The sequence below is a fragment of the Erythrolamprus reginae genome, chromosome 3, assembly GCF_031021105.1.
Source record: "Erythrolamprus reginae isolate rEryReg1 chromosome 3, rEryReg1.hap1, whole genome shotgun sequence".
Lineage (NCBI taxonomy): Eukaryota > Metazoa > Chordata > Lepidosauria > Squamata > Dipsadidae > Erythrolamprus > Erythrolamprus reginae.
The window spans coordinates 96,932,922-96,987,256 of NC_091952.1; the positions used below are offsets into that span (position 1 = coordinate 96,932,922).

Consider the following 54,335-nt stretch of genomic DNA (forward strand, 5'->3'; position numbering starts at 1 on the left):
TACAAAGTTAGTTGATGTATCAGGTGGGGTTTTTTTGGTACAAGACAGTGCGGTCCTATCTGCCTTTTCTCTGAAGTATCAGTAAGCCCCATATATCTAATGTCAGGATTAGAACCATAGAGAAATCCTATATAGATAGTCCTCAACCTATGACAATAACTGAGCCCAAAATTTATATTGCTAAGTGAGACAGTTGTTAAGTGAGTTTTGCTCCATTTCATGACCTTTCTTGCCACATTTGTTCAGTGAATCACTGCAGTTGTTAAGTTAGTAATATGGCTGTAGAGGGAATCTGGGCTTCTCCATTAATTTTGCTATTCAGAAAGTTGCCCCGGATACTGTAACCATCAAAAATCTGAAGCAGTTGCCAAGTATCCAAATTTTTAATCACATGACCATGGGGATGCTGCAAGGGCCATAAGTCTGAAAGATGGTCACAAGTCACTTTTCTGGTGCTGTTGTCACTTTGAATGATCACTAAATGGATGGTTCTAAGTCTAGGACTACCTGCGAAGTGGAAGATAGTGAAACAATATTTTATTTTATTTATTTTTATTTTTTATTTATTTATTTTGTCCAATACTTAAGGCAGGTTTCAGAGGATATAATCATAGTAATCAATGGAAGAATAGAAGAAAAGACATAGGAATAATATGGAAGAAATAATAGAGTTCATAAACATATACATGTAGCTAGTAGAAATATAAGAGAAATATTAGGATACAGGACGGAAGGCATGCTGGTGCGCTTATGCACGCCCCTTACTGACCTCTTAGGAATCGGGAGAGGTCAACCATGGATAATCTAAGGGTAAAGGTTTGGGGGTTAGAGGATCACACTACAGAATCAGGTAATGAGTTCCATGCTTCAAAAACTTGATTACTAAAGTCGTATTTTTTACAGGCAAGTTTGAATCTGTTGTGTTTTTAACTGGAAGGCAGGCATTGTATTTTCTCAATGTTTTGAGTAAATATATAATATAATTACATTTTAAGAGAGATCCAATCAACAGTGATATGGTAATGTTATCATGATGGGGATTTCTCTGTTCTACTGTAATTCATTGCATCTAACCCATTAATTAACTGTATCTAACATGTAAGATTACAAAAAAAAATCCTGACAATACTTTTTTATTCATTAATGTTAATTCATAGATGTCTTGATCATACATTAATAGCATCAAAATACTGACAACTTTTGAAATTATTTGAGTTCCATGTTATCAACCTAATAACTCAGCCAACCATTTAAAAAAAAACATTGAGAGCCTGAAAATGTTTAGCACTGAAAAAAAGAAATTAGTAAATTAAATAAATAAGAGAGAAAGAAAATTAGATCCAGATAAACAGGTATTCTGGAAGGATTTGCTGTTCTTGTTATCCTTCATTTGGTAATTTTCAGACAACTGGGGAAACCAGGATCAAGAGTTATTGTACTGGGCCCTTCATATTGTTCTTCAATACCAAACATCACTGAGAAAGGGTGAAAGGAGGGGTGTGATGGCTGAAGAAGTCAGTCAGATAACCAAGGGATCCAAAAGAAAGGAAAGAAGAGGGCATGTAGGACATGAGTAGGCTTAGCCCAAGGAGAGGTCATGAGTTCCTTTGTGCCCACAAGAGATCTAAGTCCAGCCCACCTTGAATTCCTTCTATTCTTATCTCCCACTAATTTCCCTTTTCTGCTAGTAGTTCAAATTCTTTTCAGAGCTCAAACTCACAATAAATCTTTATACCCATTTAAACTGTCTGGATCTCTTGGTTTCCCTGGCACTTGATATTAATCTGAGTTAGCAGACAAGGGAAATTAGTGGGAGATAAAAGTACAGTGGTACCTCTACATATGAACTTAATTTGTTCTGTGACTAGGTTCTTAAGTAGAAAAGTTTGTATAGAGCAGCAATTTTTCCCATAGGAATCAATGTAAAAACACATAATGAGTGTGATTGGGGAAACCACAGGGAGGGTAGAAGCCCTGTTTCCTCCCAGAAGATTCCTAGAGAGGCCCCACAGAGGCTTCTCCCCGCCTTTTCCGGTTACAGTTTCAGGGGCTTTGGTTTGTAAGTGGAAAATGGCTCTTGAGAAGAGGCAAAAAAATCTTGAACACCAGGTTCTTATCTAGAAAAGTTCATAACTAGAGGCGTTCTTAGGTAGAGGTACAACTGTATACGGAATTCAAGGTGAGCTGAACTTAGTTCTTTTGCAAGTACGAAGAGATTCATGACTGATTATGTTTTTGACCCCTCTATCAGACTCAGCCTGGTCATCTCCTATAGGGCAATGGGTAAAAATCCTGAAAAGTTTTGAAATTATGGATCTGCGATAGGATTTAAATCAAATCAAGCTTGAGATCCAAAAACTTTGAATACCCCCCCCCCCCAAGTTGTCATCTTTAATGTATGATAAAGCCAAAACATTAAATAATTATTTAATATATTTACTTTTTTTCACAATTTTTTGAAATTTTGGCAATCATTCTGAAGAGATCCAGAAAGCAAATACTGACAAGAAATAGTGTATAAAGATTTGAGAAGGATAAATAAGTTATCATAAGACTAAAAATTAAAATATATTAATTCACAATACATTTTTTGATATTGTTTTTCCACTCTGGCAACCCTACTTGCTAAGGTTACATAACCCTGTGACACAGGTCACAATGGCCAAAGAATTTATTTGAACATGAAAATATCTGCAATGATCAGCAAATACTCTAGCTTCCAAGGTAAATGCCTGGTTAAAATGGGAACAACTATGAACCAGAAATTTCCAGAAGGCTGGGGTTCAGGCTGACCTGAAAATCAACAAGAACCTTATGTTCTCCTAAAAACAAGTCACCTTAGCAAAGCAAAAAAGGTGAATTAGGAACTCAGCTTTTTTTCAGTGAGGCTGATTGTTATACTAAGTGGAAATCTTCGGTTTTTATTCTATTTTATAATATGTTTAGATTAGATTCTATACCAGAGATTCTTCTCATCATTTCCATCATTCATCTCCTCCCATAAATGACTGTATAACTGTTATTTTGTTGCTTACAATTTATATTAACTGGTTCATAATATGATTTGATTGCTTATTTGTGTGTGGACTATCATTAAGTGTTGTACCTTAATGATTCTTGATGAATGTGTCTTTTTTTATGTACATTGAGAGCACACGCACCAAGACATAATTTATTTATTTTTATTATTTATTTATTTATTCATTCATTTGTCCAATACACAAATACATAGGAAGAAAAATAGACATGTAGTAATATATATAAGGGTAAAAGTGAACTTAGAGGAGAGGATATATGAAAGAAAGAAAATATATATGATAAGTGAGAGAAAGGAAAGACAATTGGACAGGGGACGAAAGGCACACCAGTGCACTTATGTACGGCCCTTACTGGCCTCTTAGGAACCTGGAGAGGTCAATAGTGGAGAGTCTAAGGGAGAAATGTTGGGGGTTAGGGGTTGACACAATTGAGTCCGGTAATGAGTTCCACACTTCGATAACTCGATTGTTGAAATCATATTTTTTACAGTCAAGTTTGGAGCAGTTCGTATTAAGTTTGAATCTGTTGCGTGCTCTTGTGTTGTTGCGGTTGAAGCTGAAGTAGTCATTGACTGGTAGGATGTTGCAGCATATGATCTTGTGGGCAATACTCAAATTGTGTTTTAGGTGCCGTAGTTCTAGGCTTTCTAGGCCCAGGATTGTTAGTCTATTTTCGTAGGATATTCTGTTTCGAGTGGAGGAGTGAAGGGCTCTTCTGGTGAAATATCTTTGGACATTTTCAAGGGTGTTGATGTCTGAGATGTGGTATGGGTTCCAGATGTCTGAGATGTGGTATGGATTCCTTGTGTGTCCAATCACATTTGGCAAAGTTGACTCAATTTTTACGCATTTATAACAGATGTAATTTTTTCCCCTCCAATGAATGAATTGTTTTAAGCCACCAATGAGCAGAGATCACAGTCAGGTCAGAATAAAGAATGAGTCAAGCCCCATCCTTTTCTGTCACATTTTATGATATCCCTTTCTAAAAAAAATAGTACTCTTCTTCCTTATCCCGGAGACCATTAAGAAAAGATGGCAGAATACAGAAAAACAGAATTGAAAAGGACCTTGGATGTGTTCTAGTTCAACCTTCTGCTCTGTTCCATTCTGGACAAATGGCTGTCCAATTTATTCTTAAAAACATGCAGTAATAGAGCACCATAACTTCCTAAGGCAAGTCATTCCACTAATTAATTCTTTTCACTGTCTACATCAGTGTTTCCCAACCTTGGCAACTTGAAGATATCTGGACTTCAACTCCCAGAATTCCCCAGCATTCGCTGGCTGGGGAATTCTGGGAGTTGAAGTCCAAATATCTTCAAGTTGCCAAGGTTGGGAAACACTGGTCTACATCTACATGTCAGTTGCAAGTGGTTCGTGAAATTAAGCCAAGATTTATGTACTCCTATAAATCAGAAATAACCTATATTATTATGTGACTGTTTCTATATTTCGAAGGGCACTAACTCTAGCATGTGGTAAATGCTCTCACCACAGTAGTTCTGGAGGGCAGATACAAAAATATCCCGTATGAGCTGAGAATTTGCCCCTGTGCACAAGAGGCCACTGAATCCTTAGCATAGGTCCTCCTCATTGTCAGGCAAAAGTCATCATGTGGAGTTAGAGACTTTGGCCTGCCACAGTAGAATAATATTATGGGAAATGGGAGGAGTAGTTACATAATAGGGAAAGTTACTTCTGCTCTGGCAATCTCACACTATTTACCAGAGCTTACAAAACTTTTGCCAGACCCATTCTCGAATACAGCTCATCTGTTTGGAACCCATATCGCATCTCAGACATTAACACCCTTGAAAATGTCCAAAGATACTTCACCAGAAGAGCCCTTCACTCCTCCACTCGAAATAGAATACCCTACGAGACTAGACTTTCAATCCTGGGCCTAGAAAGTTTAGAACTAAGATGCCTTAAACAAGATCTAAGTATTGCCCACAAGATCATATGCTGCAACATCCTGCCGGTTGGCAACTACTTCAGCTTCAACCACAACAACACAAGAGCGCACAACAGATTTAAACTTAATATTAACTGCTCCAAACTTGACTGTAAAAAATATGACTTCAGTAACCGAGTTTTCGAAGCGTGGAACTCATTACCGAACTCCATAGTGTCATCCCCAAACCCCCAACACTTTACCCTTAGATTATCTATGGTTGACCTATCCAGATTCCTAAGAGGTCAGTAAGGGGCGAGTACAAGTGCACTAGAGTGCCTTCTGTCCCCTGTCCTATTGCTCTCCTATATCTCCTATACCTTTCTTCTATTCCTATATCTCTTCTTCTATTCTTTCATTGATAAGTTCTGTTACTATATCTTCTCTTCTATTCTTTCTTAGATATATTTTACTATGAGTATCTCCTCTATAACCTTCACCATGTATTTTACTATGTGTATATCGATAGATACCCACTAAAACTCTCATTGTGTATTGGACAAAATAAATAAATAAATAAATAAATAAATAAATAAAAACAACAAATTCCTTTCTTAAAGCCCAAGGTCTTTTGTTCTGCATCAACGGATGTAAGGAGGAGGTCAGTGAAATCCCTGCACTCGGACTGGTCCTCGTGATGAACTTGTGGGTGTGGGGATGAACCTTACCCTGGATGGGGTACTGAAAGGAAGTTAGTATCGGGATGGCTACGGTGTGACCAACATAGCTCTGTTAATAAATCGAACCTTGGATGAGAGAATTAGACCGGAATATTATTTATTTCCCAGATGCTATTTGGGGCGCTGACACTCATACTGTAACTGTACCTCTGTAACGATTCATAACTTTTCACTTGATGCTATATCCAGGAAATTGATACTTTTGGCATGCAGTTGTTACTATTGGATCAGCATGATACATTTTCTTTTAATGTGGTTAAATTCTGCTATCTCTAAAACTAAGCAAAAATTGGTCCCCCGTCAAAAAAACTCATCACTAATTGTAAAGTACTATTATGTCTTCTACTGTTTTATTTCATTTCATTTTAATGTTTTAGTTTTTAATTCTGGTCTGTGGATGTAATAAAAGATTGATTGAAGAAATAATGTAAGAACAGAATTAGCCATAATCTTGCTTTACAAAAGGGGTCCCCAAACTTTTTACACAGGGGGCCAGTTCATTGTCCCTTGAACTGTTGTAGGGCCGGACTATAAAAAAAAAAACTATGAACAAATCCCAATGCATACTGCACATACCTTATTTTAAAGTAAAAAACAAAATGGGAACATACTATTTATAGGGGGGGGGGAAGAAATCTGAAATTCATATGTTTATGTTTTGTTTTTAATTTTCTTTTGTTAACATCTGATTGGCTATACAAGGTTTTCTTGGTTTATAGAAAAATGTATAAAGAAAGAAGGAAGCACTTTGGCATAATGGTTAATAAGTTAGAAATATAATTGGTGTTGTACTTTTTGAAGGAACATTAAGGAGAAAATTTAATTAAAAGAAAATGCTCCTGTCACTCACCCGTGGGCCAGATAAACGGCCTCAATGGGCCGCATGCGGCCCATGGGCCGTAGTTTGGGAACCACTGCTTTACAACTTTACAACTCACAACTCAGTTAGAACCCACTAAGTAAACTGAGGAGAATTGAGAGGCCGGACGCTTTTCAGTGCCGAGACAACATTTGTGTCGGCGCTGATAGGACGGCACCAACTTCCTGTTTTGCACGAGGCATCCCAGCATGCCTGCGTAGCCCCGAGATTGGGAAGCCAGCTGGGTGGGGCGAGCGGGCTTTTTAAAGGCTTGCAGCTGCTCAGTTCTTCCCTTTTTTTCTGCTTGCTGCAAGGGAGAGCAGACACCCACCCACCCTCCGCTCAATTCAGGGTGTTTAAAAGGGTCGCCCAATTGGGGGCCAAGTAGGAATTCTTTGCAATCACTGCACGCTTTTAGTCGCGATTGTTTTTTCGCCTACTCTACCCTTGGAGGGGGTTGGAGAAGTGAGTTCAAGGTTACTGGGTGTCTAAAGTTTTTAAATAGACAATATTTTGTTAATCTTTTCATTTGGTCACTGTTTTGGAAGTAACGGGGCGGAAAAGGGTATCAGTAACAACTATGTGTTCTCCCTTAGGCGTCTTTTGCAAGATGATTGGCTCCACTTTTTCCACAACTCAAGCTGCCATACACGACCAGAGCGGTGGAGAGCGGGCGCCCTTGGGGCTCACTCACGTCATTTCCGGTTCCGGCTCATGGGGGTGAGCCCTCCCACATGCTGGGCATGGCTTTCAGGACTGGATGTTACGCCCATTTAGTTGCCCAAGTATGTTATTCATAGGGTTTTCTGCCCCATCTAGCGACTTCTGCAGGTCTTTATGTTTATGTCTTAATAAAGTGATCCTTTTACCCAGCTCATGTGTCCGTGTGACATTTGGCGTCCGTCGCAATGGCTGACAGAGAAGATCCTTTTAGTGGGGATACTCCAGGGAGATTCATTGATTTGACACCTTCTTAACAACTTTGCTTTAAGGCCGGGTCTCATAAAATCTGTGATATTTATAACAAAACTGCTGATCTTTTGTAATATATTGTTTTAGACATGTAATATATTGTGTTATACATGGCTATCTCTCTCCCAGTTTTAATAATTATAAAAAAATCTCCCCTAAAAAGTTGATACTATAATTTATTATGTAACTTATTTCACCAAAAAACATTGAAAGTTACTGCTGTTGGTTTCTTTATTTTTTCCTCTTCCCTCATTTTCCCTTTACCCTCTCCTTTTTCCATGGTCTTTATTTCTATTTATTTGTATTTTTATTTTATACTAAGAAAAAAAACCTTTTTAATAAACATATATTATTTCTGCTGCAATTTCTTGCGTTCTATTATTTGTTTTATTCCGTATGAGAACAAGGCAGCCCTTATATTTTAAATGACTATGAAGAATACTTTACTTATTTTATTCTAACTTCAATACCACTCTGAGATTATATTGTATCATGTTAGCTCCTGGTTTTTGGATTTACAATAAGTTTTAATTGTGCTTTGCTGTTTGGTTCATCAACCTGAAATGATGAGTGGGGGTTAATTTATAAATGTAATCAAATCATTAATTCATATTTTAGCTGTACTGAATGCAGTGGAGCAAATTTATTATGGAAATAAATTCTTACTACAGTGATCCCTCGATTATCGCGAGGGTTCCGTTCCAAGACCCCTCGCGATAATCGATTTTTCGCGATGTAGGGTTGCGGAAGTAAAAACACCATCTGCGCATGCGCGCCCTTTTTCCATGGCCGCGCATGCGCAGATGGTGGAGTTTGCGTGGGCGGTGGGGAAACCCAGATCTTCGTCTGCTCGCTGCTGCTGCGGCCGCCCAGCAGCTGATCTGCTCGGCGGCAGCAGCGAGGAGCCGAATCAGGCTTTCCCCTTTGCGTGGGCGGCGGGGAAACCCGGATCTTCGTCTGCTCGCTGCTGCTGCAGCAGCAGCGAGCAGACGAAGATCCGGGTTTCCCCGCCGCCCACGCAAAGGGGAAAGCCCGGCTCCTCGCTGATGCCCCCGCTCGCCCGCCCGCCGCCCGCCAGCAAGAAGGGGAGAGATAGAGAAAGAGAGAGAAGGAAAGAAAGAGATGAGAGAGGGAGGAAGAGAGTGTGAGAGAGGAAGAAGCAAGATAGAGAAAGAGAGAGAGAAAGAAAGATGAGAAAGGAAGGAAGAGAGTGACGTCATCGGGTGGGAAAAATCACGATATAGCATTTCGCGAAGATCGAGATCGTGAAAATCGAGGGATCACTGTATATTAAATTGGGTCCTGATTGTTTCACATATCCAGAGATACAAAGTATCTTCAGCAGGCCAATTCTTCATTTCAATTTCCCTGTTAGATAATAATTAACTGATTATGACCGTATTGAAATTTTCACTGACCTGGCAAGTCAGTCCATCAGTCAAATATTATCAATTGACCGGTCAATCAAGGATCTTTTTTTTTCACTGTCAAATATTGCCAAATATCCCATGAAACTGTGAATGTCATAAGCAAATGGCAAATAGAATATTTCTATTTCTTTCAGGTATAATTTCTTGATGAGTCATTTTTTTTCTCTTAGCTTTGCAACAGGAATCAGATGTCACTGTAAGAAATGTGATTGTAGAAGCATTTTTGCTAATAATGCTTGAAGAAATCTTTACTGCTTGGTAATTTTCTTTGTTATATTACTATTAATTTATTTTTCCTTTATTGGATGGTTGCTGTGATTTAAAATAGAAGCAAGTAGAATTGTTCCTGATCCATTCATATTTATAATAGAATCTTAAATTTCCTAAAACTGCAAAATATTCATTAAAATTTAAACAAATTTATTTTTAAACAACACTCAATATTTTTGTAACTTGTTTTTTATTAAATTTGCTTACTTCCCATCTTGCCATAAGTAGTTTAATTATTATTTTTTATTATTATTTATTAGATTTATATGCTGCCCCTCTCCGAAGACTCGTTGAAGACCTGTTGAAGATTTAATATTTATTTGTTTATTTGTTTATTTATTTAGTCAGTCCAATACACAATGAGGGTGTTAGTGGGTATATATCTATATACACATAGTAAAATACATGATGAAGGTTATAAAGGAGATACTCATAGTAAAATATATCTAAGAAATAATAGAAAAGAAGGTATAGTAATAGAACATATCAATGAAAGAATAGAAGAAGAGATATAGGAATAGAAGAAAGGTATAGGAGATATAGGAGAGCAATAGGACAGGGGACAGAAGGCACTCTAGTGCACTTGTACTCGCCCCTTACTGACCTCTTAGGAATCTGGATAGGTCAACCATAGATAATCTAAGGGTAAAGTGTTGGGGGTTTGGGGATGACACTATGGAGTTCGGTAATGAGTTCCACGCTTCGACAACTCGGTTACTGAAGTCATATTTTTTACAGTCAAGTTTGGAGCGGTTAATATTAAGTTTAAATCTGTTGTGCGCTCTTGTGTTGTTGTGGTTGAAGGTGAAGTAGTTGCTGACAGGCAGGACGTTGCAGCATATGATCTTGTGGGCAATACTTAGATCTTGTTTAAGGCGTCTTAGTTCTAAACTTTCTAAGCCCAGGATTGAAAGTCTAGTCTCATAGGGTATTTATTTTGAGTGGAGGAGTGAAGGGCTCTTCTGGTGAAGTATCTTTGGACATTTTCAAGGGTGTTAATGTCTGAGATGCGATATGGGTTCCAAACAGATGAGCTGTATTCGAGGATGGGTCTGGCAAAAGTTTTGTAAGGTCTGGTAAGTAGTGTGAGATTGCCAGAGCAGAAGCTACATAGGATTAGGTTTACAATTCTTGAAGCCTTCTTGGCTATATTGTTGCAGTGGGCTTTGGCACTTAAATCTTTTGTTATTAGTATACCAAGGTCTTTAACCGTGTGGGGATTATCTTTGATAATTTGATTATTCAGTTCATATTTGGAGTTCAGATTCTTCTTCCCAATGTGTAGGACAGAGCATTTCCTAGTTGAGATTTGGAGTTGCCACGTGTTAGGCCACTCAGAAACAGCATCAAGGTCTTTTTGGAAAGTAATTGTGTTATCGGTGGTGTTGAAGAGTTTTACATCATCGGCGAAGAGGACACAGTTGCTTGTGATGTAATCGCAAAGGTCATTGATGTAGAGAATGAAGAGCGTTGGTCCCAGTACACTACCTTGGTATGTATATAGTATCTGATCCCCAGGAGACGTCCTTCAAACTCTCTCCTTTGCAAGGATGGAGAAAATGCTAGGAATGTAAGAACTGACCTGATGAACCAAGCTGAGATCAATCTTAGTCTAGCATGTTGTTTTTCAATTGCCACATGGGTCTCTGCGATGTTTGTAGTGGTAATGGATCTGACCATGGTCTACATTTGCATGCTGGTTAGTTATAGTACCTGGCTCGGTCCATTTTTATTATTATTATTATTATTAAGAGTGGGCCTTCTCCGGGTCCAGTCAACTAAACAATGTCAGTTGGCGGGCCCCAGGGGAAGAGCCTTCTCTGTGGTGGCCCCGACTCTCTGGAACCAGCTCCCCCCAGAGATTAGAACTGCCCCTACCCTCCTTGCCTTTCGTAAACTCCTTAAAACCCACCTTTGTCGTCAGGCACGGGGGGAACTGAGATATCTCCCCCGGGCCTATACAATTTATGTATGGTATGCTTGTATGTATGTCTGTTTAATAATGGGGTTTTAAAAATATTTTTAAATTGTAAATTATTAGATTTGTCATGAACTGTTTTTATTGTGTTGTGAGCCGCCCCGAGTCTACGGAAAGGGGCGGCATACAAATCTAATTAATAATAATAATAATAATAATAATAATAATAATAATAATAATAATAATAATAATAATAATAATATTATTCGATTTGTATGCCGCCCCTCTCCGCAGACTCAGGGCGGCTTTTTACTTTTTACATCAGTAATGGAGTGAGCTAGGCATGCTTGCACCTAATGTTCTACAGAACTTACAGGCTTAAAATAATATTGTTGGTAACAGCAGGAATTAACCGACAGATCATTTGGAAGTCTGGTCTGCATCCTGTGGCTATTGCAAGGCCTACTGTAGTGATAGATTATAAATCCTCTGCTCCTTCCTCCTCTCTCTTCCTAGCCCTCCACCATTGTCAGGAAAATCCAGATGCCGATCAAATACTAGCTGCCAATCAAATGGCAGCGATGGGCAGGAAGAAGAGGGAAATGGCTACATGGCAGCTCAGGACTCAAAGTAACCAGGCAAACCAAAGAATGGAGAACCTGCTGGGAAACAGGCAATAGGAAAGGAGGCAGCAGCTGAAAAAAGGGGGAGAACACCTTCATTTCCTTTCCCCAGAGTGGTGTGAGGTAAATATTCTTCTAGCCCTTTTCCTCAAAAGGGATCAAGATTGGAAAGAGAAGACTCAAGAACAGCCAGGAACAGACAATAAGAAAAGATGAAGAGAAAGGAAAACTTGGGCAGAACAGAACAGAAAAAAATCCCTCTGTAGGTAACTAATTTAACTCTCTAGAGCAGTGATGGCAAACTGAGGCATGCGTGATGGAAGTGGCCCACAGCTTTTTCAGTCAGATTTACAAGATCAAGATTTTGTATTTAATTGATTGCAATCTTTGCCAGGATCTTTTTGATTACTCAGTGGCCTCTAAGTGTTCCTTTTGAGTTCCTTTGGAGTAGGTCAGTGATGGCGAACCTATGGCACGGGTGGCACACGGAGCCATATCTGCTGGCTTGTGAGCTGTTGCCCTAGATCAGCTCCAACATGCATGTGTGTGCTGGCCAGCTGATTTTTGGATCGCACAGAGGCTCTGGGAGGGCGTTTTTGGCTTCCAGAGCCTTCAGGGGAATGGTGGAGGGTGTTTTTATCCTCCCCCAGCTCCAGGGAAGCCTTTGGATCCTATGGCCTACTGGACCCTCCAGAAGTTGGGAAACAGTCCATTTCTGGCCTTCAGAGGGCCTCCAGGGGGTAGGGGAAACTGTTTTCGCCCTCCCCAGGCATTGAATTATAGGTGTGGGCACTCGCGGATCCAAAGAAAAAAAGGTTTGTCATCACTGGACTAGGTCCTTTGAGTATTTGTATAGGAGAGAAATCTACCGTAGTTCTAGACCTTTTTATCTGAGGTCTGAGCTTTATATCGGGGTGAAATGCTACCAGTTTGGCCTGGTTCAGGCATACTGGTAGCAGCAGGTGCCGGCAGTTTAGAGATCCGGTAGCAGCAGCAGCACAAGGCTCTGCCCACCTTCCCAGACATCGCCACTTTTTAAAAAATCTGTACATGCAAAGCCTTCTGGACCTGCACAGAGGGTGAAAAAATGCACATAATGGTGGTGCGTGCATCCAAACCAGTAGGGAAGGTAAGTAGATTTCACCACTGCGTTATACTCTCTCCTCTCCAATTTAACACCCACATGAAACTATAGGGTGGTTATCCATCAGCATGGAGTATATTCTGTGTACAGATGTTCACATTTTTCTCTCTGCTCAGTTAGTTATTTCCCAGTGTTTGAAAGCTGGAGGGGTATCTGTCTGGATAGGGAATAATAAGCTTCAGCTTAATTAGATTGGCTATGACAGTTAAGATCCCTTGGCCTGGGAACATTTCATTTCTATGGAAAGTTTTTAGTGTTTTCCAGGACCAGTTCCACTTCCCGATACATAGCTGATGCCCACTATGAATTCTCTACTGCTTGAGAAACAGATGGCTCCTGTAATTTGGAGAAGTACAAATTCCTTTTGTGAGCCAACTGTGTCTATTTCTTGATCAGAAGTCCCTATTCAGTCACTTTTTTCACAGCTGAACTTCACATCTATACTGAGTTATATTATCATCCTGATATCTTTACCCCACTTAGTTACAGTCACTTTAGATTCATTCAGAGTATCTATGAAGTTTCAGATTTTTCTCCAAAGTGCATCATTTAATGATTGGCTTAAACTGAAACACCATTTGATCATTCACCCACTCTGCAACACTTTTCCCCAACTCATAAGCACTGTAAAGACTGCTGTCAACTTTTTACTCTGAACTTCCAAATGAGTACTGGATCTGTTCTTATCTGTGAACTGAAAGGGGGGAAAAAAGACTATAAAATTTGAAATACACATTGTAAACTTTATTTCCTTTTAAAAACATATTTTCAGAGGGGTTCAAGTCTGCTGATTTGCTTAGTTGAAGCATGCATCATCTACATTCAGATTGTGTTGTGGAAAAATATTGCAATCGTCTTCTAAAATAACCTGGCGTATCTCCACTCTAGTAAATATAGATGGGTTCAAGCGTAGACACGTCAGCAATTCTTACATCAGGAACATGACATATTGTCTGATTGTTGAATTCCAAAGGCCAGTTAGAACACTTTGACAAAGTAGAGACATAATGCTTATCTTTGATTCACTGTACAGTATCCATAATGTAAGAACTTCTAAAAAAGCACCCAATTTACATTTCTCCATGTTTTGTAGTTCTTCGTTTTATAAGTTTCATTTTCCTGAAATGTTTTTTTAAAAAAACCTAATCCATAAACATGCTTTTTTTAAAAAAAAAAATTGGCTTGTAAAATACTTGGGGAATGTAGGGCTTCATATATTTTATGGCATTATCGCATAACGCTTTATATCTTATCTGTTTGAAAAGCTAAGGCCCTGCTTTTTGTTTAAAATATACGAAAAGAGGTAATCCAAAATTATACAATAAATATAGAACCTGCCATGTTACTCTATAATATACTATACATTCAAGTTAAGAGAAAAAAGTTTCAATGCCAATTACACTTGAAATATACAAGTGACTAGTTCATCATGAGTGCTAAAAGTGCTATTTTTGCTTGCAGGAAAACATATAAATGCTGAAGCATTTCACTTTTTCTTTTTAAAAAAATCACATATTCTTCAATTAAAGAACCATATCATTTGTAATAAGAATATACATAAATCTGAATAAAGATTGACTATTTATATTGAGCGAAGGACAGAGACTCTCTTTCTAAATGGGACATACAGGAAAGGGGTTTTTTGGGAGGCAGGGAGGGATTCTTAAAAAACCACACATACAGCATAACAGCTATCACCATCAATTCCACTCATCAATAGTCTCTTTTGTGAAACTCAGAAAATTTATGGGTGAAACAGCTTAACCAAAAGAGCAAGAATGTTCAAAAAGCTAAGATGAATTAATGGTGTGGTCTGTGCATAAGTCTGTTAGTGGCCCACGTATGTTGTTCCCACTGTCTTCTGCCACAAGGCTGGTTTCCTTAATCTGGAGCATTAATGGCTCCTTTTTAATCTGATTGGTCTTTTGGTCTTCAGGTATTTTATCCAGAAAAGTACTCAAACTGGGAGAAAACAAAAAATAAGAAAATTAATGCACTATTCTTAACATAGGCCTTTGCAGAAAAGGAAAGAATGATAAAATACAGGATCATAACATCATGCAAATGTCTTATGTGCTTTTCTCAGATGTCAGGACCGAAGTACATAAGAGCATTATTTTGACATCTAGATTTGCTGCACCTGCTACTGTTTTTCAATATGGTTTGTACACAAACACAATGATGAGATAAATAAAAGCTGGTTCCCTTTATGAAAATATCCATCCATCCCAACTAAATAGTTGCCAATATATGACAACATATTATAAGTCTCAGTTTCTCCTATAGCTTCATTGCTACAATTTTTTTAAAAAAACTCTCCATGCAAGACATCTGTAGTTGATGTTGCACACTTATCCTAAAGTATTATAAGTTGGGCATATGCCAGAGAATTCCAAAATCAGCCTAAGAACCAATACTTTTATTGAAGTCTTAAGAATTGCTTGCACATATATGCCTCCAATCTGTAGACACTATAGTGAGTTGAATAGTCTAGAACTTGTCTTCTTAAAACGAAATATCCCAATAATTCATATTGAAAAACAATTGTGTTGCCATCTTTGGAACAGCTAACTGTAATTTCTCCCAATTCAAAACACGCTGATTTTAGCTGTTTAATGTTTTCTGTTGTTTGGAAAAGAAAGAAAATAAGGGGGGGGGGGGTGTTTGACATACCTGTTCTCATGAATATGCTGAGTTGATTGATAAACATCTGAAAATTTGGGTACATTGGACATGTGATTTAATTTCTTTTGGTGTGACCTGACATTCGTTAATGGATTATCTGATTCAGAACCTGAAAGACAAACACTGTTTCTCAGAAAAGGTTCAGACCTTCTCTAAAAAGGCTGGCACCTCTATGATCCTTTTTTTTCCAGTACCAAGGGAAAAATTTGTAATCTTATTTAGTTCTCCATGATATTTTACAACTGTTTTTACAATTATTAATTGTTCAAGGGGTTGCTACTAGCTTTACTATAAGGTTTGTCCCAAATTTGTCATTAGTATCATTATTGCTGATGGTATTATAACCATTATTTCCCTTTGTTATATTTTGTATCAATTGTATAGAAAGTGTTTTAATGCATTTGTAGTATTCAGAGAATTGTGATTCTTGGGAAGTTTACAAGAGAAATCAATAAATTACAGCTAAGTCTACTCATTTTTTTTCAATCTGATTTTTGAGATAGATTCCAAGCTGATAAATGTTCTCTTGTTTCTAATTATTATTTTAAATTACAAGTGTTTGAAAATTCATTTAGTTAGACTGAAAAATAATGGGGGTTGCATTTACTTTATTAATTAAACAGTGTCCAAGAGGTCCCTTTTGTTTGAAGGGGTTCCCTCTCTTTATTTGGTTATAAGGCTAAGCTTGTGGTATAGTGATATGGCCATTCCAGAAAGCACAGGAAAAGCAGCTGTCCCTCCTCAAAGAGCCTATTACCATACTAAATAGGCCAACTATCTTTTTTATATTAATAGCATAATATCCTCATCTCATCAAACTTATAAAATAAATGCATCTTGACCACTGATTTTCCCCTAGAGTATCACCAACCACCCTGGAAAAGGGGAGAACGTACGTAGATATTTGTCCTGGCTGGTATCCAGCCAGGTTTGAATTCTCTGGATCCAGAATGCGGGGTAGAATTCATTTAATTACATACTTTAGAAATACAGTAGGAGAAGCTTATAAATAAAATAAACAAAAGAACAAAATTACATATATTGAAAAAAGGAAAAATGAATTAGGAAAGGCATCTGTCATTAGCATTATGCTGTGTGTTCACAATGCTAGAAAAGTACAATTGAAGAGAATAGGCGTTGATTGCTTACCTGAACGCCTCTTCTCGTACGGTGAGTGGGTATAGCAGTCACATGGGTTGCTCCTGTCCAATCCGTTGGAACTGAGCCTAGTATTAAAAAAGACTGCTGGATCCGCCCCTTCCCCAGAATTCACGAATCCGTAGACTAGGCTCAGTAGTGAAGCTCTTTAATGTTCAACTCTCATGTGTTATAAGAAAATAGAATAGAAGGTAAAGAAGACCACACATAGGGAGGGAAGTGACTGCTGTACCCACTCACCGTACGAGAAGAGGCGTTCAGGTAAGCAATCAACGCCTATTCTCCGTACTGAAGGAGTGGGTCCAGCAGTCACATGGGACATACCCAAGAGATAGGTCCCTAGGGTGGGAGTACATTGCTATCGTGAGAGATAACGGATTGGAGTACTCTTCTGCCGAAGGCAGCGTCCGCTGATGCGTACGAATCGATTTTGTAGTGCTTTATGAAGGAATTTGGCGAGGCCCAAGTGGCTGCTTTGCAGACTTCTTCCAACGGAGCCTGAGTCGCCCAAGCGGCAGATGTGGCAGCACTTCTGGTGGAATGCGCTGTAATATTCCTTGGAATGGAGAGGGAAGCTGTCTCGTAGGCCTTAGAGATGGTCCCTCTGATCCAACGACCTATTACTGTAGAAGACACTCTGGATCCCAAGGATCTGGGATGGTAGGCTATGAAGAGTGCTTCAGACCTCCGGATGGATCTTGTGCGTTGGATATAAACCTTTAGCGCTCTAGTGAGATCCAGAGTGTGCCATCTAGTTGCCAGGGGATGCTCTCGTTGGAGGCAGAAGGAAGGTAATATGATATCCTGAGATCTGTGGAACATGGAACTAACCTTTGGTAGAAAGGTGGGGTCCAGTCGCAGAACCACCTTGTCCTGGTGAAACTGACAAAGGTCCTGTCTGATAGAAAGGGCTGCCAACTCAGATATGCGTCGGGCGGATGTAATCGCCACCAGGAATGCTACCTTAAAGGATAGGTACCTGAGGGACGCAGAATTCAGGGGTTCGTAAGGTGCCTGAGTAAGAGAGTGGAGAACCCGTGGCAAGTCCCAGGTAGGATATCTGTGGATTTTAGAAGGCCTGAGGTTGGCCACTCCTCTTAGAAATTCTTGGATTTCTGGAAAGGAGCGGAGGGGCTGCCTGCGAGGCCCCGCCAAGACAGAAGAAATGGCGGCCAGGTGTCGGCGGATGGTGCTGGTAGAGAGGCCTTGGTGGAAACCCTTCATGAGGAAGGTGATTATCCTGTGGATGGGAAGACACAGGGGAGATAAGCCCTCCTGCGAGCACCACTGATGGAATTTGGACCAAGTATGGTCGTAGATCCGGTTGGTAGACCCTCTTCTAGACTTCAGGATGATTTCCACTGTGTCCGGGTCATACCCTCGCAGGTCTAAGTCCCTCCGGATAATAGCCAGGCGGTGAGGTGGAACCACTCTGGGTCCGGATGGAAGGAGGCCCCCTGTCGCAACATATCCTCCGAAACGGGGAGTCGCCAGGGGTCCTGGACGGACAGTTGTTGGAGGTCCGCGAACCAGGGCCTGCGAGGCCAGTGAGGGGCAATCAGAATTACTCGGGCCTTCTCCAGGAGGATTTTGTTGATCACGTCTGGCAGAATTGGAATTGGAGGGAAGGCATACAATAGACCTGGAGGCCAAGGGCTCCTGAGAGCATTGATTGCCTCTGCTCCCGGAGACGGGAACCTGGAGATGAAGCGAGGGAGCTGGGCATTGGCCTTGGTCGCAAATAGATTCAACACTGGATGGCCGAACCTGAGGCAGATTTGGTGGAACAGTGACTGATGGAGATTCCACTCGCCTGGATCTAAGGTTGCTCGCGAGAGCCAGTCCGCTTGGACGTTGAGGCTCCCCGAGATGTGGTCGGCTAGAAGCGACTGGAGATTCTTCTCTGCCCAAAGGCCTAACTTCAGGGCCTCCCTCATGAGGGCCTTGGATCTTGTGCCTCCCTGTCTGCAAATATGGCTTTTGGTGGCTATATTGTCGGTGAGAATCAGCACATGCTGGTTGGAGATGTGAGACTGGAATTGTTTTAGAGCTAGAGACACGGCTCTTAATTCTAGCCAATTGATGGGCCTGGAAGCCTCCTCCGGTGACCATGTGCCCTGAGCTAAAAGACCCTGGGCGTGGGCTCCCCAGCCCGAGAGGCTGGCATCTGTGGTGACTACAAACTGGTCGGGGCACCAGAAGGGAGATCCCTTGTCTAGGGCTGGAGAAGTCCACCACTTGAGGGATCTGCGAACCGTCGGTGGGATGGTGATGCGACAATTCGAGTTGCTGTGGCCCGATCTCTGGAATGGTAATAGAAGCCACTGTAGTTCCCTGGCGTGAAGACGGGCCCAGGGGACAATACCAATACATGACACCATTTTACCCAAAAGGGAAGATAGGGTGGCAATGGAGGCAGATTGCTGGGGCAGGATGCGAGCAATGAGATCCAAAATGCTGCGTTTTCTCTCAGTGGAGAGGAAAACCTGGGATATCTCAGAATTAATGATAGTTCCCAGATGCAGAATGGAAGTGGATGGATCAAGGTGGCTCTTTTTAAGATTTATGGAGAAACCATGATTCTGTAGAACCGACATGGTAAAAGAGAGGTCTGCAGCCACACCAGTTCTGGAATTTCCATGAATTAAAATGTCATCTAAATAACATAAAATATGAATGGGAGAGGCCCGGATATGAGCTGCCAAGGATCCCAAGAGTTTAGTGAAGACTCTGGGAGCTGAGGAGAGCCCAAATGGCATAGCCCTATACTGAAAATGCCTGCCTTGAAAGGCAAAGCGCAGAAATTTCCTATGGACCTTGGCAATGGGGATATGGAGGTAGGCCTCCGTGAGATCCAGAGACACCATAAAGTCTCCCTGATGTAGAGCTGCTAAAATGGAAGATAAGGAATGCATTTTGAATTTCCTATATTTTATGAACCGGTTCAATTTCTTTAGATCTAAGATGGCTCTCCAGCCTCCAGAGGTCTTAGGGACCATGAAGAGGATGGAATAGAAGCCTAAACCTCTCTGGAGAGAGGGGACCGGTTGAATAGCTCTAATAGTCAACAAATGAGAAATAGCCTCCTCCATTCGGATACGAGATGGAGTGGAACTGGGAGAAGGACAAGAAATAAAACGGTTAGGGGGAGGTGAAATGAACTCTAACCTTAGGCCCCTTTCCACAGTGTCAATGACCCAGGGGTCCTTACAAGAACGGTGCCAGGCGGAAGAGAACCAGGCTAGGCGACCGCCTATGGGAAAGGAGGAAAACTTACCATCTGGCTCTTTTGGAAGCCCTGGTAGAAGAGGATCCTCTCTGATAACGGGAACCTCTGCCCCTGGTGGTTCTAGATTGGGATCGAAACCGAGGGGAATACTGACCTGGACTCCTTTGAAATGCGAAGCCCTGATCCTGTTGACGCCCTGTGCGCCGAAAGGGCTGCGGTTTAGGGGCCTTCTTGGTGGTAGGTCCCAAGACCTTTTTCTTGTCTGTGGTCTCCGTAAGGAGAGGGTCCAGAAGGTCTCCAAAGAGGAGGTTACGTTTCAGCGGACCCATGGCTAACTGCCACTTCTGTCTTACTCCCGCCTGCCAAGGGCGGAGCCATAGAAGTCTTCTGGCCGTTGTGGAGGCTGCTACTGACCTGGCTGCAAATCTGGAAGATTGGAGGGTAGCATCTGCTACATATTGGGCAGCTGCGAAGATTTTGTTGAAATCCTGTTGGCCCCGTAAGTCATCTGGAGGCAGGTGTGGTTGGAGCTGACGAAGCCACAAGAGCATAGCTCTGGAAAAGAAGGATGCCGCTGCAGCACTCTTAATGGCCCATGAGTCTGCAAGGAGACTCCTTTTGAGCATTTGCTCAAGTCGTTTGTCCTCTGGCCGGAGGACCTCCTCTGCTTCGCCCGGCATGGCGGCAGTCGAGTGGAGTGTCTTCACTGGTTCATCTGGCTTGGGACATGTTAGGAGTTCCTCATAGGAGGAGGAGAGCTTGTAGAGCTTCTTGTCCTTGGGAGTGGGAGTAAAGCCAGCGGTTGGGTGGTCCCACTGTTTAAGCAAGGCATCCTTAAACAACTTGGGCATAGGAATTACCTCATTGTCTTCCTGTTCTTCCATGAAATAAGGAAGATTTTCCTCCGGAGGGTCTGAGGAAGAAGTAGCCTGTTTTTCTTGCCCGGCTAGCCCCGTGGATACTCTAGCTTTAAGCAGGAGAGATTTGAAAAGCTGCGAAGGAAAGATAGCAGCTGGGGCTGGAATCTTAATCTGAGATTCCTCATCTTCCGACAGACGCTGAAATGGGTCATCATCCTCTTCTGCATCCACGTCCTCATCCTCTTCCTGAGAGGAGTCAGAGACCTCCATGGCTGGGGCTCTGTAGGAAGGAGAAGAACTCACGGGACGGGAGGAGCGTGGAGGGGGATGAGACAGAGAAGGCACATTGAAAGATGAGAGGTTAGCGTCAATGGTGTTAGTCAGAATAGTCAAGATAGACTGAAACTCCGGTGGCAAGGAAGAAATATCAGCCGGAAAAGCCGGAGGATCCCTGAGGGCCTGAGCAGGTTCTGGCTGGGAGGAATCCTCGGTAATATCTGGCTCCTCTGGACCTAAACCCCATAGGTTAGGTTGGGGTGGATTTAGGTTTGGCTCATCCAGGGATAGCACAGGAACCCCAGAAAGAGGCAGGTTAGAGGCCTCCGGGGGGGTTGGATTGATATGCACTTGGGCCTGCACCTTAAAACGTTTGGCTGATTTATCATGTATTTTTTGTAGGGCTAGGTCCCTTCTCTTCTCAGCCCTGGTGGGCTTGGCTAAGGAATGGGTGCCTGAGGAAGAGGAGGAAGAGGCCTGGGGAACCTCAGTAGAATTACCAGTAGGCCTAACCTCTTTGGGACCTTTGGTAGTGCCTCTCTTGGGAAAAGAAGCCATAGTCTGAACAAATTACAGAAGACGAGGCTTGAGCCAAGAAAATAGGGGGGAGAAGAATTTTTTTGTGGGATTTCCCAAGAGGATAAGTGACCCTGCTCCTAGGCTCAGGAGCTGCTGCGCCTTAAGGGGCAATCCGGACGGTACCAAGAGTTCTTGTCCCTAAGTGCAGCGTGGCAGGCCTCGCTAACTTAACTTTAAGAAAAACCAAGGCACACTGGTTGGAGGCCACTTCCGTGGAGAATAGGCCCGAGGGAACTCAAAGCGACGACTCCAGGGTCAGGCGGCGGGCTGGAAGCACTAATGGCCGACCCCTTAGGGCAAAACCGAAAGTGCCAATTACTGGGCGCGAGAGCCTTGGCGCCAAAAAACCGCTCCGTTAATTGCAATCAGAGAAACTAAGCCCGGGAGACAATTCAAGTCCCACACCGTGGGAGGTAAATAGCCCTTAATTATTTGTTTTTCTTTTTAAATCAATCAAGCTTGCCCCCGGCAGGACCTCCAAGGCCGTAAAACCAGACCGGCCGCGGCTACAGCACGGAGGGAAAAACCGCGAATGGCTGAGCCGCTAACTTCTCCCCCAACTCAAAGCCCTGTAGGGCTGAGTAAAATCCACTGCCGGCAAGCTAAAATGGAAAATTCTTACTGTTTTTAGTTGAGAGAGATCGAAGGGAAGGTGTTTTATCGAGAGGAACGAGCATTCACACACATCCGAGGATGCGAACTGAGCGAATTCTGGGGAAGGGGCGGATCCAGCAGTCTTTTTTAATACTAGGCTCAGTTCCAACGGATTGGACAGGAGCAACCCATGTGACTGCTGGACCCACTCCTTCAGTACGGAGAAGTTGTTACTCAGAATTGCAGACAGCAGTTGTAACTGTAAGCAATAAGACCCAGAGATATTCAGCTGGGAACAGAAGGGATACTGAATTCATCAAGGACAAGTAGGGTATTTTTATCTTATCTTATCTTTTTGGATGGAAGTCACAGATAAAAAAAATACCCCAAATCTGAGGACATAATCTTTATTTCTCATAACTGAACTTTGCAGAAAGTTATGGGAAATGAAGATAATATAAGAACATGATCTAGGTATATGTTATGCATATTCACAAAAATATATACAGTAAGCCAAGTTTGAGAACTGGTAATTTTATTAAAACACCACAAATTTAAAAAAACAAATCTTGCTAATTTCCCCATGTTGTCACCATACCATGAGCCCTTACTTTTTTATAGTTAAAATGGTCAGCTTACTTTTTTATAGTTAAAATGGACAGTATGCATGTCAGCAACCAGACTTTTTAAATCTCATTCATTAGCTACTTTCAGCAAAAGCCTTCAAACTCTGGAGGCCGCTGCTATTGATAATTAGCTTCCTTAATCCTAAATTAGCCAACGGTAAGACTTATTACATTCTGGGTACTCAGTCAGAAATAGTACACATCCTCTGATTCAGCAGTTCTCTAACCAGGACCATATGATGTCCCTAGAATGTTTCAAGGGCGCCACAGGTGAAAAATATTCCAAAGGGGACCACAGCATGTGCAAGAGGACTACAGACAAACGGTTATACTGCAAATACTGTCTCTATTATAAATAAAAAGTAATCTCTAGACGAGATGGGTGGCACAAAAATCTAATGCATTTTATTTACCAGCAGTAGGACCTGGTCTAGAAAACCACAAATGAAAAACAAGCTTGAAAGGAGCCCATGGGCAAAAAGAAAAAGTTGCAAAACATTGCTCTAGTTCAGAGGTCCCCAACCTTTTTTGCACCAGGGACCGGCTTTAAGCTAGACCAGTTTTCCATGGCCCGGTGTGGGGGGGGGAGCTATCTGTCAGCGGCGCCGTAAAAGGGGCGATCAAGAGAGGAATGGGTGAATGAATGGACGGAGGGTGGGAAGGAAGGAAGGAAAGAGGGAAGGGACAGGAACAGAAGAAGGGTGCAAAGGAAGCAAGGAAAGGTGTGAAAGGGGAGAGTAAGAGAGGAAGGAGTGAAAGAAGGGAATGAGGGAGGAAAGAAGGGAGGAAGGAAAAGGAAAGCAAGAAATGGAGGGAGGAAAGGAAGGAAGGAAAGAAAGAAAGAAGGGGGGAAGGGACAGGAACAGAGGAAGGAAGCAAGGAAACTTATGAAAGGGGAGAGTAAGGGAAGAAGGTAGGAAGGAGAAAGAAAAGAAGAACTAGAGGAAGGGAAGGGAAAAGAGAGAAAGAAAAAGAGCAAGAAAGAAAGCAAGAAAGAGAAAGAAAGAAAGAAAGAAAGAAAGAAAGGCAACTTCAAAGAAAGGCTCACTGAGCATCTCTCACTCTCACTCTCTTTCTATCCCTCTTTCTTTCTTTCTCTTCCTTTCTCTCTCTCCTCTTCCTTTATCTCCTCTCTCCCTCTCTCTTTCTCTCCCCCCTCTCTCCCCTTTCCCTCTCTCTTTCTCTCTCTCCCTCTCTTGCTATCTCTCCCCCCTTTCCCTCTCTCTTTCTCTCTCTCCCTCTCTTGCTATCTCTCCCCCCTCTCCCTCTCTCTTTCTCCCTCTCCCTCTCTTTCTCTCTCTCCCCCTCTTTCTCTCTCTTCTTCTCACTTTCTCTCTCTTGTTTTCTTTCTGTCTCTTTTGCTTTCTCTCTCTCTCACTCTTTCTTGTTTTCTTTCTCACGCTCTTTCTCTCTCTTGTTCTCTCTCTTGCTATCTCTTTCTCCCCCCCTTTCTCTCACTCTCTCTTTCTCACTTTCTCTCTATCTTGCTGTCTGTTGCTCTCACTCACTCTCGTTCTCCGTTCTTCTCAGCGGTGACGCGTGCACGCCCTGCCCGCCTCACCTTTGCGAGAGCACTTTCGCCCCGGGCTCTCAGCAAGGGGGTTTGCAGGAGAGATGGGGCCGGCGAAGGTGATATTCAATGTCGGGGGCGCACAGGCGGTTGCACGCGCTCCCTATCTCCCTGCTAGCCCACTCGGAATATTCAAAATAAGAAAAGCCTTCGCCGGCAAAGGTTTTTCTTATTTTGAATACTCCGAGTGGGCTAGCAGGGAGATAGGGAGCGCGTGCAACCGCCCGTGCGCCCCCAACATTGAAGACCTCCGCTGAGAAAAGCCTTTGCCGGCATTTCCTCTCGGCGTCAAGGAGGCGCAGCGGCGGGCGGAGAGAGGGAAGGGGGGGGCAGCGGCATCCCTCCTGGCCTTGGCGGGCCGCCCGACCCTCCCCACCTCCTGCAAACGCGGCGGGCGGCGGGGGGAGAGCGAGGAGCCGGTTCCGGCGGGCGCGGGGCTTGGCTGGCTGGCGGGGGGAGCGCCGCTGGTGGTGCGGAAAGGCCGAGGGGGCCCTGGCGCCGCGGACCGGCTGAAAACCCCCAACGGCCCGGTGCCGGTCTGCGGACCGGCGGTTGGGGACCTCTGCTCTAGTTAACAATCTCTGTATTGCTCAACAATATCTAGATTTGGATTGTTTGGAAGTTATGGGAGCCAAGGCAACTACGTAAGATACTGCTATAATACATTCACTACCTTTCTCTGATTGAACCCGGGTGTGCAAGCATAGTCTTTAAAACTGCTGTAGTTATAAGAGAGCAACTGAATGTATGTACAAACTTTCTGAATTTTTGGAGATAGTTTGTGTACTTAAAGAGATACCGTACCTGAAAGACAAGGCAGGATGTCTTTGGGAATATATTAGGAATCTGCTCTATAAACATATATTTTTTTAGTGATATGTATCTAAGGACAATACTTATCTACTTATAAGTGGCCTCTGCCCGGCCATGGCCTATATACAACTGGGTTGTGCGAGTACTTCAACTCCATTCATGTGGATGCGTGCAAGTCAAGCTGCATGCACGCATGTGCATCGTCTCTGCTGCACAGCCTAGTCCCCTTCTTCCCCCCTGGGCTGGGTCACCAGGGATGCTGCTCTAGACTAGATAGGCAACATGCAAATCTAATGAATAATTTTAAAAACTTTAGAGATGTGTCAAATTTGTGGAAAGATGCATGTTTGGCCCGGAAACACTGTATCTGAAATATCTGAGATAACTTCTTGCCTAAAGACTTATTTTCAGGAATCCCTTAAACTTCCCTTAGAAATCATGTATCAGTTATCTGGAATATTAAATTCTACATTAACAAATTTTGGAAAAGTTTGGTATTAAGGAGAAAAAAAAATTCCATTTGCCACAATTATTTGGCTTCAACTGTAGACCTACAGAATTAAAGAATTATCACTTGTACAGAACTAAAACTAAACAATTTGTAAAGCTCTGAGGAGTGCCAGTTATTTTTATTTTTCATTTGGTGGCTAGAAGATCAGCATGATCCACTAATCCATATGAAATAGACAGGTTCCAGCTGTTAACTAGAAGCAATCTGGTTCCAACTAGCCACTAATCACCAAACTATGATAACTGACTAGCTGAGAGCAGAATGTCTGTTTCTCAGTGTTGTTGGCATAGCATTTGCTTTAGACTAATAGTAGACGAAGGAAAAAGGTTCCTTCCCCTCCTGTTGAACAGTAGAACATAGAATAACAGGGTTGGAAGGGATCTTGAAGGTCTTCTAGTCCAACCCCCTGCTTGAGGCAGGAGACCCTATATCAGTGATGGCGAACCTATGGCACGGGTGCCACAGGTGGCACGCAGATCCGTATCTGCTGGGACCCGAGCTGTTGCTCTAGCTCAGCTCCAACATACATGTGTACGCTGGCCAGCCGATTTTTGGCTTGCACAGAGGCTCCGGGAGGGTGTTTTTTGGCTTCTAGATAGCCTCCTGGGGGATGTGGGATGGTGCTTTTACCCTTCCCTAGCTCCAGGGAAGCCTTTGGAGCTTGGGGAAGGCAAAACCTGATTCTACTGGACCCATCAGAAGTTGGGAAACAGGCCATTTCCAGCCTCCAAAGGGCATCCGGGGGGGAGCTGTTTTCACCCTTCCCAGGCATTGAATTATGGGTGTGGGTACACATCCACGCTCTTTTGGCACCCAAGGAAAAAAAGGTTCACCATCACTGCCTTATATCATTCCGGCCCAAGAGAAAGACAAGCTTGTATGCATCTATGTGTGGCTTCAACCTTCTATTCAGGCATCACCAGTGATTTATACCAATGAACAAGTATTTAAGACATCAAGGAGAAACATCTTACTTTCCAGGAAAGCATTCTGCACTTTCATTTGGTCAGTCTTATTTTGATCAGAAGTCATATTTAAGAACTGTTGCTTCAGCCAAACTCCACGGTCTTCCTCAAACGCCTTTCTCTGCATCAGCAGAAAATATAAAATTACAAAAAATCAATGTATTTAAATGTTTTCTCAACTTCAAAAATAATGCAAAAAATTCTTTTGCCGGGGTTTTTGGAGTATTTGTAGCATATCATTTATTTGATTTATACTGTGCTTTATTTTCTACCCTGGTGAGCACTCAAAAAAGAGCTAATAAAAGGTAGAGTTAGTTCTTGCTTAATGAGCACTTGCTTAATGACTGAAATTACAAAACATCAGAAAGGACATTTTACAGCCTATAAATTATTTCTGACAATTCCAAAATGTTGCAACCCCCAGCATTCACATAATCATGACCTGGGTACTTAGCAACCTCTTTGCACTTATGACTTGATTGCCATTTGCAATCTGCCCTTCCCAGAAAGTCAACGTGGAAGCTAGTAAGGAAAGTTGAAAACTAATTCTGCTTGCTGAGAGGAGGATGCCCTCTTGACTCCAGGAACAGGATAAAAGAGATCCCTGCCATTTCCTGTATGCTTGGATCTCAGCAACCGAAATCCAAATGCAGAGCCCAAAATCCTTCTCTCTACACTTTTGTGGAGAGCTCTGCAGAGACAGGGAGATGGACCCCCAGTTCCATGTCGTGGCTCCTGCCCTCTGAAACATCATGCCCCTCAAGGTGAGATCCACCCTCTTGGCCTTCCAAAAGAGCCTGAAAATCTGTTTGGCCAATGGCTTATGACCATATTTTTTTTTTTGGGGGGGGGGGAGGTGTCTTCCATTTTGGAGGTGGCTAGTTGATTAGGGGAAGATTCCTATCTCCAGCCCAATTATTGCCCTTTTTATTCACTTTGTATTAATTTTCATTTTCCCCCAATACTGAATGTTTTAATGTTTTTAACATCTTAATTGTTTCATACTGTAATTTATAACATCGTAAACTGCCTAAAGTTGCTTGATGGGTGACATATACAGTACATTTAATAAATAAAAATAAACAAATAACTGTATAAGAATCTTTCCTTGACAATTAAACCAATTTGTAATAAGAGAAGGAATCCCTTAGGCATGAAGCTAGTTAGGGGTTTGAAGGGCCACATCAATACTGCAAATTATGCTTGGTAAATGTCTGGAAACCAGGGAAGATCTTTCTGCAGTTACTAAGCGATTGCTGTACCTTCTATTACCCTGCAATTTACTTGCTTAGTTTTCATCAACTGAAACTTTTGAACCAACTTTCAAGGAGTAACCCCCATATAGAGAACGTACAGTAATAAAGAAGGGTTTCATCACTCGACAAATAACTATTGTTAAATCTAACTAACTCTGGAGTGGGTCTTCATCACAGTTGCTATGTGTGAATCCAGTGGCATCTATAGATCAGGAACCTGCTACTTCAGGAGAGGACAATGGCATGCAATTAGTTAAGAATATGAGAAATTAATCCTGAAGTACAGAGTATTGTGATGACATTGGCACTTGAGTTGCATGGCTGAAAATGAAGGAATCAGACTTTTCAAAACACGCTTGTAATCAGTGATAGCAGGACGATCTATCTTTTAAGTAAAAGAAAAAGTGCACATGATGTTATAAATATTCCTCCTTTTGAACTTTTCAATGATCCCCATGTCAAACATGGATAAAATAAAATGAAAGCCTACTGCATTTATGGGTATAATTCTTGGTCGTCTGGTTGTCTAAGAAATTATTAATCTCCAGTTTTATGAAAAATACCTCCAGTCCTAATCGAATAGCTGCTTCAGTAAAACTTTTACGCTCTTTTTCAAAGTTCTTCTTTTGTTCTTTGAACAACTTCCATTCTTCCTTGAGCCTCTCTTTTTCTTCCAGCAAGTAACAATCCTGTAGCAACATATTGGTATCATCATCACAGGGAGCAGTTAGCTGCTGCTGCAGATAGAATGTGAAGTATGGAGAAATCAAATGAGGTTATTTGAAAGCTACCCCCCTAGCCAAAATCAAGTTATCATTAGTTGCCAGAAAAAGTTAATCAAATAACATTAAAAACTTAACAGGAACAAAACAAATGTTATCACATTAATCCAGAAGAATGTATAGGATGGAGAGGGGAATCCAAAAACTAAATTACTAAATAATCAAAACCAAACCAAAACCAAACTCTACACGAACACTGTTCTCTTCACAGCTTCCTTTTTATGACCCTTAATTGAAGATAGAGTCAGGGAGGCTGGATGGAGTTGAGGGTTTACTGATAGGATGACCTTCCTGATGCCACATGGAGTTCATAGCATTTTTTCCTGCATTCTAGAAGAGAGAAACTGCTATCTAGGATTGAATTCTCAAACCTTCTGAGTGGGTGGTGAGCATCTTCACCACTAGGCCACCACTCAGCTCATAGTTCTCCTTACAGCTCTGGTTCCCAATGTAGAGCCTATGTCCCACAGTGGGGAGGCAATTTGATTTTTAATAGGGGCAACTGGAATCTTGTTTAAACCAAGTTAATGGCCTTTTAGGCTTCCTCCACATGAGTAGGAGTTCACTTTTTGAATAGTAAGAATTATATGTCGGGGGGGTGGGGGGTAAGGATTTTAGAGATGCTTAAGTGGGGCATGGGCAAAAAGAGGTTGGGAACCACTGCCATACAGTGAATATGAGAAAATGTTAACACTAGAAACATAGAAACATAGAAGACTGACGGCAGAAAAAGACCTCATGGTCCATCTAGTCTGCCTTATACTATTTCCTGTATTTTATCTTACAATGGATATATGTTTATCCCATGCATGTTTAAATTCAGTTACTGTGGATTTACCAACCACGTCTGCTGGAAATTTGTTCCAAGGATCTACTACTCTTTCAGTAAAATAATATTTTCTCATGTTGCCTTTGATCTTTCCCCCAACTAACTTCAGATTGTTAGCCTAGTTTGGAACACTAGCCTAGTTCCAAGCAATATAAACAAGGCAGAGTAGAGGAGTCCTTAAATGTTCCTTTCTTCATCAATATATCAAAACCAATTAAAGGTTTAGAACGTTAAACAAGTTCTGAAGATCACTGCTATGCCAGTTCTTAAGATATGGTTTTCTTTTATTTATACAACTGGCAGCAAGCAGGAGCATGATCTGATTCACTTCTTTCATTCTACTTGTAAATTTCATCTCTTTTTTGAAACTGGTCCATATTTGAATGCTTACCTGTAAAAGCTGCTGTTGAGTTTTTATCATCTCTTTGCACTGCTGGATTTCCAGCTGCAGTGCTTCGACTTCCAGTTCATGCTCATGTCGTGACACTGTGTCTTTGACATTCAGAGAGCCAGAATATACATGCGATACTACACATTTGAAAAAGTGCTTGATTATTTTTGGTGTATTTAGTTACACTGCATTGTATGTATTCAATTAATCAGTTATTTACAAAGTATACTGTATATTTATCAGCTCTGACATATCCCTTTTTGACATGTAGTATAGTTAATCCTTGATTTACAATCATTAATTAGTAACTGAAGTTACAACAGTACTGAAAAAAGTGACTTATGACCAGTTTCAACATTTACAATCCCGATGGTCACATAGTAAAAATTCATACACTTAGCAACTGGCTTGTATTTATGACAGCTGCAGTGTCCTGGGATCACAAGACCACCTTTTACAAAGTCAATGGAGAAACAACTCACTTAAGCATGTTACTAACCTAACATATGCAGTGATTCACTTAATAACTATGGCAAGAAAGAGTGTGAAATGAGGCAAAAGTCAGTTAACAACTGTCTTGCTTAGCAACGGAAATTTTGGGCTTAATTATGATCGCAAGTTGTGGGCTGTCCACAAGTTCTTCCTTGCAGGCAAATGGTATTTCTTGCATATTACACTGCATCATTACTGCTACTTTGTCATGCCATTGTTTGTAGTCAGGTAGAGCTAGAAGTACAGGCAGTCCTTGGGTTATGAGAGTTATGAGAGCACATGTTGTGAGCCGCCCCGAGTCTTCGGAGAGGGGCGGCATACAAATCTAAGTAATAAATAAATAATAAAATAAATAAAATTGTTATTACCATTGGTAAGAAACAAGTTACATGACTGCACTGCTTAGTGATGGCAGTTCTGGGAGTCCCAATTGTTGTCATTAAATGACAGTTCTGGGAGTCCCAATTGTTGTCATTAAATGAGGACTTCATGGGTTGTTTGTCAGCTTTGCCATGAATTTGCTTGTGGGAAGCTGGCAGGAAATACTGGAAATTGCAATCACATGACCGCAGCTTGTTGAGACATCATAATGATGAGTTGGGCACTGAGCACCCAGGTTGTGATCATGTGACCAAGTGGATGTTGTGACAATTGGAATTCCAAGGACCATTTGTAACAACCACTTGTTCAGCAGAGTTGTAAGTGTATAGGGTACTAAATAAATGGTTATAACCTGAGGACCACCTGCATAGACAACTGATTGCATTAATTTGCATTTCTTACTGAATTTGGTTTTGGAAAACACTATATAGTAGAATTCTACATAAAACATATTTTCATTCAATCTATTTAATTCACTCAACTGACAGGACATTAAATTTCTTTTTAATTGTTTATAATCTCTGGGATTTCATGACTTTTATTTAGATCCTTGAGATCCTTGTTTGAAAATAATGATGCAGAAATCCCAAAAAATAATTGTTACAGCTTTGTCTTAAATAAGTAGAATCAATCACTAGGCCCTAGATAATAAGGAATAAAAGCTATTAAAAATGTCATTTCTTTGAAATATTAAGCAAAACCAAACAGTAATTCATGCAGATCAGATAATGTAGGAAAAAACATAAGCATATACAGTGGTCCCTCGAGTTTCGCGATCTCGAGTATTGCGAAACGCTATATCGCGAGTTTTCAACCCGGAAGTAAACAACACCATCTGCGCATGCGTGCCTTTTTTCTATGGCCACGCATGCGTAGATGGTGGAATTTCCCGCTGGGCAGATAAGCTGCTGGGCGGCTTCCCTGGGTCTTCCCCCTCTTGCCCCGGTAAGACCCCAGCGGCGGCGCGAGCAACGGCGTGGGCGGGTGGGCGGCACGCGCGGGGACACCCCAGCTCCGCTTCCCAGCTGGGAAGCGGCCCCAGCAACGGCGTGGGCGGGCGGGCGGCACACGCGCGGGGAAACCCCAGGCGCGAGCAACGGGGTGGGCGGGCGAAGGGCGGGCGGCGGTGGAAGTAAAAACACCATCTGCGCCTGGAACGGAACCCTCGCGATGATCGAGGGACCACTGTACTATACTTATGTTTAATACTCTAGATCAAAATTAAATTAATCTTAAAAGTTATATCATTTCTCTGCATTTTTTTTAACTAATTCACCTTTGTCACAACATTCAGTTTAACTGACATAATAAATTCTTTGGAAAGAAAGGAAGATTATTATCCAAATGATGTAATTATAAAAGGAAGCAATTTATTAAAATAAAAAAACAGAAAAGTCACTATATGTTTAAGAATGAAGGAAATATATATTGCGTTCCATGATTTTTCTATTTTAATAAAGTTTTATAACTATATTGCGTAATTATTATCTGAAACACAATTTTCTTCCAAGCTTTTTATTAAGTTAATGAACACATTATGTTTTTATGGCTAAAAACATTTTTGGTGTCCACAAGACCCAGATCAAACTATATTAGCCTTCTGCCTAACTAGAAATGAAATAAATGTTGTAGGGAAAATAGGGGTTACCTTGATTATCCAGATTTTCAACATGATTTTTCAGCATTCTCCACTGTTTTCGAATGCTATTAGCAAGCTGCTCACGCACTGTTTCACAAGAAAGTTCCCACATGTCTTCTTTATTTGCTTCTACAGAGTCTTCCTCCACGTCTGACAGAATCTGAAAAGAGATATATAAATATGCATTTTAAAAATGGATCTTTAAAAGCAAGATCATCCAAAACTTTTCATCTGATAATAGTTTTATAGTGCATATTATTCTCCCTGATGGCAAGATAATTCTACTGGTTTCATTTGTATTTTGTTATGGATATTTACTGTGTTCGTTTTTATTTACAGTACTATTATTAACTTCAAAAAAATTAAAATTATAGTGATTATATATTTATTAAATATTAGTATATCTATTTATGTAAAATATTAAGTCAATTACAATCTTGGTAAATCTCTTTCATGGTTATGTGTCGGTATTCCTCATGTAGCACAACTAATCACTTGCCATTTGATTCCTCTAGAGCAGTGTTTTTCAACCAGTATGCCGCAGCACACTAGTGTGCCGCGAGACATGGTCAGGTGTGCCGCGAAGCTCAGAGAGAAAGAGAGCAAGAGAGAGAGAAAGCAAGGGAGAAAGAAAGCAAGAGAGAGAGAGAAAGAGAACAAGAGAGAGAGAAAGAAAGCAAGAGAGAGAGAAAGAGAACAAGAGAAAGAGAGAGAACAAGAGGAGAAAGAAAGCAAGAGAGAGAGAGAAAGAGAGGGAGGGAAGGAGAGAGAGAGAAAGACATAGAGGGAGGGAGGGAGGGAGAGAGAAAGAGAACAAAAAAGAGAGGAAGGAAGGAAGAGAAAGAAAGAGGGATGGAGAGAGAAAGAGGAAGGAAGGGAGAGAAAAAGGGAGGGAGAAAGAAATAGAGCGAAGGGGAGGAAAAGAGAGAGAGAGAATTTTTTTGTCCAAACTTCTTTTAGCTGCCCCCCCCCCCAATGTGCCCCAGGTTTTCGTAAATGTAAAAAATGTGCCGCAGCTCAAAAAAGGTTGGAAATCATTGCTCTAGAGCAGTGATGGCGAACCATTTTCCCCTCGGGTGCCGAAAGAGCACACAATTGTGCATGTGTGAGGGCCCACATCCATAATTCAATGCCTGGGAAAGACTAAAACAGCTTCCCCCGCCGCCAGGAGGCCTTCTGGGGACTGGAAAGGGCATGTTTCCCAACTTCTGGTGGGCCCAGTAGGCTCGTGTTTTGCCCTCCCCAGGCTCCAATGGCTTCCTTGGAGCACAGGGAGGGTAAAAATGCCCCCCCATCTCCTCAGAGTCTCTCTGGAAGCCAAAAACACCCTCACAGAGCCTCTGAGTGGGCCAAAAATCAGCCGACATGCACATGTATGTTGGAGCTGAGCTAGGGCAACGGCTTACCTGCCAGCAGATATGGCTTCGCGTGCCACCTGTGAGACCCGTGCCAAAGGTTCGCCATCATTGCTCTAGAGTCTACTAAAATCAGTATTTCCTAAAACAAATCCTTCTCATGTCCTGGTCCCCTGATAATGAATCTATTGCACACATGCCAGAAATGGCACTGGAGACATATCTCTGGATGTGCAAACTGTCACCCATTATTCTTCTAGGTCCCGGTGCACCGACCAGCCGATCTTCATATGAATGGGAGCACTGGAAATCGGAAGACCAGACACTCAGTGCGCATGCGTTAAGAAGATGATGGTCTGGTTTCCGGTGCTGGTCTTTGCATGAGCATGCATGCCAGAAACCAGAAGACCAGGTGGCCAGTGTGCGTGCTGGAAACTGGAAGATCATGTTTGCAGTGCGTGCACACGTACCGAGTGGCTTCCAGTTTCCAAAACATACATGCATGCATGCACATGCCCCCGTTTTGGCACTCAGTGCCAAAAAGGTTCACTAACACTGTCCTAGTCTGTCACCTTACTCTTGCAAATTAAGCACCAGAAGACTTCACTTTAACCTTTATTTTCTAACCAGGATATGTTTATACATTATTTGTTTAATATTTTGGTGCTCATAAACTGAGATTAAGTATATTGGGCAGCTTAGATGTAAAAGTTTCATCTCTTTAAAAAAAATCTGCCAGTAAAGTATTAACTGCAGAACATACATTAATTCACTAGCTATAGTCGATTGTCCAACTTGCAAGTTACTATAAGGTTGTTTTTAGGTTAAAGAAAAGTATTAGCTCCACCTACTGACTAAAGAGGGTAACAAAACTGAATTCCTATCCCACATAGTACTGTATATTGAAAGGTAATTAAGGAATGTATTAATATAATGGTGGTGACAGGCAGAACAACACAGAACAGCTTTGAAACAAGAACCAAGTGCCGACAATTAGAATAATTTGTCCACCCAGAGCAAGTTATTTATGAACCACAATTATTACAAGTTCAGCATCTTCAACATAAGCCTATCCTTACATCTGTGTAATGGAATAAAAAATGTTACAAAATAATTTAGAGTTTGAAAAATATTTTTATGAACCTGTACAGAATTCTATATATTTACTAAAGAATTTCTATGGTTGTCAAACTCTAGAGAGCCATTATGGGTAGCCTGCAAGGGGAATAAACAAACCAAAATAGAAACAGAAATCAATAATAATCAATCATAGATACTCATGAAAGTATTTTATGAACCTTACAACATATGGAGACTTGAACTTCTCAATTGTGGAATTTAAAATCACATGATCTTTGTGTTTTATTACTGTTCTTAAGTGAAAATAAAATATGCAATCAAAAGAACATGTATTGTTTTTATCTTAGATTTTGTTTTAGATTTTTATTTTTGCATTTTTTACCTTTCTATATAATTTTATTTTTGTATTTTTTAATCCCTTTAAATTCCTTGTAGCCCACTTTTCTTATGCTGATCTTTGACCATAATGGATGTTTACTTGATTTGATGATTCCTATTTTTATTCTTAGTTTTATCTTCAATAGATTTGTTTCAAAAAAAGTGGTACATAAAATCCCCAAAAAGGTTCAGATATGCCCAAAATATAACCTATGAATTCAAATCTATCCCTTTAAAACCAAACCAAAATCATGCATGACCCAAGCACAGGTGGTCTTCCACTTACAGCCACAATTGACCCAAAATTTCTGTTGCTAAGTGAGAGGGTCATTAAGTTAATTATGCTTCATTTCCAATCTTTCTTGCCACAATTGTAAAGCAGTCACTGCAGTGGTTAAGTTACCATAGTTTTCAGAGTATAAGCTGCCCCAGAGTACAAGATGGACCTTAGTTTTTGGGGAGGAAAATGGGGGGGACCAATCTGCCTACCAGGGATTTATCTGGCTAGCATCCTTAGTCTGAATTGCTTCAGCACATTATTTTATTCCCTGGTTAGGGCTTAAAAAAACTTTATTTAGAAAGAGTAACAATGAAAGAACCTGCAAGCGGTAGATAAGAGATGGGAACATCGCTAGCACTTTGTTAGTGCTGGAAAGAAACTTACTGGGAGCAAGCAGAGCAATGAAAAAAAGCCTGCAAAGACTTAGGACTGGAAAAAAATCTTCACAGAGAGTAACAATGAAAGAGCTTGCAAGCCATAAGAGCTGGGAAGATCATTAGCACCTAGTTAGGGCTTCGAAAGAGTTACATTCAGAGTATAGAATGCACCCAAATTTTCAGCCTCTTTTAGGGAGGAAAAAGGCACATCTTATACTCTGAAAAATAGGGTAGTAACCCAATTGCTAAATGAATTTGGCTTCCCCGTTGACTATGCTTGTCAGAAGGTCCCAAAAGGTGCCCTGGGATGCAGCAACTGCCATAAACATCAATTACCAAGCATCCAAATTTTGATTAAATGACCAGAGGGATTCTGCAAGGACTGTGTGAAAAATGGTTACTTTTTTAAGTGATACTGTAACTTCAGTCACTAAATGAACCGTTGTAAGCCGAGGAATACATGTAACAGTTTCATAAGATTTAGTAATGCACTGTTTTGTTTCAAACATGTGCTACATATACACTTACAGGCCCAGTATTATCTTCAATCTTCTCTTTAGGTATCTGCTTCTGTGATGGAAGCAAAGAAATTATCTCCTTCTTCATTTGTTGAAGTAACTTTTTCAGTTCAGCATTTTCAACTAGGAGCTGCTTCTGCCGCTGTTCATACTCATTCAAGAGAGTTTTGAACATTTCTTCTTCATTTCTGGAAAAAAAATTACGTCACAAGACCGTCATAACCCAATCTATTGGAGGATAGCTCCGTTCACTGGAGAAAAGAACATTTTTCACTGGCCAACTCACTTAGCTTCAGTTTTCCCAGTTCTCCAGGAACCTCTCTTGCCATCAATTCTGCCGACATAATTTAAAATATCGATAGCTATAACAAGGAGAAGAATTTTAAAAAGCAGTATCTTAAACTCTTAAAAATTGATAAATATTGATAAAGTCAACTAATAAAATTGATAAATAAATAAATAAAATTGATAAAGTCAACTAATAAAAATTGACTTGCCAACTTGAGGAAGAGCTAGCTGATTGACTACTATATTTCAAAATTTGTAACCCAAAATTAAACCAAAAACACATCTCCTGTCTACATACTTTCATTTCTCATCTACTCAGAACCTTCCCGTTTCATATATTAAACTTTTTTTTACTTTAAACTAAACCAATGTACTTTCATTTAGAAAAATACTTCTATACACAGTAATATTATGTGTAATAGATGACCAAATAAGTAAATGTAAAAAGCCACATCTCATGTTGTTTCAGATGATTAGGTTTGGAATAAAGCTAAGGCACAGCATCTAAGATGAGCAATACTATATTGCCCTCAGGTGGCAAAAGTGTGCATGCATGCGCGATGGCGCATGAGCCGACACCCATAATTCAATGCCCCCATGTGCCCCACCCCTGTGAATGCTCATGATTCCCCCACATGCTCCCCTGCTCCCCTTGCACACCCCAATGCACATGTGTGCACAACCTTCCCCCACGCCCCAATTTGGGCCTAGCAGGCCTCTCTGAAGTCTCCAGAGGCCGGAAACAGCCCATTTCCCAACATCCGGTGGGCCCAGTAGGCTCATTTTTCACCCTCCCCGGACTTTAAAGGCTTTCTTACAGCCCTCTCAGAGCTTCCATGTGGGCCCTGTACTTACCTGGCATCCAAAACAGGCCTCATGTAGACTCCTGGGAGGGGCAACGTGAGTGGGGCCAGCTGAAAATCAGGTGGCCGGCAAACGCATGTGCACTAGAGTTGAGCTAGGGCAACGGCTTGTGTGCTTCAGATATGGCTCTGCGTGCCATGTGTGACACATGTGCCATAGATTCACCATCATGGCTATAGGATCTATTCTATGAGTTTATCATACATTTTGTCCTGGATATCTATTTGTCCTTAATAAGTAACTTCCTTCCTGAAAGACGTTTGTCACCTTTCCATGCTTCTAACAGATTACTCAATGTCACATTAACATATGAAGCGGAAGCAAACACCTGCATCACCATTTTTACCATAATAAATGGTTATACCTATTTTTTTATCCTTTTTACTCATCAGGAGTTGATGAAATCGCTCTTTTAGTTTGTTATATTCTCGTTCTTTCCTCTTCATATCATGATTATACTGGGATGCTCGACTTGCCACAATATTCTGTAACTTCTGAATCTAAAATGCATACATTTAAAGAAACGTGCATGTTTTAGAAATCCCAGGAAATTCACATTTATATCAGTGGTCTAGCCACAAATAAATATCCACTAAGAGATAGTAATAATTCTTTAAGAGTGTCATCAATATAGAATAGTTTCAGCAATTTATGTAGGCTGCTTCAGGTCAGGAAGTCATTTATAATTATCTGAAATACCTACATACTCATACTCCCAGAAGGATAACTAAAGGATTTTTCTGTTCTTGATTCTCTAATCTGTTGGTCCTGCTCTTTTTCCAAAACTAAAGACACATTAGTCACAATGTTTTCATCTTGTTAATTAATTGAGCTCCTAAAGAACAGCTATATAAAATTAAACAGATGAAGATTTTGCTAAAGAAAGTCCAGATGTGGAACCTATATTTTGCCTAGGTAAGTCTGAGGACCATACAAACAATAGTAGAATTGTTTTTATTTATATGTTTGCTGTTATCTCTCTGCATTTCCAGATAGATATCAGATACAACATTTCACATAATTCATTAGAAGTTAAATGTCACAGATTTTTTTCCTCATTTTCTTGGCCAAATTGAAATGAGTTTCTTAAAGACTGATGTAAAATCCCCCCAAAAGATGTTTTGCAGAACCCTATGAAGGGAACAAAATGTTTCTCTTAAATGGAGATGCAACTATGTCCTTTGCCACTCACAGATGTTTCAGAAACTACCTCTGACTTTAGAAAGCAAAGCAATTTCAACAATTGAGGTAGTGTGTTTTATTTCCACTCAAATATGATGCCACACAACTCTTCTAGAAAGTTTTGAACAGCATTGTTTCTTGCTTCTCTGGAAACTTGCAGATGATTAATTCTAGCACAGAAACTGGATTTACACATGGAATTAAGCAATGGTTTGTTAAGCAAAGATCACTAAATATACCATGAATGGTGGAGAATAGCTATTCATTTACACAGCCTCAGTATCAGAGAATACAGATAATTTGAAACTGCAGGACAAAATAATATAATGTAATGTAAAAATGTAATCACAGTGGCTGCTAAAAACTGGATTGCAATAGTTCCATGGGATTGATACAATTCTAAAATGAATGATTAGGAATATTTACAAAACCCACCCAGTCCATCAACAAGTTCAGTGATTTTGCTACAGGCATACAAGGTTAACTCACCTCATCTTTTTCATTCTTCAGTAACTGGTGAAGATTCCTGTTCTTACACTGAAGTTGCCTATCCCTTTCCTGAAGTCCAACACTTTCTCTTCTAGAGGATTCTAGCTGTTCCTAGTAAAAAGCAAAATAATTTAAATGTTTAAAATTTACTACCAGTAGATGAGAAATATCTTAAGATTTTAAATCAACGGGAAACAAAGGCCTTTCCATTTAAAGAAAAGATATTTGAGGAAAATTGAAATATATTGTATACTACATATAGAGTCAATGTATTACTTTATAAAATATCTTATGCATACAGGTAGTCCTTTACTTATGACTGGTCATTTTCAAAGTTATAATAGACCCATCCAAAAGGCGCTTATAACCCAATTCCTAAGTTCTGTGAACCAGGCATACCATCTTGTGACCGTATTTTGGGTACTTACCATGTTTCCCCGAAAGTAAGACAGTGTCTTACTTTCTTTTTACCCCCAAAAGCCCCACTACGTCTTACTTTCGGGGTATGTCTTACATTGGAAAAAAATTGAAAGGGTCACGTTCCCGAAGGCATCTCCCCAGAGTCCAGAAGGGCAGCCGCGGGACAGGAGCCTCGTGAGCCCTTTTCCAAGTTCAACCTCAGGACTCCAAGCGGCGTGCACGCGTGGAGCCGCAGACGCGTGTCGGGGAAGCGTGTGTCTGGAGGGGAGGAGCCGCTCTGCGCAGTTGGGCAGCCCCACCTGCCTGCCGGAAAGGAGGCAGGCGAAGGAGGGCGCAGCTCCGGCCGCTCGCCTCGGAGCCGGTCGGCCTCGCTGGCCGCTTGCAGCCGAGCCTCGGCAGGACTCGGTTGCTGGGACGAGCGCCTTCGATGCAAGCCGCCGCCCGCTCAGCTCACTTCGGACCAGCGCCATCCTTCGCTTTGCCAAGCCGGGGAAGAGGCGGTGGCGCCGCGGCGAGGCGAAGGGCGTGCGGGGAGCTTGGAAGCGACGTCATCGGGCTCCCCCCCGGCAATACTCCCGTGTTTCCCCGAAAGTAAGACATATGTCTTACTTTCGGGGTACGGCTTATATTAGCCGACCCCCCTGAAACCCCCGATATGTCTTACAATCGGGAGTGTCTTACTATCGGGGAAACAGGGTAGCAACCAACCTACATTTATAGGTGTTTGCAGTGTCCAGAGTCTTGTGATCACTTCCAATCTTCAGCAAAAATATGCCATAGCAAAGAATATGTTCACTTTATAACTGTTGCCAAAAAAAAAAAGGTCGTTCACTCGGGTCAGTTTTGTCATGACCCATTTTATGACTGTCGTAACTTATGACTCTAGTAGGGAGGCTTTATTACAGTATCTATTTGGAGTATAAAACTGAAAGAAGATCTTACTCACTGGCAACTATTTACTTTAAAATGTTTTTAACTTCTACTGCTGTTTATTATTTCAGTTAGTTCAATTTAAAACAATTTAGTCCCTTTTAATAATTTAAACAATACAGTCAAAAGACGAACAGAGGTAGGTGCAAGCATTTCGTATTGAATTAAATTAATGCTCTTGCTAGATCTTATATTAGAGACTGATTTTAACTGTGTTATTATAATATAGGTAATCATGGGTCAATACGAAACGCTTGCATCTACCCAATGGTGAAATCTAAAAATTTTCCCTACTGGTTCTGTGGGCGTGCCTTTGAGGTCAGGTGAGTTGTAGCTTCAGGTGGGTGTGGCTTGGTAGTCAGGTGACTGGCTGGGTGTGACCAACTTGTAAAATGCAGTGAAACTCACTTAACAACGCTCTTGCTTAGCTACCAAAATTTTGGGCTCAATTGTGGTCATAAGTTTCTTTCTCTTTTTCTTTCTTTCTTTTTCCTTTCTTCCCTTCTTTCCTTTCCTTTCTTCCTTCTTATCTCTCCCCCTTCCTCTTTCTTTCTCTTTTTTCTTGTCTCTGTCTCTCTTTCTTTTCACACTCTCTCTCTCTCCCTCCCTTTCCAAGAGGAACCATTTATTTACCAGCACTTCTTGAGAAGCCTTCATGAAACATGTCTCCCTTGGGTTACATCATAGTTGGGTTCCTGTCACCATCAGCTGGACATCAACCTCAGAAGGCAAGTGGGCATGGGGGAATGCCAGGAAGGCTGTGTAGGAGGCCACCAAGCATGGCAGGGCTGCAGAGAGAGGAGTAAGCTGCTACCTCCCTTCCCTGCTGCAGCTGGCACAGGGAAACTGGGAAGCCCGTATGGAAGGCAGAAAAGTATGTCAGGGCTGCGGGCCGCTGGGAATGGAGTAGGGAAGGCAGGCTGGGATGATGGGGGGAGCAGGGGCAGGTAGGCCGGACTTCGCAGGCTTACCTGGCAAACAGATTGGGGCACAGTGCTTCAGGCAGGCAAGCTGCAGAGCAGAGACTGGGCGGGGCAGGGTGAGTGAGTGGCAACTGGGGGACTAGTTCAGGGGCATGGCCATCTAGCTGTAGCTATTGGTTCTGAAAACCACTGATGGCCACCGCTACCGGTATGCACAAACTGGTCTGAACTGAGCATTTCAACCCTGCGCCTACCTCTGTTCGTCTTTTGACTGTATTGTTTAAATTAGTTCAATTTGTATGCTGTACCTCCTTTAAGAGCTCAAGACAGCATAAAGTACAATGTCCCTCTAAACTGTGCCTGTCAGGTTCAGGCTATGCAGCAGACATCAAACACCTCTGCACAAGATTCAATTTTCCACAAAAAATAAAAATAAAACCTGAACCAGAAATCTACAAACATGAACAGATGATGGGGGAAGGAAGGAAGTCAATGAGGAAAGGAATACTGAGGGAACCAATGGTGTCTAAGCTGTCAACAGAGATAGTCCAATGCACTGTAACACCTTACACATTCTTTAAGTTTTTAAAAGTTTTAGAAGAGTCCAGGCAGTTTTTGATTTGCAAGAGACTAACTCCCAGTTCATCAAGCCCTAGAGGAAGAATTTTCCTTTGCCAGCAACTCCAAAAGCATGGAGAAAGGAAGCCAAAATCTACTCCAAGCAATATTTCCTTTAAGTTACCTCCTAGCTGATGTCTGCCCAGGCCAAGCCTAACAGCTGCTCAGAAAACATAATTGCACTAGCAATAACACTCAGATTTACATACTGCTTCACAGTGCTTTACAGCCTCTCTCTAAATGGTTTACAGAATCTGCATATTGCTCCCAATTATTTGTGTCCTCATTTTACCAACTTCGGAAGGATGGAAGGCCAAATCAACCTTGAGCCAGTGAGGATCGAACTCCTGGCAATCAGATGAATTCGCTTGCAATACTACATTCTAACCAAGGTGTTACCACAGCTCTTGACTTCCATATCAACTTCTTTGCCTTAGAAGGAACATTGATACCATTCTTTCCTCCCATTCTCTCCTCCCCACAACTTCCTTATGAGATTGAGCAAGACTATTCAAACTCCCAGTGAACTTCCACAGTGGGGAGAGGAATGGAATGCATCCCCCTCATACCAGTCCAACCACTATACTCCATCCCCTGCTGTTTCTCTTCCAAGTAGAATGGCAAGTTGCTCATATTTTTCTCTTTAGAAAAAACAAGGGGCAAGCAAAGGCACAATACTAATCAACTCAGTGTTCAAAGAAAGAAAATCAAATAATCTGGCATTTGTTTTCAACTCACAAGGTGAAAGAAAGGCAAAGGTCAGAATGCATATTCTGCCTTGTGAAACTTTCCTCCTGTTTTTAGATCTGCGTTGTTATCATAATCAGCAATGTCTAATCTTTAACAAATCATTTCACAGAATTTTGAAAATTAAGGGTTTGACAACCCTGAGAGAAACACCTTGACCCTTTCACCTGCTCACAATTTCTTTACCTCTAACTCTTCTCTATTCACCTTAGGGATGCACTAATTGGCTGAAATTAAGTTGCAATTAAACTACCTCATTTAGACTCAATCTTTGGTTAATAATAAACAAAATACTGGCTATTATATATTCAATATTATCATAATAATATATATTAGTATGGAATATTATGTTCAATATTCCTATATTATTATATTAATATGAACATATATATTTATTCAACATTATACTGTGTATTCAATGGAGCGAGGTGGCTCATGTGATTAGGATGCTGGGTTGGAAGTTAGCAAGTCCGCATTCAAGACCAGACTGCTGCTGCGTGGTGGGATAAACTCTCATCATTTGCTCCAGCAACATGAAAGGAGTTCCCACAGACATCCCACGGGCAACAGTGATATCAGTAGCTAATCCTTTCAACACAGAAGTGTCTCAAACAGTGCCTCCAACACGAAAGGGATGGGGTATATTCAAGGTAATTATTCATCCATAAAAGGAAAGCAGGGAACATACACAAAGGTAAACACCAGCATTAAGTAGTTGTTTTGGAAGCACTGTAACTAGAAACTTTTATGTGATTGTCAGGAGTCAAATATGACTTGATGGCCCATAATCAGTTAATATAATCATCACATGGGTTACATTTTTTCCACATGTATCTACGCAAATGTTTATCAGTCTAGATGAGATACACTCTATTTTACACTTACGTTTCTGCATTTATTAAACATTTTATAAATCGGGGTGAAATTCAGAATTTTTTTCCTACCAGTTCTGTTGGCAGGGCAGGAGAAAGATATTGTGAAATCTCCAATCCCACCCCACTCCAGAAGGATACTGCAAAATCCTCATTCCCTCCCCACTCTGGAGCCAGTCAGAGGTGGTATTTGTCAGTTCTCCTAATTGCTCAAAATTTCCACTACTGGTTTTCCAGAACTTGTCAGAACCTGGTGAATTTCACCATTATAAATCCTAATAAAATCAGATCTCCCACGTCAAATAATAGACAAAGAATCAGAATCAGATCTCCCACGTCAAATAATAAGAATTATTACTCTTTACTTCTAGACATAGAAGTAAAAAGGGTGCAGGTAGTTCCTGAGTTATGTCTGCATCTGGGATCAGTAATTTTGTTGCTAAGCAAAGTGTTTGTTAAATGACCCATGTCCAATTTTATTACCTTTTTATGAGCAAAGCAGGTATTATTGTGAATCACACAGACATTAAGTGGATCCAGCTTCCCCCATGGACTTTGTTAGATGCTGGCTGGGAAGATCACAGATGACAATCACATGACGCTAGGCTGCTGCAACCATTATAAATACTTGCTGGTTGCTAAGCAGCCACGTTCTGAGCATGGGATTATGGGGGGGAAATGACAATCTTAAAGTGTGAGGATTGGTCAGACATCCCTTTTTTCAGTGCCATGGCAATTCAAATAATCAATAACTAAATGGCTGTAAGTTGAGGACTAACTGTAATAACATTTCTCTAACACATTGCAAAAAGTTTATAGGTAAGAAGTATTTCTAGAATCTTTCTAGAAATAATCTGATTCAAAACATTCAGCTGAGCTTCAGTTTTTAACTGTTGAACATTTTCAAAGACAACGAATACTCTAGTCTAATTTCTGTGTGAAAAAGATTGAATAGCACATATTAAAAAGGATCAAAGATTACATAGCATTTAAGTTCAACTATTTTTTCACAAATTTGATGTGTTAATATTTTTAGAAAATAAGAGCATGTTCACATATTAAAAAGGGGCATTGCAATATAGAATGTTACCTTTAATTTAATGTAGCAGTTTTGCAGATGGTCCATATCACTGCCCAGTTTCAGATGCTGAGTTTCTGTTTCTTCCTGAGCACGTAGAGTTTTACGCTGCATCAGCAGTAGCTCGTTCATAGAATTTAATACAGAAACTATGCTTACTTCTTTGCCTCTGGAATCAGCATAAAGGGATGGGAAGCCAAGCGTGGTCAATTCCTACCACAACAGATAAGAGTATTTTTAAATCAATTTCAGATGCTGGTGAAATCTGAACCCTATTATCAATTTCTAGGACTGCCGGTGCAAGGCTGGTTAGCCTTGGTAATAAAATATGTTTTACCTTGTTGAGATAAGAGAGGCTCTGTTCAATATTCTCTTCTGTGCAGAGGACACTGAAAAAGCTGTGCATGTTTTTAGACGGAAGAAGTGCTGAGTTTTGCACTTGAAGCACATTTAAGCTTGAGGGAGACATATTTCTGGGTGAGGTATACCAAGTAATATTATTATCTGGGAGGGGAAAAAGTTGAAGCGGTCATACACCTATAAAGAATAATTATGACTTAAGATAGCAGCAGTATGAGAGCTAGACTTGGCTCTTAAACTTGGCTTCCAAGTATTTTGAATATCCTTTAAGGGAAAAAAGGGTTATTCAAAATATCTTCAAGCCAGGTTTGAGAGCCATGATTGTTCAAATTACAGAAAGATGAGGGAAGGACTATATAATTAACATACCAATTTTTATTAAGAAAGCTATTATTGAAACCATTCTACATCTGTGGCAATACCTCTTCAATAGAAAAATCTGCATCTGATTAAATAATTACGCTAGCATTCCAATTCATATGTCAATATGCTGTTTCTTCCAGTTATATGCTTTTCCATACTGTAAGACTTTAGCACGACACCTGGAAAATATTATATTTACCACTGGCTATTAAATGAAAATATATGAAAATTTGTAACTTGTCTGCCAAGCCTGGGTTTACAGCAAAGTGAATTATAAGCCACCATATAATTCTGCATTCATATTTGAAATCTGACATATTTTATGCACAGATGTCCAGAGTACTAGCTTACAAATGGCTAAAATATGTGAATGCTATTAAGTCTCTTGCATTAAACCCAGGACCTATGCGGTGCTTTGGATTCAATTTCAAAAAGGTATTTTGCAGTTTAAGATTTAAAGTCTTCTCCTGTCCAGTTCTGACCGTCTCAAGGGGGCAGTACTCATCTCTGATTTTCAGTCGAGGGAACCTGCATTGATGAGGTATGTTTCCATCATCGTGCGGCCAACATGAAAATACAGAATGTGGTAACCTATCCACTGAAGCAGTAGCTATTTATCTATTTGGATTCACATGCTTTCAAACTGCTAGGTTGGCAGGAGCTGGGGTGAGTATCGGGAACTCACCCTTTGGTAAGCACTCGGATCTTAAAGCTGGGCTGTGGGCTTTCCAGCTGACAAGCTCAGCATCTTAACTACTGAGTCACTGCACCCCTCATCTCGAAGTACACATTGGCATTAACATAATTTCAAGTAGCTCTTGGTTTCTCCCAGGATTGTTTGTTTGATCCCCACATTTTCTTCAGCAACTGAATACTCAATAGTGCCAACCATAATCCTATTCTTTATTTCACCCCATCTGATTTAGATGTCCTGCTTGTAACAAAAGTACTACCCCTTTCCTGAGGAGGGGGATCAAGGCTCATAGATAATGGTGGTGCTTCTGTCACTATAGTCTTTTACTGTGGGTATTATACTGTATCACTATTTAATTCACTGCATGTGAATTGCCAAGAGTACAAGTCAAATATTCTGAAATTTCCACTTATCACTGGGCTTACCTGAAGACAGTTCTGCCACTTTTACACTGCTCCAATCTCCCATAGCAACTAGCACATCTAGGAAGCCTCATTAATCAGCAGAGGACCATTATGATCACTGCGTGTTAGGCCTCCTATGTCCGCATTGCCTAAAACAGCAAAAAAACAAATATAAATTAACGAAATTATTTAAACCAAACCTCAGCATGAACAGACCTAGAAGACATCCTGCTTGGTTAAAGCACACTTTCCATTTTCAGATTTGATATTTAGTTGGTTACCCATCTGACAAAAAAATTGAATTCATACTCCCTAAAGCCTACAAATAAATAGGCTATTTTGCTCAGACATGATAAGGCAAATAGTGAATATAATAGTGATAAGGCAAATAGTAAAATTCACATCAATGTGAATTTTAAAGATTATAACATGGTTGAATTAAGTGGAAATTTTTGCAGGAAACTTTTTTATCTTTGATCTGTGGGCCAAAGATTATGAAGGCTGATGTAACAATGTACCAATGTTGCCTGATCCGTGGAAGAAAAATTCAGAGACCTCCACCATAGCATGAGCCTATTGTTCACAGGACATCTAGCCCTGAATTGGATACATTGCCTTTACAAGACAGCTTCTTTAAGAAGTATAAGACCTTTTAAAGTTCAAAGTACAACAGTAATTTCATTTTGTTCAAATATTGCAGTGCACTGTACAGTGGTACCTCAAGATACGAACCCCTCGTCTTACGAACAAGTCGTGATACGAACCCAGGGTTCAGAAAAATTTTGCCTCTTCTTACGAACTTTTTTCGAGTTACAAACCGGCGTTCGGGAGGCTGCTGAGAAGCCCCCCGGCTGTTTTAAAAGGTGACAGCCGGGCGGCGGGACTTCCCAGCAGCCTCCCGAACGTCGGTTCGTAACTCGAAAAAAGTTCGTAAGAAGAGGCAAAATTTTTCTGAACCCCGGGTTCGGTTCGGGAGGCTGCTGGGAAGCCCCCCAGCCCGGCTGCGACCTTTTAAAACAGCCGGGCGGCTTCCCAGCAGTCGCCGAACGTCGAACGCGGAAGTTCGGGTTTGGCGTTCGGCTTCGGTAAGCTGCTGGGAAGCCGCCCGGCTGTTTTAAAAGGTCGCAGCCGGGCTGGGGGGCTTCCCAGCAACCTCCCGAACCCCAAACCCGGAAGTTCGGCAAAAGTTCGGGGTTCGGGAGGTTGCTGGGAAGCCCCCCAGCCCAGCTGTGACCTTTTAAAACAGCCGGGCGGCTTCCCAGCAGCTTACCGAAGCCGAACGCCAAACCCGAACTTCCGCGTTCGGCGTTCGGAGACTGCTGGGAAGCCCCGCCGCCCGGCTGTCACCTTTTAAAACAGCCTGGGGGCTTCTCGGCGGCCTCCAGAATGCCGAACCCGGAAGTTCGGGTTTGGCTTTGGCGTTCGGGAGGTTGCTGAGAAGCCCCCAGGCTGTTTTAAAAGGTGACAACCGGGCGGCAGCGGGTTTTTTGCGGGGTTTTTTTTTGGTTGCACGGATTAATTGACTTTACATTGTTTCCTATGGGAAACAATGTTTCATCTTACGAACCTTTCGTCTTACGAACCTCCCCCTGGAACCAATTAGGTTCGTAAGACGAGGTATGACTGTACTTATTATTATTTATTAGATTTGTATGCCGCCCCTCTCTGCAGACTCGGGGCGGCTCACAACAACAATAAAACAATGTACAACAAATCTAATAATTGAAAAATAACTAAAAACCCCTTATTAAAAGCAAACATACACACAAACATACCATGCATAAACTGTATAGGCCCAGAGGCGATGTCTCAATTTTCCCATGCCTGACGGCAGAGGTGGGTTTTAAGGAGTTTACGAAAGGCGAGGAGGGTGGGGGCAGATCTAATCTCCGGGGAGAGCTGGTTCTAGAGGATTGGGGCCGCCAGAGAGAAGCCTCTTCCCCTGGGTCCCGCCAGACGACATTGTTTAGTCGACGGGACCTGGAGAAGGCCAACTCTGTGGGACCTAACCGGTCGCTGGGATTTGTGCGGCAGAAAGAGGTCCCAGAGATATTCTGGTCGATGCCATGAAGGGCTTTATAGGTCATAACCAACACTATGAATTGTGACCAGAAACTGATCGGCAACCAGTGCAGACTGCGGAGTGTTGGTGTAACATGGGCATTCTGCACGATCTGAAGTTTCCGAACATTCTTCAGAGGTAGCCCCATGTAGAGAGCATTGCAGTAGTCGAACCTCGAGGTGATGAGGGCATGAGTGACTGTGAGCAGTGAGTCCTGGTCCAGATAGGGCCGCAACTGGTGCACCAAGCGAACCTGGGCAAACGCCCCCCTCGTCACAGCTGAAAGATGGTTCTCTAATGTGAGCTGTGGATCGAGGAGGACACCCAAGTTGCGGACCCCCTCTGAGGGGGTCAATAATCCCCCCCCCAGGGTTATGGAGGGACAGATGGAATTGTCCCTGGGAGGCAAAACCCCCAGCCACTCCGTCTTATCAGGGTTGAGTTTGAGTCTGTTGACACCCATCCAGACTCTAACATCCTCCAGGCACCGGCACATCACTTCCACTGCTTCATAAGAAACATGCAAGTATAAATATATTAAATGTCATAAAGATCTTGAAAATGCCACCTGAGATATTTTATCTCCTTTTTAATGCTCATTACACATTACATGACAATTTAGAAATATACACTAAGAAAAGAAAATACTGCTACATATAGTTCTGTGGACTGTTTTTCTAACAAATTCACAAACAATTTTTAAAAAATCCTTCATTTACAAAGCTGGAAAGAAAAATGTAACCACCAAGTCTAAATCAGATTAAATAATGTTGTCACATAATCATTTCTGGTGCCTTGATTCATTCTGCTGCTGTCAAGTCAATTTCACATGGTTTACAATTCCATGCAGGAACAATTACATGTGGCAAGAACATCAGGCACATACTTCAGAACTCGCTTCTTCATCCCAGTTAAATACTCATCAAAGTCAGATTCAAAAGAACTAATATCACTAACTATAGCATAGCGTTTCAATTCTTACATGCCAAGATTTGTTTCATTTTATCTCATCCCAAATATTCTTAATATGATAAATTTCTTATCATAATATTCTTAATAGGATAAATGTAAGAGGCACTGCTTAGTCTAGCTACATTAAATCAGTTCTCAATTCTGTCAGTAGAGCCTCAATAGAAATATATTTTTAGATAATGAAAATGAATTCTAAGTTAGAAAGTACACACTTCTCTACGACTGTTTAGTGGTATTCAACATAACTGCTTCATATTGGTTTTATCAATATTTATATAGATTATAATTTAAGAAAAAATCTGTAATCTGAAAGGTTGGTTTAATCAGTCTATTATATATTCTGATATTGTTGCACTTTAAATAGTGCAGATTACACCATATGGCTGCATCACCATCCGAATAGAGAGATGCTTGTCCAAGATTTATACATACTCTGTTGTCTTTTTGCAAGTGTTTCATTCTGCTCTCCAAAAGAGAGCAAAGTATTTTACTAATGATGAAAAAACTGATTCAAATCACAATATCATCTAGAATATTGATATTGAATTCTTTTATAGTCATGTCTAATCTTCATATCTGACTTTAGTGTAAGAATGTGTATTTTATTAAACCCTAAAAAGAATGTGTATTTTACTAGTCCCTCAAAAGGAGCTGCATAACAAGAAACATCAACTACTGCAAGAAAAATTCTTGCAACATGAATTTATAGAAGTGTAAATCCTTCGGGAAGCAAGCAATCTACTATACAGAATGTTCTAAAGCAGGTGAAATAAAATTAATTTTATGAATGGGAATTTAAGAGACGCCAGAAGACATTCAAGCGCATAGAATTTTACATTTAATATTTAAGAACTCTAATATTTTACTTTTGCTTTCTAAATATTCTAAATAGGATATTTTTTATGCATGCTTATGTATACATTAAGCACAATGAAATATGAGAAAACCTGCAAACCCCATGTTTTCCCAACTTGGAGGAAATTCACTTTTTCCAACTTGTGTACTCTGGAATGAATTAGCATGAAGCATCCTCAAAGGGCTCAAAGGTTGTTTTATTTAAAAACTTACAATTCAAAATACTCTAAAAGAACTGCACAATCATTTTCATTTATTTTTCCAATCCTTAAAACAATTTCTCTCACCTAGTTAAAAAGAATAAGTTCCCTCCATTAAGACACAACATTGTGCAAGAAAAACAGCAGCTGGTTTTAAGAATTTTGCCCCTGTTGTAGCAGATTTTTTTCAAAGGGATGCAGGTAACTTTGTAACAGTCTCTATGTTGAGATGGAACAGCCAAAAATTAGAGATCAGATGCCATTCCTTTTTGTAATGATTACAAAGAACCTACCCGAACAATACACTTTGGGGAGGGGGGAAAAACTATAATCCCCAACAAACATAATACACACTTGAAAACAGCATGTGTAACTTCACTGAATGTCCTCATTAGTCATGAAAAATAGTTTACTCAGTCTTCCCAAATCTCTGCCTTTGGTCAAATTAAGCTGTCAACCAGGCATATCAGGGAGGTGCCCAATTGGAGAAAGCTGATATAATATAAAGGAACACATTTTTTTTAAAAAAAAGTGAATGGGGAAAATACGAAACTGTCTTCTTCCTGTGGTGACATGATAACAGTATTCCAGTATTTGAGGAGCTGCCACAAAGAAGAGAGAGTCAAATTATTCTCCAAAGCACAGGAGGGCAGGACAAGAAATAATGGTTGGAAATTAATCAGAGTGGGAAGCAACCTTAATTATTAAGGTTTACTAAGATTCATCTTAAGAATTAAGATGAAACTTCCTAACAACAAGGACAATTAACCAGTGGAACAGCTTGCCTCCAGAAATCATGGATGCTCTATCACTGGAGGTTTTTAAGAAAAAACTGGACGTCACATCTGAAATAGTATAGGTTCTATTGTTTGAACAGGAAGCTGGACCAGATGTCCAAGGTCCCTTTTCCACAGCTCATTCATTCTATTCTATTCTGTGGCTCAAACAGAGAGAATTGATTCAGATGGGGGACCATTTGGAGACCAGGCAAACTTTTATTTTTTTATTTTTTAAAAAGGGATGTCAGTCATTATCCCAGGAGACTTTCTGTGCAGAAATGGACAAACTAACTACAGAACTGGACAAAAAGACTCAGAAATATGGAAAAACTGGTATCAATGGATTGATGATAGAAAACAAACAAAGACACAGAATATTGTAAATGCTGAAATCAATATATTGTACAAATAGAAAATCAATGTAAATACCGTAAGTAGGTGTAGAGTTGCTAAAGAATATATCATAACTTGTGGGGAAAAACTTTATAAATTAATAAAGAAAATAACTTCTTGCGAAAAAGGGTTATAAATAACCCAATAATTGTGGTCTGTCTTTGTCATTTAATGGTATAATCAATAACAATTTAAAAGAAAAAGAAAAAAAAAGATTTTAAAAAGAGTCTCGGTGGCTCAGTGGTTAGAGTGCACTACTGCAAGCTACTTCTACTGATCTCCAGCTGCCAGCAGTTTGGCAGTTCGAATCTCAGTAGGTTCAGCCTTCCATGGTCGGTAAAATGAGGACCCAGATCGTTGGGGGTAATATATGCTGACTCTCTGTAAACCGCTTTAGAAAGGGCTGTAAAGCACTGCGAAGCGGTATATAAGTCTAAATGCTATCGCTGCTGTCGCCCAGGCGACTTGAAGCGATTAAGGCTTATCACCCACAGAAGGCGCATCACCTGGAAGGGCGGCCTTGGATGGGCTTATCAAAATCTCCCTTCCAACCTCCTATTCCCGGACCAAGGCAGCATGCCCGCGATCACTCCGACCTTGAGTGTGTGTGTGTGGGGGGGGGGGGGGGGTCGCCTCCACCGCCTCCCTTCCAAATGCCCCTCCTGATCCCCACGTCTTTTCCTCCGTGTTTCCCCCTTCACACGTGCGCGTCCCCACGTGGGTTTCGTCGCCCCGTCCCGTCCACTTCCCACTTCTGATTTTTTTCTCTCCACTCCAATGCACGCTCTCCCCCCCTCCCTCTGCACTATGACTAACCGTTTTTCCCAGGCTGCAACACCCCCCCCCCCCCCCACACACACACCAGTCATGCTTTTCCCCTCGGCGTGCAAATGGTATAGCCGGCGCTCCCCCCACCCACCCGCTTCCACTATCCTGACGCAAACACGGCCCCCGGTTCTTCCCACCGCCGCCGCCTCTGCCGCGGCGTGCAGAGCTCAAGCCCAGACCTGCTCCAGGAGACCCGGGAGGGTGGGACATTCCACCGCCTTCTCTCTCCCGGTTGGGCGTCTTTGAGTGGACATGCCTCTTTGGCCCTTCCCACCTGCTGCACAAGAAGGGGCGGGGCGGACCGGGCTCCGTCCGGACAAGCCAGCCGAGCTTCGGGTTGGTTTCTGAGCCGCAGCTGCCTCGCTCCGCTTCCGCCGTTGCTGTTCCCCACCCCTCCCCCCTCGATTCCTCCAACCGACCTGCCCCCTCCCCTCTCCCGCGGCTCGCGGCGTTGGGCGCAAACCCCGCCTTTTTTCCCCCCACGCGGCACCCCGATTGGCCGGGTGGTTGCTAGGAGACCTTTTCAACAAGGGGGCCTGGGAGACGCCGCAGCTGCTACCTTCCCGCCTCCCTCCCACCCCCGCCACAGAAGCGCCTGTGTCTCCTCACCTGTCGCGGCCTCACCGCCTTCGTTTTAAGCCTGCTGTGGAGATTCACCGAGACCGCGGTGTCTCGACTGACCGTGGCTTGTTCTCCCCGAGGCGCTGATAACAGTCGAAAAGCTCGCGTTTCAATTTTGCCGCAGTACTTTTTTTTTTAGGGACTGCTCGCTGCGTCCTCTGAAGCTGGGTGCTTCAGAAAGTTATTGTTAGATTTTGCATAAGGCGAGCAGAGCGCTCAGAAGATCTTACTAAAAGGATTTGTGAGGGGCGGGGTTAGCTTTAGGAAAAGAAGATTAGAGTGGGGGAGGAGGTGATAGGTTTCCCGTTATTAAAAGTTCTCAGGAAGCAAGGTGCACCTGCTGGGTTGAAGGAAAAAAGGCCTTAATTTCCTAAGGAGCTTTTAAAAAGTATTCAATTATTTATTTATTTATTGGATTTATATGCCGCCCTGAGTCCTCCGAAAGGAGCAGCATATAAATCAAATAAATAAATAAATAAATTATTGTGCTTATATGCCACCCAACTTCCGAAGTATTCTGGGTGGCTTCCAATAAGTAAGAACAGTTCATAAAAACATTAATAAAAACCCTACTCAAACATACGTACTCTCACTCTCATTCTTAGCCGGATCTACATTCCGTTCGCTCAACAGCTCCAGGCCTGCTGGAAGAGCCAGGTCTTCACAGCTTTACGGCAGGCTGGGAAGGTGGGAAGGATGCGAATCGCCGGAGGCATTTGGTTCCATAGAGTTGGAGCCACCACAGGGAAAACCCTTCCCTGTGGGCTCAGCTGTCAGTATTGTTTGATTAACAAGACTGGAGAAGGCCGACTCGGGGCTCTTATCAGTTGCTGGGAGGTGTGTGGCAGAAGTCGGTCCCAAAGATAGTCTGATCCTGA

The 54,335-nt window shown here is 41.5% G+C and overlaps 1 protein-coding gene across 10 annotated transcripts; it reads right to left on the minus strand.

Annotated features, from left to right (window-relative positions):
- Nucleotides 1–13,613: 13,613 nt before the first annotated feature.
- On the minus strand, nucleotides 13,614–53,700 carry SSX2IP (SSX family member 2 interacting protein). 10 transcript variants are annotated; one of them, XM_070746247.1, is made up of 14 exons: nucleotides 53,446–53,700; nucleotides 46,769–46,896; nucleotides 45,264–45,430; nucleotides 44,939–45,139; nucleotides 39,339–39,449; nucleotides 38,032–38,167; nucleotides 36,802–36,877; nucleotides 36,526–36,703; nucleotides 32,537–32,687; nucleotides 30,016–30,152; nucleotides 28,577–28,750; nucleotides 26,767–26,878; nucleotides 15,565–15,685; nucleotides 13,614–14,853 (listed from the first exon to the last, which is right to left on the minus strand). In XM_070746247.1, exons 2-14 carry the CDS (start codon nucleotides 46,809–46,811, stop codon nucleotides 14,682–14,684), a joined length of 1,779 nt encoding a protein of 592 aa, XP_070602348.1. In that variant the 5' UTR covers nucleotides 46,812–46,896; nucleotides 53,446–53,700; the 3' UTR covers nucleotides 13,614–14,681. The 10 variants fall into 10 exon arrangements, with proteins under 10 accessions (XP_070602348.1, XP_070602345.1, XP_070602350.1 ...); XM_070746244.1 differs by lacking the exon at nucleotides 53,446–53,700 and adding an exon at nucleotides 53,111–53,317; XM_070746249.1 differs by lacking the exon at nucleotides 53,446–53,700 and adding an exon at nucleotides 53,111–53,281 and having other exon boundaries at nucleotides 28,577–28,702.
- Between the last annotated feature and the right edge of the window lie 635 nt (nucleotides 53,701–54,335).

Coding starts and splice junctions, on each gene's coding strand:
- SSX2IP (XM_070746247.1), bottom strand. CDS start 46,811: ATGGGAGATTGGAGCAGTGTAAAAGTGGCAGAACTGTCTTCAG. Junction 38,168..39,338: donor TGAAGAATGAAAAAGATGAG/GTGAGTTAACCT, acceptor TATGCATTTTAG/ATTCAGAAGTTACAGAATAT. Junction 15,686..26,766: donor GCAGAATGCTTTCCTGGAAA/GTAAGATGTTTC, acceptor TTTGTCTTTCAG/GTTCTGAATCAGATAATCCA.